Genomic DNA, 72,089 nt, shown 5'->3' on the forward strand with positions numbered 1-72,089 from the left:
CTTGATATAGACTGGTGTTCTGGTTCAGGCTTGGGCTCTCACTTTGGCTTGGTTTTAGGGTTCAAATGTTTAGATTCAGGTTCTGACTTATATTCAGTGTTTGACTTTTAGTTGAGATTTGGAATTAGAGTTAATATTAGGATGGGTTTGGGGTTTGGCTTGTTTGTCAAGTTGAGGTTAGAATTGGGTTTCTAGGGCTTAGTTTTAGGGTTTATGGGTTCAAGTACATTTTCTGGTTCATATGTAAGTGTAGTGTTCTGGGATTTTGATGGAGTTCACATTTGGGTTTGATTGGGGATCATGGTTGAGCTTGAACTTGGTCTCTCACTTCTGCTCAGTTTCAGTGCAGAGGGGAGTTAGTTTGCTTGTTCAGGTTTAGTGTTTCAGATACCAGAGGCAAGATCACAGTGGTAGGGGACAGATTTAGCCAAGAGTAGGGCAGACGTCAGAGCACAGGGGGCAGGGGTCCTGAGCTTAAAGGCTGGTGCTGCCCTGGAGTTACAGCAAAGAGCCTGGACCCATATGGCAAAGTTGTGGAAACAAAAGGCTGAGCCACATGAGCATAGGCAAAGGGCTGAGCTTCAGGTCCAGAGTGAGGAGTTTCATCCTTAGATAGACGAGCAGTGGGTGAAGCTGGGAGCAAAAGAAGGAGCCATTTCCCCAGAGGGCAGAGCTACAAGCCCAGATGTCATTTTTATGGTTAAGGGCTTGATTTTGCATTAGTTTGGGATTCATGTTTGCGGTTAAGATTAGGGGTACAGTAATGATTGTAATTGGAGTTAGGACTGGGTTTGGGTTTGAGTTTGGGGTGTGGTATGGTTCAGATGACTGGGTTTGTGTCCTGACTTAAGCTTGGTTTTAAAGTCTAGGAGTTTGTACTAGGGCTTTATTCAGTTTCAATGTTTGGCTTCAGTTTTAACTTGGGTTTAGAGCTTAGGTTTGGGGTCAGGTTACATTTGTTTTAAAGTTTGAGTTTGTGTTCAATTCTGGTTAAGGATTTTGGATTTGTGTAGGGGTCATGGGTCAGGTCATAATGTGTTTGGAATTCAGAGTTTGGGTCTGAGTTCAGGTTTGGGATCAAGGTTTATGATAAGGGTTGGGGTTGGAATTGGAATTGGAGTTTTATTCAGATTTGGATTACAGTTTATGTCCTGGCCTGTGCATAGGCTCTGACTGAAGCTTGACTTCTGAGTTCAGGGGTTTGAATCAGGATGTTGTTTCATGTTCATAATTCACCTTCTGGTTCAAGTACAGGTTGGTATTGGTGTTATGGTTGGGATCAGTTTTGGTGTCAGTGTCTGATTGGAATCTGTTTGGGGTTTGGGATTAGACTCTGACTTGGGCTGGGTTTTTAGGGTATAGGACTTTGGCCTCAATTAGGCTAGGGTTTAGTGTTTAGGACTAGGGTTCAGATATGGATAAGATTTGTGGTTTTGTATTCGAGTCAAGGTTATGATTGAGAAATAGGTCGCACGAAGAGTTTAGGATTGTGGTTGGGACTTGGGTTTAGGCTCAGGATAGGTTTTAGTGGTTACGGTTGGATCCTAGTTTACATTTAGATTAAGTGTCAAGATTTCTGGATTTGGGTTCAGGTATGGGGATGGTTTTGTAAGAGTGAAAAGGCAAAATAATAATAATAATAATAATAATAATAATAATAATAATAATAATAAAATTAAACTAATGTAACTAATTCTATTTTTGTTTAAGGGACCTTTACGCATTCCTGCCCATAGGCTAGGTTAATTTTAGAGCACTGAGATAATATGGAGAAACAGCAATCACGTAGCTTTTAAAACAAACTATGGAATTAAAGAAAATGCATGTAAACAACTACCTGTTTTGTTAAAGATATATAGGAGCATTTTGACCTGACAAAAGACTAAGAATTTCCCAAACTCCTTGGGTCCTCACTGGCACCCGGATATCTGAAGTTGTTGGGCCCTTCTGGATCCCTACTCTTTCCTCTACACTTTGTCTTTAACATAATAGGAACCTAAAATTTTTGGTCACTTGAGATGGTACTTTAGGATGCTAGCATGTCACCTTCTAGGTTTGCTGGCTTTCTTAATAAATGTGCTTTTTTCTCTCACCAACTCGTGTATCTTGAGTTTTGTCTGAATTAGCTAGCAGCTGAAACTGGGGTCAGTTAAAATTTCAGGGTACAGTCTCAAATTCTGGTTTAGGACTTATGGTAGGTGTTACCACTAGGGTTAGGGTGAAATTGATGTTGAGTTTCATTTCAGGATAATATTGAGTTTTGATTGTTTTTGGATTTAGCCTTAGGCTTAGCTAGTGCTAAGAATATGGTAAGAGGTACACTCGAATGGAACTGGGGAATATTGGGTTAGGGTTAGAATCAGAGGTCAGGGTCAGGTTAAAGATCAGAATCGAAAATTGGGTCAGGGTCAGGGTTGGGGTTAGAAATGTGGGTTGGGGTTGGCATCTGGGTCTGGGTTGGGGTTTGGAATGGGATTGAGGTCAGGGTTTGATCAGGGTCAGTGTCAACATAGGGCTAAGTTTAGGAGTTAGGATTAGGTTCTGGATAAGTGTTGGGATAAGGGTCATTATCACATTTTTCTCATTAGTTTAGCTTTGTAATAAGTGTTGGGGTACAGAAGTGTGAGGCCTTTAAGTTTTGGTTTATTCAATGTTGTCTATTATAGGTTTAGAAACAGTTTGCTGGGAATTTGATTGAGAATAAACTCAACGTATAAATCAACTTTGAAAGAATTGTTATCTTAACTATGTCTAGTTACTAATGGTGAATAAGGAGTATCTCTCAATTTATTTATATATTGTTTCTTTCAACTGTGTTTCCAGGTGGTATGAATGCATATGTGTAGCTTTTTTAAAAATGTATACTTATGAACTTTAATTTTTAGGCCTTTTGTTGTAAATGATATAGATTTTTTTTCTTTATTATTATTTTTTAATGCATTTTAGGTTTGGGGGTGCATGTGAAGAACATGCAAGATTGTTGCATAGGTCACACATGGCAGTGCGACTTTCTCCCTTCCTCCCCATCACCTATATCTGGCATTTCTCCCCATGCTATCCGCCCCAACTACCCACCCACACTGTCCCTCCCCTATTTCCCCCCAGAAGACCCCAGTGTGTAGTGCTCCCCTCCTAATGTCCATGTGTTCTCATTGTTCAACCCTCACCTATAAGTGAGAACATGCAATGTTTGATTGTCTGCTCTGTGTCAGTTTGCTGAGAATGATGGTTTCCAGGTTCATCCATGTCCCTACAAAGGACATGAACTCATTGTTTTTTTGTTTGTTTGTTTCATTTTCTTTTGTTCTGTTTTGTTTTGTTTTTGTACAATTTACCCATCTGACGAAGGGCTGATATCCAGAATTTACAAAGAACTAAAACAGATTTACAAGAAAAAAAAAAACAAATAATCCCATTCAAAAGTGGGCAAAGGATATGAACAGACACTTTAAAAATGATATAGATGTTTTTAAATACCATATTCCAGTTTTAAAATTCCAAATGTATCCATATATAATTGCTGATACGTAGGACATCAGTTGACTTTTGTCCATCAGCAATCAACTTTGCTTTTATCTCTGTCCATTCTGTTGAAGGCGTGGGATGGTAGGTTCTCTTTCAGTTTTAACTTCCAAAATCATGGCATGAGATTATCAGAACAATGGATTTCAGAGATCCACGGGGACCACAGGAGAGGTCCATGGGCACCACTATACAGAGAGCAATTCAGCATCCTGCGCTGCCCCAACAGCCTGTAGGGGTCACACAAAACCCCAAAGGATTATAAATCATTCTACTATAAGAACATATGCACACAAATGTTTATTGCAGCACAGTTTACAATAGTAAAGACCTGGAACCAACCCAAATGACCATTGATGATAGACTGGACAGGGAAATTGTGGCACACATACCCCATGGAATATTATGCAGTCATCATAAACGATGAGTTCGTGTCCTTTGTAGCGACATGGATGAACCTGGAAGCCATCATTCTCAGCAAACAGACACAAGAGCAGAAAATCAAACAACGCATGTTCTCACTCATAGGGGGGTGTTGAACAATGAGAACACATGGACACAGGGAGGGGAACACTAAACACTAACGCCTGTTTGGGGGAAACAGGGAAAGGACAGCGGGAGGTGGGGAGTTTGGGAGAGATGGCATGGGAAGAAATGCCAGATATAAGTAATGGGGAGGAAGGCAGCAAATCACACTGCCATGTATGTACCTATGAAACAATCTTGCATGTTCTTCACATGTACCCCAAAACATAAAATGCAATAAAATAATCCCATCTTTTGTACCTTCACCCCATGTTCCCCACACAGATACCTGGCACCTCCACAGTGAGGATTAAGCTTTGTTCTCCTCAGGTTTCATCCAGAAGATGCCACTATGGCTACAGGACACCTGGGGGCCATGCCTAGGTAGGACCCAAATCTCCTTATCCTCAGGACCCACCTGAGAGAACCCTCTGTGGCTAAGGAACACCTAGGGGCTATGCTGGTGCAGCTTCAGGACACCAGAAGGTAAGTAAAAAGCTTCCTGTATATGCCCTGAGTGCAGAGGAGGGAGCACTGCCATGTTTTACTTTCTCATGTTGTTAAGGATTTTTGGGGTGTCACTTTTCTGGCAGGAAATCTTTCTGGCTATTGGCACCTTTGCCTGAGTTTGTTCTGACCTGCTGAATTTGTTCGGCTCACTTAGCCTGGTAGGCTGCACTTGGCTCATTCTATGGGCCTGGAGTTCATGCCTGCCAAGGGCAAGTCAGGCATGAAATGGTGAGAGGTGGGTGAGCAAGTGTAGGGTCTGGCTACTGCACAGTCAGACACACCGGCTGCTGCAGTGGGGTGGGCAGCTCCAGGTGCCAGCATGGGTGCTGGCTCTCTGCAAGGCTGTGGCTGGACCAGACAAACCACAGGCAGCTTCCACAGCTGGCACTGGGGAATACAGTGGCACTCGGAAGCTTCGAGGTGACAGGAACTGCAAGGCCCCAAAGAAGAAGTCACAGCCTTGGCTGGGGTAGCTCCCAGGTTGGTGCTCCCCAAAATACTGCAGCTCTTGTCTCCTTCTCTTCACTCACAATGTGGCAAGCAAGGGGCACGTCTCAGCCCTGTTTGTGTTATAGGTCTTTTATCCTTGCCACTGGTGGATTCCAAGTTCTTGTTCTGCCATCAGGAAGAATGAAGTACACAGACAAGAGGGTGAGCAAGACAAAGAGAAGCTTTCATGAGTGATAGAACAGCTCAGAGGAGACCCACAGCAGGTAACTCCTTTCCACAGGTAAGGGATCTTGAAGAGTGTTAAGCTCCTAGTTGAGAGGGTAGCTCCTCTCTGCAGCTGGTCATCCCATTGTCTGCTCTGCTCTGGCTGAAACTGGGGCTTTTATGGGCCTCTGAGGGGTGGAAGTGGATGCCAGTTGGTCTGTGTGTGGCCATGGGCAGGCCTGGAAAGGGCACCACAGGTTCCCAGCATAACTGGCAGCCCAGCCTACAGCCTTCAGGCCCTCTCTGGCCTGAAGTTGGGGCCTCATCAGGGACCTAACCCCTTCTGCCCAGGAGTCTTTCTGACTCCTGCTGCCATCCGTGGAACCCTGCTTATGGTAAGGGTCACCTACAGGCCAGCACCAAGCCATCCTCAGCCCACCCCAGCACTTGTCTGTGCCCAAAGTGTGGAGGGAGCCAAGGTGGCAGGGGGCTGGCATGTAAGCTCTTCCCCTAGCATATGCACACCTCAGCAGGCTGTGGTAGCACCTGGACTCAGCCCCAAACCCCCATCAGATTACAGCAGGTGCTGAGAGCCAGAGGCCAAGTAGTGGGAGCAGACACCCCCAAGCCTCTGGGGGCAGGTAAGACCCCCCCTCCCAGGCCCCTGAGAGTGCAGAATGCAGAGATGACCAAGCCCTGTGCTTGGAGGGTCTGGCTCCCACTCACTCCATGGAGCGTACAGGCAGTCCCAGGTGCACCTCTTTGCAGCTTGGGGTAGGGGCCAGAGGTCCTCGCTGGGCCCCTCTTTGCCTGCCCCTTCATTCCCAACAGGGCTGTTCCCCTGACAGCAGGCAACTCAGCCCAGCCCCATCGTGGCAGCTCCCAGGACAGTGGGCTCCAAGGGGCTCTAGCTTGGCCCTGGCTCCTGCTGGCTCCATGGAGTGCAGCACTGCCCCAGGCCCAGCTCTGCCTCCTCCCTGCACCCTCTCCACGGTGGTGTTGGGTGAGAGCCCCAACACAGGGCTAGGGTCTGGAGCAGCAGTCTCTGGACCTGGAATAAGGTCCCACCCAGCCACAAGAGGTTGGGGCCAGCACGTTTGGCTGCCTCTGGGACTCAGGGCACAGGGGACACAGGGCACAGCCTGATGCTGCCATCAATGTTATGTTTATTTTATTTTACAAAAGTGTCCCTTCGTTGAGGGTTTGATACTCATCATCACAGCAAGCCCGAGTGTGTTTTTCCAAATTTGAGTTTGCTTCTGGGGGAAATATTGGTACAGAGAAAAGGGAAACCCTGAGAGCATCACAGTGAGTCCCCTCAGGGCCTCCAGGACACACACTCTGCAGACTTGCTTTTATTTGTGTCTCATTGGCTTATTCTCACAGTATTAAACTGCTTGAGAATATTGAAGAGTATGTGTCTTAAAACTCACAACATTATTTTAAGTATAAATAGTATACTTATGTCTGTGGAAAGAATTTTAGGCAAAATAAATGTAAACACATTTTATTTGTACAAAAGAATGATTCATGAATTGAGAAGCTCCGAAACAGAAAACATGTTTGGGTTCCACATTCGCAGAGTGAGCAGAGCTTTTAGAGGTAGAAGCTAAGTGAAGAAATAGCCTGATTGGCTCCAGCTAGATGACTGCCTGATTTGGAGAATGGTTCTGTGGGTATCCCTAGCCCTATAGCCAACCGACTGCTGGGCTCTTTGTGATTGACTTCAGTTGGTTCGTTAATTTTTTTAAAGTGAGTTACTAGAAATGCATCCAGGTGAAGTTTGTGTTTGCTTAGGAAAGACCTTAGTGTAATGACCTCCTCCTTATTTGCTTTAACATGTGAAAACCATAATTCATTTTCATTTTACTTTCCTAGCATTAATAGAAGTAAACTGACAACATTTTTGTTGTCATTCACAAAGCCAGTTTAATTGGCAGCATATTTGTAATGTTACATAAAAGAACGTGTGTCTTACAATCACTGTTATCTTAGATTAGATGAAATATGTTAACTCTATTAAGCTTCTTATTAAACTGTAACACGAATTGAGTTCTCACTTTTCTCCTAGGCTTTGGCCATTTAAAATACACTCAACTGTCACTTGAGGAGAGGCTTCTTTCTGAGAAATGTGTCATTAAGTGATTTTATCATTGTGCAAACATTATGGAGTGTACTTGCACAAACCCGGATGGTATAGCCTACACCTAGCCACACCTAGCCTATATGATATAGCCTGTTGCTCCTAGGGTACAAACCTGTGTAACATGGTACTGTACCAAATAATATATGCAGTTTTTACTACAATGGGAAGTATTTGTGTATCTATTTAAACATATAAAATAATGCTTTGAGCCATGAGGTCATGACATGATGTCTAGGCAGAAATTTTTAAGCTCCATATAATCTCATAGGACCACCACCTATGTATGTGGTGTGTGACCATAACATCAGAATTAATTAAAAAGATCAGCTTACATTAAGCTATGAACTCAGATGGTCCTTGGGTCTTTTCCACTGGGAGATCTTTAAGCACTGTTCTAAGCTGTTCTATGCTAATATTCATAGTTTCCTTAATTTAGAATCCATTTTGTTAATGTGTATTTTTACTAGGAAATCACCTGTTTCTTCTAGGTTTCCAGTTTGATACAGTTGATTTCTTATTTGACCTTTGATTTCTCCTCTCTTACTAGTTTTATACAGAATTCTTGATTCTATATACTTTTGCACTCTCTTTTTAGGAGCAACCAATTTTTAAAATATATTTTTTAGCTTTTCTTAATGGAAGAATTGTCCTGTTTGATAATTTCTCATGACCCAATGATGAACTTAAATAATTGTTAATTAACCTCAGCTTAATAGGCTATCTTTTTCAGGACCCAACTGTTAAAACTCTGTCACATGACATGTGTAGGTTATGTTTATAACCACAGAAAAGAAAGCGACATAGAGAAAACAGAAGTGGAATACACAGACAGCTCCATTGGTTACAGCCTGGATTTGTCTTTAGGGAACCTAATTTGAACAGTTGGCAGCCTAACATTGGCTGATGCTTGGCAGCTATGATTGGTTTGTCCTCAGCTATTTGTTAAAAAGACAAGATTTCTAAGTCAGATTCTCAGTTTGTTTATATGCTAAGTTAGGTTGTAGTCCTTTACAAAACTCTTTGGAAGGCTTCATAAGCCCAAATTTAATTTAACAAATCACCACTTTTGGTCAGCCTTTCAATTTTGAGAAACTGACCAAAACTTTGGGCATTGATACCATGAGACTATTCTCTGTCATCATTGTAAATGGATTTACTTGGTCTCAGTATGAAGTTTAGAAGTCCTTATTTGGTCTCAGTTCTCATTGTGCAATAGCAGAACAGTGAGTTTTGTAAGATGGGAAGAAGGAAACAGAACAATGGAAAATAACAGCTGATTGGTTATGTAAACCAAAAATAAACTTCTAAGGCCCCCAACCACCTTCTCTCAGCCAAGGGGATTCCAGTTAACCTGAAAATGTAGTTCAGGCCATTATGAAAGAGGGGGCTGGACATGCCTCATTATACTCCTCCATCAGTAACATCAACACAGACCTAAGTCTGTTAGGAAAGGTGTATAATCTTTTTCTTTCTCTGAAGCCTGCTACTTCAAGGCTTCATCTGTATAATAAAACCTATGTCCCCAAAACCCTTTATCCACCCAGACATTCCTTTCTACAGATGATAACTCTTTAAACTAATTGCCAATACCAAAATTTTTAAATCTACCTGTGACCTGGAAGCTCCCACCCCTTGAGTTTTTCCACCTTTTCAGATCAAACCAGCATAAATCTTACATGTATTGATTGATGTATTATGTCTCCTTAAAACATATAAAGCGATCTGTAACCTGACCAACATGAGCAAATGTTATCAGGACCTCTCGAGGCTGTGTCACGGGTGTGTCCTTAACCTTACCAAAATAAACTTTCTAATTTGACTGAGATCGGTCTCAGATATTTTGGGTTCACAGTTAATATCAGGTTATTTCAGGTTACTTTTTGCATAAGGGTTAAAGCAAAGGGGACTTCCTTATGCTAACTCAGGTAGATTGGAATGTAGTCTTTTTCAAGAAAAAATGACTTGTTTAGAAATTTATCTGCTTCCTTAAAGCTTCAGTTTGGTTGCGTGGCATTTAGCATCACTGACTCCATTCTGGTTTGGCCTGCTACTGCAGGAGCCCAGTCCAGAAAAATGGCCTGCCATAATTTGTTTGATAATTCTCCCCTTTTGGTCAGGTTCTCACCTAGGTGAGAGTGTGACCCAAACGCTGGACATTAGTAGTAATCTCAGTTGCCATCATTTTGGTTTCTGGTCTCAACACGTCATTTCAGTAAAGTCATTAAAATTTTCTTCGATTATTCTTGCCAGCGGCAGCTATCCGAGTTACCCTAAGTTACCAATGGTGAATCCATATGTATCTGCAGCAACTTCGGTTCTTGTATCCTCAGGAGAAAGAATTGCACTGAGGGACGTAAGGTGGAAGAAGAAGCCAAGGCGAGTTTTAGAGGAGGAGTGCAAATTTATTTTTAGAAGGCTTTAGAACAGGAAAGAAAGGAAAATTCTCTTGGAAGAGACCCAAGAGGGCATCTGAAGGTCAAAGACAGCATTGAACCTTGATCCTAGGACTTTATAGGCTCACCTCTTTCCCATAATTCTTCCCTTTGTGTGGGCTGCCCATATTTGCAGTGAGCACTTACAGTCTGTTTAGGAAGTTGTAAGTATGCCCATTTAGACTTTCTTCTCCTTTCTGATGGAGTATCCCCAGAAGGTCATACTTCACCATTTTGTCTCTTAAGCATCCTCTATAGTTCAACAGTGTGTAGTCAATCACTAATCAATAATATTTCTGAACCCAGTGAGAATTCATGGCACACAACTTTGTATCAGCCGATTCCTTGTCCTTCTTTTTGCTTTAAAAACCTGCTTGTAACAGAAGTTGAATGGAGCTTGTATCTACAGACATTTAGTTCTGTGTCTTCTGGGTGGGTGTTTTTATCTTGGCTCAAGTAAACTCTGAAATTCTGTTTTGTGCCTCATCTTCTTCCTTTAGGTCAACAATATGAATATACTTTAACATGGTACATTTATCCCTGATGAGCTACTTCTGTTGTACAATCAAATGTAAGGAAGTGTCAATGAAGAGTCAGACTCTGAAAAATCTTTGAAGATATTTAATCTGAGCCAAATATGAGTGACCATGGCTCAGACACAGCCCTCAGGAGGTCCTGAGAACATCTACCCAAGGTGGTCAGGGTGCAACTTGGTATTACACATTTTAGGGAGACATGACACTTCAATCACATACATTTAAGAAATATGTTGGTTTGATATAGAATGGCAGGACAACTCGAAGTGGGATGGGGGTTTCCAGTTTATGGATAGATTTAACATTTTTCTGTCTAACAATTAGTTGAGTTTATCTAGAGACCTGGGATCAATAGAAAGCAATGTCTGGATTAAGATAAAGGATTGTGGACACCCAGATTCTTATTTGCAGAGGAAGTCTTCAGACAGTAGGCTTCACAGAGAATATATTTTAAGATGTTTCTTATCAGACCTAAAGTCTGTGTTGATGTTAATGTCAGAGAGGTATAATGAGGCATATCCGACCCTCACTTCCCATCATGGCCTGAAACAGTCTCACAGATTAAATTTTAAACAGCCCTGGCTGAGGAGGAAGTCCATTTAGAAGGTTGGGGGAGGGCTTAGAATATTATTTTTGGTTTACAGAAGTGTACTTTGCTTTTAATATTATCATCTGTATTTCTAGACTAACAAGTTTTCCTAGGAGCATTAAATACTCTTTTGGGATTGTATTATACAAATAAGGCATAGATCCCATGTTATCATTACCTTCATTACTAGATATATTGACATCACTTCAACTGAATTTTGAAACCTTGCGAAGTTTTGTTGTACTGGAGTGAGCACAGAAGGTCAACACCAAGACAAAAGTATGCCAAATTGCAGGGTGTTTATTGCCGGCAGCCATGGAGGACTCATGCCTCTCCAACCTGTGACCCCGAAAGGCGGGTGTCAAGACCCTTTATACCCTTAAAACCACCTTGGGAGTGAGGGTGAGAGGCAAGGAGGGGGTGAGGGGCTTCAGACATTCCGAAGGCCAGGGGACTTTGGACATTCCGATTGTTACTTAAGTGGTTTACAGAAGTCAAGATAAGCGTTAGTTTACACATTGTCTGGATGTGGTGGAAATTGCAAACCTTAGTTACTTATTATAAGTCCCAGGGGCCAAGATGGCCTGGTTTTGGACTGCTTGCCTGCCACATTAGGGTTACAGAGAGCAGTTTTAACAGAAAGCCGAGGTATGGTCTAGGTATGCAGTTTTATGGGGCTTTTACCATGTCACAGTTTGAGCTTCTAATAATTATTTGTGATCCCCTAAAAGGTAGATTACATTTTTCCTCAAGACATCGCAATATCTAAAATCACTCATAGAATGTCCTTTCACTTTTTTTATGTAGTTTCATCAATTTCTCTAAAGCATCACTGAGGAAATTGACTTTGAATATCCCTTTAAACTCTTCTCACTCATAGATGGGTGTTGAACAGAGAACACATGGACACAGGGAGGGGAGCATCACACACAGGGGTCTGTTGGGGGGAAATAGGGGAGGGACTGTGGGGGGTGGGGAGTTGGGAAGAGATAGCATGGGGAGAAATGCCAGATACCGATGAAGGGGAGGAAAGCAGCACATCACACGACCATGCGTGTACCTATGCAACAATCTTGCATGTTCTTCACATATACCACAAAACATAAGATGAAATAAAAAAATTAAATTAAATAAAAACTCTTCTATTTTAGAAAACATCACAAGAAAACATTGAATGACGGTGGTCACAAAATCTGTTTACGTATTTCCTTTCTCTGAATATTTTTTGCAGTGACAAATATTTGTTTCTGTTGTATTACTGTAAAAATGAATGTTTGGAAACAAAATAAAGACAAAGATTTATTACAACAGCTGATCCAGTAACAATAAATCAATTTGCCATTTGACCCTTTTCTTTCTTAAAGACAGAGTCTTGCGCTGTTGTCCAGGCTAGAGTGCAGTGGCACCATCTGGGCTCACTGAAACCTCTGCCTCCCAGGTTTCGGCAATTCTCCTGCCTCAGCCTCCTGAGTAACTGGGATTATAGGCACCTGCTACCACATCCAGCTAATTTTTGTATTTTTAGTAGAGATGAGGTTTCACCATGTTGGCCAGGCTAGTCTCGATCTCTTGACCTTGTGATCTGCCTGCCTTGGACTCCCAAAGTGCTGGGATTACAGACATGAGCAACTGCACTCAGTTCCCACCAACATACGCTTTTTTTTAAGTTGTACTTTTGAAAATGGTCAGCCAAGAATTGAAATAGTCTCAAAAATGTGAATTTTTTCCTGATCTAAGCTGACCGGATTTCTAGGGAGTGAACCTAGGACATAAACATACCACACACACACACACACACACACACACACACACACACACACAATGATTAATAAGTGTACACAAATGTGTTCTTTTAACATTAAAATGCAAAAGAGGCATTTATTTAGAATTATATATTACTCCACATTATATACCTGACAGCATCATGAATGTTCTTATTTTTTAAATATAGGACTAGTTAGTGTCAGTTACTACTACGATTATTACTACAAATAATTAGTTAACTATAGAAATGATTTCTGAACATAGAGTCTGAATTATTAGTACAAATAAACAGATGTTTGAAAAAATATTACAATGTTTTGAATAAAGTTATTATTTTAAAGTGGTTTTAGATTCACACAGAAATTTGGAAGAAAAATGTATCAGATGTTTTGTTAACATCTAACATCACTTTTTACAATTAATGACCAGATATTGATATGTTATCATTAAGTAAGCCCACGTTTTATGTAGTTTCTCTTATTTCTATCTTTTTCTATTCTGGGATCTCATGTAGGATTCCTACAGGACATTTAGTTGTCATGTCAGGTTCTTGTTGCTTGTGACAGTTTCTCAGATGTTCCTTCTGATAGCTTTGACAGTGTAAGAAAGATTGGTCAGGTATTGTGTACAATATCTCTCATTGTGGTTTACTTTGTGTTTTTCTCATAATCAGGCTGGGGTTATGGGTTTGGGGGAAGCAGATCAGATTTGTAGTGCTATTCTAGTCTCTTCATGCTCTTAAGATGCATTGTCACCATTAATGTTAATTTTCATCACCTGGCTGAGGTAGCGTTTTTAGGTTTCTTACTGTGAAGTTACTTTTTCCCCATGTCCATACTGTATGTATTCTTTTGGAGGAAATAAACCTGCAGAGCCCACACTTAAGGAGTGGGGAGTTAGCTCTACCTCCTTGACATCTGAGTGTCTACATCAGGTATTTGAAATTCATGTGTATAAGATATTTCTATTTGGTGCTTTGTGTATTTACTTAATCATTTATTTATAGCAGTATAGACAACCAGATAGTTACTTCAATCGTTTGGTTATTACCCAATTGTACAGTATTTTGTTGCTTTGATTTCCTACCTGTGACCATTGGGAGCTTTTTTCCATTGGCTTCTGTTTTCCCTTGAGACAACTGAATGTTTTGTCTCGTTTTGTTTAACAATTTCTTTCTGACACTTCAAGAGTATCCTGGCTCATGTATTTACTGTCTTGGCCTGAGTTTTAGCTATTTCTTCAAAAAGCACTGTTTTCCCTCATTAGAGAATAGTTTCAAGTACTTATATCTGGCAGGTAAATATGCTCATTGCATCTTCTCCCTCACAGCTGACAATGCAAGGAAATATATATGTGTGTGTGTTCTAACCTACATATACACCCCTAATTATAAAGATTTCTATGTGGATCCGTCTGTGTATATGTTAAGCTACATGTGAGTTTATACTGCTGTCTCTAATCAATGGACTCTGATCCATTATCTCAGGAATTATTCTAGCCTCCCCTGCCTTTCTTGTCTGTAAATTCTGACTCCAACAGCAAGAAGTGGATTCCAACATCTGCCATTTATTTAATCCCTTGTTCTAGTATAAACATTGAATTTCTTGTTGTTCATCCAAATTATAGGCTGTGATTTAATAATAAACATATGTTTGGTCTCTATTTACTGGAGCAGAGCTCTCAAAACCCTTACAATTTCTTGAGTGATAGGGATGCTAACAGTATATTTTGTTCTCATGTTTGATCTTTGATACTGGGTTCTGACACAGAGTTTCTAAATGCCTTATAAATCTCTTGGGTGATAGGAAGTCTTTTTTTCTGTTAAGCACTCTTGGTGGGCTCCTGGATGACTTCAGGAGGGGGCACAGTCACCAGAAATACCAAGCCATGATTAGAAGCTTGTAACTTTCAGCTTCATATCCTGACCTCTGAGAGGAAAGGGGGCTGCAGATTGAGTTAATAATCAATCTTTAGTGATAAAGCCTCCATATAAATCCCTGAAAGAGGTTGGAGGATCACTTGAGGCCAGGAGTTTATGGCCAGCCTGAACGACACAGTAAGACTCCATCTCTACAGAAAATAAGACAGTTGGGTGTTGTAGTGTACACACATAGTCCCAGCTGCTTAGGATTTTTTATTTTTTTTTTTCCTTAGGAATTTAAGGCAGAAGGATTCCTTGAGGCCAGGAGTTCAAGGCTGCAGTAAGCTAAAATTGCACCCCTGCACTCCAGGCTAGGGGACAGAGAAAGACTTTGTCTCTTAAAAAATCCTAAAAGATGGGGTTTAAAGAGCTTCTAAATTGATAAATATATCCATGTGTGGGGATCATAGAAACCCCAACTCCATGAGGACAGAGCTTCCACACTTGAGACCCTTCCAAACCTTGTTTTGTGAACCCCTTATCTGGCTGTTCATGTGTTGTTTTACCATATGCTTCATAATAAACTGGGGTCTTTCAGGTTGCGGTAAAAAAAATATTGTAGACTGGGTAGATTTTAAACAACATAAATTTGTTGCATATAATTCTGGAGCCTGGAAAAATCCAAGGTCTAGTCACTGGAAGATTCCATGTCTGGTGAGGGCTCATCCCTTAGAGAAAGTACCTTCTTGCCATGTCCTCATATGGCAGAATGGAGGAACAGGCTCCTTACACACTGTTTTATAATGGCATTTGTCCCATTCATGAGGGCAGAGCCTTGACGATGAATTACCTGTAAAAACCATCATTTTAGATGTTAGGTGTGAATTTTGGGGGGAGCAAATACTGAGATCATATTACCCAGTAAACATAAGTGTTTCACTGAATTTTATGAGCCATATAGCAAATTATTAATCCTGAGGAGGAGATGTAGGACTGTTCAGTTTGCAGCCAAGCCATGCAGAAGTGTGAGTGAACTGGGGATTTACTCCTTGTGATTGGCATGTGAAGTAGGGAACAACCCTTAAACTATTAGGTATATAATAACTCCAATAAACTCGTGTCATAATTGAAATATAGGACACCCAGCTGGTGTCCAGAAAATTGGAGAATTGGTCAGTATGGGAAAACCCCTCATACATTTGGTGTCAGAATTGAACTATTGAGAGTATAGATGAAAAACAGAATGTTTTTTTTTTTTTTCTTTTTACAGGTATAGTGGTTTCAAAATTGACTATTACCCCTGTGGGAAAGAACTTTATAACATAGAGTCCACTATTTATATACGGTCTATTCTGCTTTTAGTCTATAGGTTCTACTTACTTCCAAAGTGACTTAGGTTAGCACTTTCTGCTCATCACCTGCAGTGAGCTTTCCCATAAATTTGTAATACATTGAGATTCTTGGTCCCATTCTATATTTTATCATTGGATACTACTGTACCCTAAATAATTTGATTTAATTTGTATAGCTTGTGATTTATTTCCTGGGCTGTAAAATTCTACTCTTTTTATAAAATGCATAGTGTCAGGTAGCCACCATTAAAGTACCATACAGAATACTTCAAACTCCCACCCTATGTAACCACTGATTTGTTTATCTGTGTAATTTTGCCTTTTCCAAAATATCATATAAAATGGGGTGAAATGGTGGATAGCCTCTTCAGACTCACTTCCTTCACTTAGCAGTATACATGCAAGATTTACCCATGTCTTTGCATGTGTAGATAGTTTATTCCTTTCTGTTTATGAATAGTACTCCATTGCATAGATACACCCCGATGTCATTACGTATTCATCTACTAAAGGAAATTCTGATTACATTTTGATCGTTATGAATAGAACTACTGTCCATAATTGCATGCTGGTATATGTTTGAACATAACTTTTCAAAGCAATTGTCTAAATATAGGCAATTTAGGGGTGCAATTGTTAGATTATAAGGTGAGAGTTGTTCCGCTTTGGAAACAAAACTGCAAAAGTGTGTTCCAAAGTTACTGTACCATTATGCATTCTACAAGCAATGAATGACAGTTCCTATTCTTCAGCCTCCAACAACTGATTTGTCAGCACTCTTTTAGAGTTCAACACTTGTAAAGGATGTGCACCTATGTCATTGTTGCTTAATTTACAATTTTCTAATGATATCTTGAGCATCCTTTTGTATGATTATTTGCTATTCTTACATTTTATTTGGCCAAGTGTCCATTTAGATATTTACTTATTTTAATTGGGTTTTTAGTTATCTTATTGCTTCTTTATAAGAGTTCATTTTGTGTTATTATTATTTTTAGAGACAAAGTGTTGCTATATTGCTCAGGCCAATCTCAAACTCCTAAATTCAAGTGATCCTCTCACCTCGCCTCCTAATTAACTGGGATTATAGGCATAAGCCACCCAACCCAACTTCTTTTTGTATTTTTAATACAATTGTTTTCACTAGATTTGTATTTTGCAAATACTTTCTCCCAGTCTGTGTCTTGTCTTTGTTCTCTGAAAAGGCTCTTTCACAGAGCTGAAAATGTATTTTTTTTTTTTTTTTTTTTTTTGAGACAAAGTTTTGCTCTTGTTACACAGGCTGGAGTGCAATGACGCAATCTTGGCTCACTGCAACCTCTGCTTCCTGGGTTCAGGCAATTCTCCTGCCTCAGCCTCCTGAGTAGCTGGGATTACAGGCATGTGCCACCATGCTGAGCTAATTTTTTGTATTTTTAGTAGAGACAGGGTTTCACCATGTTGACCAGGATGGTCTCGATCTCTGGACCTTGTGATCCACCTGCCTCGGCCTCCCAAAGTGCTGGGATTACAGGCTTGAGCCACCACGCCCAGCCTGAAAACTTAGTTTTATAAAGTCTCGGTTATCAGTATTTTTTCTTTTGTGATTTGGCTTTTGGTATTATGGGTTAAACGTCAGCGCCAAATCCAAGGTCATGCAGGCTTTCTTTTAGAATGTTTATAGTTTTGCATTTCAAATTTCAGCCTATGGACTCTTGTGAGTGAATTTTTGTGTAAATTTTAGTTTGTGTGTATATTATTTTTATTCTGTATGGATTCCAAATAATTGTTCCATCACTACTTTTTGAAAAACACACGGGATAGTGAATTTCCAAAATGATGGCACTGTGTAAACGAATACTGAATGTAATTGATTTCTCAGGAGAGCCAGGAGAGGGCGCACATCCAATGATAAACTGTGAGCAAGAGCAGCCTCTGCTGAGTCCTGACGGCCACCAGATGGCAGGAGGCGGGAGACAAGAACTTCTTCCTTCAAGGCTCCAGGAGGGAGATTTTTTTAAATTTTATTTTTATTTTTTAAGATGGGGTTTCACTATATTGATCGGGCTGGTCTTGAACTCCTGACCTCAGGTGATCCACCCATCTCAGCCTCCCAAAGTACCGGGATTACAGGTGTGACCAACCATGCCTGGCCAGGAGGGAGATCTTAACTTGATGCTGTTCAGTGGTGAATTAAAACGTTCCTGTCCACAACTTGGAGTATAGTGGAGGCAGTCTTAAGAGTATTCTGCAGAGGAAGGGTTCATGTAGAAATATATAACCCTAAAATTCCACTGTTGCCATTGCACCCTGAGATCATTCTTGACATCCAATATATGTTCACACAATGGCCTCTAGTAGTTAATATCCACTAATTGGCCCCTATTACTGATGGAATCATGTCCACACAGTGGCGGCTAATGGAATTCGCACTCTTTTGGAGGTAATTGGTTTCACAGCTTTGGCTGAAATGGAGCCTCTATAATGAAGTTTGATGTCACCTCTATTTTCCTGGTATGGTATTGATATGTCTTTTTTCATAAAGTAATTTTATTTCCAGTAAATTTATACTTAGAGGAAACTTGTAATTACAGTACAAAATACCTTTCTCCAAATACCTATTCTCTCAGATTCCCCAGTGGTTATTCCTGTACCAGATTTGCAATTTCACACAAAATACTCTGCCGTATTTTACTCAAAGTTGGGACACTCTCCCAAGTAACCACCCTATAACCTCCAAATCAGGAAATCAACATGGTTTCTACCTGACAATCCAATCTGCCAACCCAGTTCGCTTTACTGCCTCTATCAACTGTGAGAAAAATGTCTCCTTCTCTTTGGATCCAGTTTTCTTTTCCTGGAACTGTTCCTGTGACTATCTCTCAGTTTCACAACCTTGGCACATCTAAAGAATAGAGATGAATCCAAACTGCTTCTGTTACAGTTTTGCCAATGAACCACAACATAAATGTTTCTCATTGCCTGAGGTAGTACCTGGAGTTCTTAGTCTCATGATCAAGAAACTTAAGGAATGCAGAAACCAAGAGTGAGATTGGGGTGAAAGTTTAATAAGTGAAAGAAGAAAGCTCTCCGCTATGAAGAGAGGATCCAGAAAATCATTGTAGATTTTACAGTTGAATGCAAAGACTTTTATAAAAAACCTATGAGGACTGGGTGTCTCATTTGCATAAGACGTGAATTTCTGGTGGCTCCACCCTGACTTCCTAGTGCACCTGCTGGCCATTAGCCTGAGTTACTCCATATTGCTTTGTTCCCCTTACTGTGCGTGTGTCAGGGGATGGAATTTTCTATTGCAAGGATGTCTGGCCAAGTCACCTGTGTAGGCTTTCTTATCCGTGTGGCTGTGTGCATGTCTTAGGCAAGCCCCCTTGTGCACCTTCCCGTATCTGTGCCTAGAGGCTGTTCTTTTGTTTGAAAGGATTCGTATACCATGAAATATTATGCAGCCATCAAAAACGATGAGTTTGTGTCATTCATCCAGAGACATGGATGAGCCTGGAAACCATCATTCTCAGCAAACTGACACCAGAGCAGGCCATCAACCATCACATGTTCTCACTCAAAGGTGGGTGTTGAACAATGAGAACACATGGACACAGTGAGGGGAGCACTACACACTGGGGTCTGTTGGGGGAAATAGGGGAGGGACAGTGGGGGGTGGGGTGTTGGGAAGAGATAGCGTGGGGAGAAATGCCAGATACAGGTAAAGGGGAAGAAGGCAGCAAATCATGCTGCCACATGCGTACCTATGTAACAACCTTGCATGTTCTTCACATGTACCCCAAAACCTAAAATGCAATTTAAAATATGTATATATAATCATATAAATATCTGCAAGTTAGTAATTTTTGGTAGAACTTTGTAATAAATTCATCTTCTTAAAGTTAAAAAAAAATAAATTCATCTGCAGACCCGCCCTAACTGCCTGCCTGCCCGAGTTTTTTTTTTTTTTTTTTTTTTTTTTTTTTTTTTTTTTTTTCTTTCTCGTTTCTGACTTCTGCTCCATTTCCTCCTGAGCAGTTGCAAACACTGCACTCCTCAGTGCAGCCCACCAGGAGGAACTCAGATCTACCCACTCGCCACAGGTGATCTCAACTTGATAATGGCAAAATACTCATTTAGAAACAAAAATCTCATTTCATTACTCTCCTGATTTAATGTTGCCACTGGATTTCCACTGGCCTTAGAACAAGGTCCATATGGCTTTCCATGGTCTCCTGGCCCATGAGTGCTCCTCCCTGCTGCCCTCTCCCATTCAGTAAGCCCCAGTTACCTGCAGTCCAGTTTGTTTTCAATTACAGGGACACAGCAGGCTCATGGGTGTCTCAGGAATTTTATGCATGTTCTCGTCACCCATGCACCGAGTGCCCAATCTTATGAAATTTTTTAAGACTTGGTCCAGCTAATTCTGTAAAGTCACAGCAGTAGAAAAGTTGATCATGTGTTTTCTCTAAAAATAAAAAAAAATTCATTATTTGTTAGATCATCTGTGAGTAATATCCCTAATTTATAAATCAGAGAAATAGTTAAATGAAATCAAAGTCCATGTTATGGGTGATTTATAAAGAAAAATACAACTTCAGTGCTGAAGGGAACACCAATGAAACAACTGATTATTGCAACTTTATAAGAATTTACAGGACAGACTATTACCTTGTATTCCCTAGCCCCGTGCTAGCAGTTGCAAGGGATTTCAGGTTGAAACACTTACGTTTATGTAATCAATAGATACAGTTAACTGACAAAAGTCCTAGTCTGTATCTTGAAAACCTATAGAAATATTTGCAAACATCTTTGTCTATACGATGGACAATTAGTAAAGTGAGCTTAGATATTTAAGCAGATAAATTATTAATATTTAAGTATTGAAATGCAATGAAGTAGTGTAATTATGTCAGAGCTCCTATATGGGACTTGGGGCAAGCATATATTCATGTACCCCATGAACCCAATTGCTCCCTCCATCACTTCCTGCTGGATGGCAAATTCTTAACCGATGGAGACAGTGACAAACTGAGTCACCTTTATTCAAAACTCTAGTCTGGCAAGGAAACCTTCATATCAGAATATCATTTCTTAACAGGGATTTCCTTTTCTTATCCAAGGAAACCTGCTCCTCAGCAGTACTGTCAACCTGGACATGCTGCAGGTGGAGTTAGACAGGAATAAGTGACTAGCTGAAACCTTTGGCAAATTAAATTTCTGTATTAAAATGCTCATACATATATGTACATGGGAATATATATAAATGTGAACTGAAATGCCAGCCTCACCTTGAAACTTGAATTCAAGTGTCCCTAATTCATGTTCTGCAAATGTGATGGGAACTCAGCAGTGTCTTAGTTCAGATCCCAGCTACTCCTGCAATCACTCTGTGCTCTTGGGTCATGGCCTCACCTAGTGTTATATTATTTGTCTCTAACACAGGGTAAACTGTCCAAGGGCTTTATGAATAAGTGAGATGAACTCTGCAAACCTGAAAATACAGAGGCTATAACATGCATATATTTTTTGAGGGAAGAGCATTAGGGATCAAAACCTATCGCACATCTGGTGATTATCTCTGAGGTGAAGTTCAAAGTTTCATTTGGTGCTTTGCTGTTGAAATGTGAAAGCCTCTGGTTTATAAGAAAGAGCTATTTCTCTAAAGACCTTGGGCTTTGGTCCCAGATACTAGTGGATTAACCAGGGCTCACGAAAGCTGCAATTTGGCTCCATGTTCTTTGAGGGACAAGTCCAAGGCACTGGGAATTTAAAAAACACAAGTTTATTACTGAGGTAAATTTATTTGATAAAAAGTTATGATTATAACCATTTGTAAGTATATAATTCAGTGGAATTTAGTGTATTTGAAGTGTTGTGCAACCATCTAACTAGATCCAGAGCATTTTCATTACCTCAAAAGAAAACTCAGTTCCCATTAAGAAGGCACTCCGCATTCCCCCATGCTTGGCAGTCACTCATCAACTTTCTGTGTCTATGGATTTGCCAGTTTGGGGTATTATAGATAAATAGAGTTATACTATATGTGATCTTTTGTGTCCAGCTTCTTTCCCTAAGCATGCTGTTTTCAAAGTCCACTCAAGGTGTAATATACATCAGTACTTGTATTATTTTTTCTTTGTGATTAAATATAAATATACATAACATAATATTCCATTGTATGGATGGCCCATCTTGTGTTTGTTTATTCTTCTGTTGATGGACACTTGTATGGCTTTCCCCTTTTGGCTATTGTGAATCATGCTGCTATGAACATGGATCTACAAACATGTGTTCGAGTACCTACTTTGAATTCCTTTGAGTAGATACCCAGAAATGATATTGCTGGGTCATATGTTAACTCCATGTTTAATTTACACAATGGCTGCACCATTTTACTTTCATCTTTTTGGATGAATGATATCTCAGATTATTTTTTTTACTTTATTTTGAGACAGAGACTTGCTCTGTTGCCCAGGCTGGAGTGCAGTGGCACAATCTCGGCTCACTGCAGCCTCTGCCTCCTGGATTCAAGCGATTCTTCTGGCCAAGCTGGTTTTGAACTCCTGACATCAGGCGATCCACCTGCCTTGACCTCCCTAAGTGCTGGAATATAGGCATGAGCCACAGTGCCCAGCTGTCAATTTGATACATCACATTCTGTTTATCCATTCATCTCTTGATGGAAACTTGGGTTGCTACCAGTTTTTGGCTATAGTGAATAATGGTGCTCTGACAATTTTTGTACAAAATTTTGTTTAGACACCCATTTTTAACTTTTTCGGAATACAGTAAGTCTCCACTTAACGTTGTCAATAGGTGCTTGGAAACTGTTACTTAAAGTGAAATGACAGAATCAAACCAATTTTACCATAGGATAATTAATATAAGCAAGAGTTAAGTTCTCTGCATATTTCTGGGCAAAGAAACATCACTAAATTGCTAAATAAAGATTGAAATATTTTTTAATGTTAAACATTGATATTCTTTTCTTTTCTTTTCTTTCTTTCTTTCTTTCTTTCTTTCTTTCTTTCTTTCTTTCTTTCTTTCTTTCTCTTTCTTTTTCTTTCTTTCTTTTTTTAAAGACATAATGTCACCATGTTGGTCAAGCTGGTCTTGAACTCCCGTCCTCAAGTTATCCACCTGCCTTGGCCTCCAAAATGTTTAGAATACAGGCGTCAGCCACTATGCCCAGCCAAACACTGATGTTTACATACACTGTACATCCATTTAAGAAGGATTAATAAAAACAAGTAATATGATTCATTTATCCAGTTTATGGTCACAGGTGGCCATAACTCTGCTGAGTTCCAGCAGCTGATGGTGCAAGACAGGAACCAACCCTGGTCAGGAAGCATACACACACACACACTCACTCAGACTGGAGCAATGTAGACACAGTACTTCACCTCATATGCATGTCTTCGGGGTTTGGGAGGAAACCAGAGTACCTAGAGAAAATTCACATAGATGTGGGGAGAACATGCAAACTCCACACAAACAGTGGTCCTGGCCACAAATTGAGTGTCTCCCCTCATCAGTGTTGTCATGAAATGACACTGAATGAAACAAATTGTCATCATATGGTAATTTTATTTTTAACATTTTGAAGAATCTCCAAATATGTTGCAAATAGCCTGTACCATTTCATATTCCACATACAGTATTTAAGGGCTATAATTTATCTCAGTCTTGCCAATGCTTGTTACTTTACATTTATTTAGGGTTTCTTGAATTTATTTCAGCAATATTTTGTAATTTTCCATGTCTAACTCTTGCACCTTGCTTAAATTTATTCATAAAAAACACAATGATTTTTTGTTGTTGCTGCTGTTTGAGACAGGGCCTTATTCTGTTGCCCAGGTAGCAGTGTGTCTTCAGCAATCCTCCCCCCTTGCCTCCCCCAATACTGAGATTACAGGTGTAAGCTATGACACCCAATTTGGTTTTTTGTTTTGTTTTTTTGTTTGTTTGTTTTTGTTTGTTTTGCTTTCTGTTTTGGAAACTGCAAAGGATGCTTTATAGTCCATGAAAAGATAGACCTTTGAATTACCCAAAAGAGGCATAATGCACAAGAACTCTAAGTTGTATGGTTAACTTATTTACCATCTGGCTATAGTTCGGTTACTTTTTCAAAAGTTGTACACAATAACCTTTCAAAATTGTTTTTAAATAAAATTCTTAAAATGTGGCAATAAAAATGACAAGACACATTTAAACAATACTGAAGTTTATCAAAGGATGTAAGAAATTTCAAGATGGAAATAGTTTTCTGGAAAAAAAAAAAGGATAAATACATAAAACATTTATCTCCATTATTTACTTGTAGAACACGTTCAGATATGCCTAATTTTCAGCATTTACTATGTCATCATTTCTCTGATTTTAAAAGTCATATCCAAAAGATAAGGGAAAACCAGCTATGAATTGGCATATTTGTTTATTTCTTGGTTTGTGAATATGTCCTTATTCTGTTGATGTTGCAAACAAGTATCAACATTTTCATGAAAAAACAAAAGGCAATCTTCTTTGCAATGAAATAGTTCCACTCCATACAAGGAATGTGCTATTCATGAAAAAAATAGTAACTCAAGTAGAGGTCTTAAAGACTGAAAGAGTTAAGAGTTTATTATAATTTATTTTATTAACAATCTAGGAAGTTCACAGCCTCAGCAGCTCTAGTGCCATTTCAGGTGAAATGGGAATGTAGGAATCTCTATGGCACTGTTGGTATAGTGAAACTCGTCAAAATGCATGCATGCTCTCTCTAATTAACCTCATTGGTTTCATTCTCAGCAAAATGACCTGGGCCACTAAACATGGGTTTCATTGTTCCTGATGTTTGGACATGTTCTCTTTTTACAACATATTTATGACTCAGAAGATATCCATTTGACATCGTTGAATCAGGACTTTCACAGCCACCATAAGTTTTCTTCTCTTTATCCATTATGTTCTTAAGGAATTTTACTTTGATTCTCCAGGAACTTTAGTTGTTTCTTGTTAGCCCCACAACCACTGCTGCGAAGAAGTCCCCATGGAGCACCACAGCCACTACTCCAAGGCCATCTCCCACCCTCAACTGCCTGCCCCTATGGGTTCCAGGGCAGTTGGAGGTATTCCAGCCTTTTATTTTTCAGAAATGAAATTGTAGTCTTAATTTTATTTTCATATCATTTATTGCTAGTATACAGAAATATATTTTTTCATAAGCATTAGTGCTCTGTTCCTGATCTTAAAGCTTTGGGTCCCACCAATTCAGCTGATGATTGTTATGGGTTGTACATAAAGGTGTTTTATCATGTGAAGAAAATTTGAATCTCTACATTACTGGCTGTTTTTATCATTAAATATGTTGATTATCTTTAAGCACTTTCTGTAATAGTTGAGCTAAACACGTGGTGGTTTTCCAACATTTTAATTATATAGTTTGTGGAAGATTAATGGCTTTAGTATGTTGAGAAACCTTTGATTTTCTGAAAAAAAGGTACCTCTTTTTGGAGTATAATGTTTTCACTACATACCAAATTCCACTTACTATGATTTGGTTAAACCTTGTTAAGTCCATAATTACAAGATTTATTAAGATCTAGGTTTTGGTCCTGGTGACATTGGATGTTTGATTCAGTACTTGACTGGGATTAGAAAATGGTATGGCTTGATGTACTATTTAGGGTATTATGGGTTAGAGGTTATAATAAAAAAAAAAAAAAAAGAGAGAATTTTTGAAGGATTATGAGTTAAGGATAAGGATAGGATAGACGGGGATTAGGGTTAAAGAGTTAGAATGTCAGAACAAAGATTAGGGTTAGGGTGAGGGTCAGAGTTAGGGATTATGGTTAGGGTTAGGGCTAAAGTTAAGGGTTAGGGTTGTGAAAGGAAAATATCTTGGGTCCCAAAATTACTACATTAAAGGATAAGTCAAGCTGGGAACTGCTCAGGACAAATATGCCTCCCATTTTTTTCAAAGCAATCCATTTTCCTACTGAGATAGATGCATATTCTGATTGTTTCATTTGGGCAGGCTTATCAGAAACTTAAGAGAATGCAATTTTTTTTTTATTTTTTTTTTTTATTTTTTGTCACCTACCTGTTGCCTAGAAGTCTTTCCCTGCTTCAAGTTGTCTCTGGATTTCCTACGGATACAGCATACTTCTTACATCTATTGAATGATGTCTCATGTCTCCCTAAAATGTGTAAAAGCAAGCTGTGCTCCAACCACCTTGAGTACATGTCATCAGGACTGTTTGAGGCTGTGTCAGAGGCCCATGTCCTCTACTCTGGGAAAATAAAATTTCTAAATTAACTGAGATCTGTCTCAGATATTCTGGGCTTGCAGGGTTTAGGGTTCGGATTTGGTTAGGGGTTAGATTTAGTACCAGTAGGGTTAGGATTCTAAGAACCCTTTAGGGGATTCATATAAAGGTTTTGCTGTTTATCTGAAGAAAGGAATCCATATTATGCAAAACCTGGCCCTACCCAAAAAAGGATTGGAGCTGTTATTTATTTACTGGAGTTATCATGTTTAAATAAGATCATTACTAGTGCTGGAGAGGCTCTCTGTACCAGAGGTTAAAGTACTCCCAAATTGAACCCTTTATGTGTGCATTTGTGCCTTAGAAGGAGATATTTCATGGCCGTGCGTGGTGGCTCATGCCTGTAATCCCAGCACTTTGCGAGGCCAAGGTGGGCAGGTCATGAGGTCAGGAGATCAAGACCATCCTGGACAACATGGTGAAACCCAATCTCTACTAAAAATACAGAAATTAGTTGAGTGTGGTGGCACACACCTGTAGTCCCACCTACTTGGATAGTTGAAAGAGAAGAATCACTTGAACCCTGGGAGGCAGAGGTTGCAGTGAGCCAAGATCGCATCACTGCACTCCGGCATGGCAACACCAACACTGATCTCAAAAAGAAAGGAGATACCTCATATCAACTATCAGCAAGTTTGTTCAGTACTAGTACTGTATTTTTCTCTCAAACAGCCTTGTTGGGACTACAGATTAGCAGGCCACCCACATCCTGAAGTAGATTGCTATCTAGGAAAAGCTGTGGGATGGACAGTTCTTTAGCTAAGCCGCGTCCAAAAAGTTGGGAGCTATCTCTGAATTCCTAGAACAGAATGGTGCAAGTTAATTATTAAGTTATTTGAGTATCTCGGTTTTGGTATTCAAAAGCAAACAAAAATTGGCTATCTTACTGCACAGAATGCAGAAAAAGATATCCTTAAGATCAAGTACGGTAAACCAAGATGTGGTGGAGGGAATTTGTCCAAAAGAGTATAAGCGTTGGTGACAATAAGATGAATAGGAATAACATCTTCATTAATAAATCTAAGGTCCACTACTAGTAGGTAAGAGCCAACTGGTTTATTTGCAGCAAAAATGCAAGTGTTGCAATGTGGGTTGTGAGTCGCATGGGCACAATAATCCATGAGTTAAACATTTTAGTATTAGGGGCTCTAACCTTTTTGGGCTTCTGGTTTCAGGGGGTATTGGTGGTTCTTGGGGACTTATTGGGATTTTTAAGCTGAACGATAATGGGAGAAGCTGATATTGAATGGCCAGAAATAGAATTATTGCAAATCTCACATGGCACTTGTTTTAGAATGTGAGGGTCTATAGACCATGGCAGCTCTTTTAGTGAAGTGTGAGTTCAGAGTTAGAAGATAGGGCCTTAGCTATAAATTATCTTGTAAATTTTTGAGTAAGTCACGACCTAATAATTGAACAGGAGAACTTGGCAAGACTAAAAAAGCATGGCTAAAGACATAGCCTTCCCTTTTACAAGAGATCAATGGTGTAAAACAGCCTCGTTTGCATTTTCCATCAATACCTGATATGGTTTGGCTCTGTGTCCCTACCTTAATCTCATGCCAAATTGTAATCCCCACATGTCAGGGGAGCGACCTATTGAGAGGTGATTGGATCATGGGGTTGCTTTTCTCATGATAGTGAGTTCTTATATCTGACGGTTTTCTCATGATAGTGAGTTCTCATGATATCTGATGGTTGAAAAGTGTGGCACTACCCTGTTCGCCCTATCTCTCTCCTGCCACCACGTAACATGCCTTCTGCCATAATTGGAATTTTCCGGAGGCTTCCCCCGCCATGTAGAACTGTGAGCCAATTAAACCATTTATCTTTATAAATCACCTAGCCTCAGGTAGTTCTTTGTAGCAGTATCAAAATGAACTAAGAAAATTGGTAGCAGGAATGTGGGGCATGAGAAAACTCGCTATCATAAGAAAACCATCAGATATCTGAAAATGTGAAAGTGCCTTTGGGATTGGGTAACAGGCAGAGGTTGAAACAGTTTGGAGGGCCCAGAAGAATACAGGAAGATGAGGGAAGGTTTGGAACTACCTATAGATTTGTTGAATGCTTTTGACCAAAATGCTGATAGTGATATGGTCAATGAAGTTCAGGCTGAGGTGGTCTCAGATGGAGATGAGGAACTTACGGAGAACTGCCACAAGTCACTCTTTGTATGCTTTAGCAAAAAGATTGGTGGCATTGTGCCCCTGCTCTAAGGGATCCATAGATCTTTGAACTTGAGAGAGATGATTTAGCAAATCTAGTGGAAGAAATTTCTATGCAGCAAAGCATTCAAATATTGCCTGGCTGCTACTAATGGCACACAGTCATATGCATTCACAAACAGATGGTCTGAAATTGAAACTTATGCTTAAAAGGGAATCAGAGCATAAAAGTTTGGAAAATTTGCCACTTAGCCATGTGGTAGAAAAGAAAATCCCATTTTCTGGGGAGAAATTCAAGCCGGCTCCAGAAATTTGCATGAGTAACAAGGAGCCAAATGTTAATAGCCAAGATAATGAAAACAAATGTCTCCAGGGCATTTTGTGGTCTGGACCTAGGGCCCTGCTGATTTGTGCAGCTTCAAGGCATGGTACCCTGCATCCCAGCTGCCCCAGCTTCAGCCATGGCTAAAAGGGACCGGGGTACAGCTTGGGCCATTGCTTCAGAGGTGAAAGCCCCCAGCTTTGGTGGCTTCCACATGGTGTGGGGCCTGCAGGTATGTAGAAGGCAAAAGTTGAGGCTTGGAAGACTCCATCTAAATTTCAGAGGATATGTGGAAACACCTGTATGTCCAGGCAGAAATCTGCTGCAGGGACAGAGCCCTCATGGAGAACCTCTACTATGGCATTGTGGAGGGAAATGTGGGAATAGAATCCCCACACAGAGTCCCCAGTGGTGCGCTGCCTGGAGTAGCTGTGAGAAGAGAGCCACCATTCTCCAAACCTCATAATGATAGATCTGCTGGCGGCTTGCACCATGCACCTGGAAAAGCTGCAGGCACTCAACACCAGCCCATGAAAGCAGCTCTGGGGCTCTACCCTGCAGAACCTCAGGGCCAGAGCTACACAAGGTCTTGGGAGCCCATGCTTTGCATGAGTGTGTCCTGGATGTGAGACATGGAGCCAAAATAAATCACTGTGGAGATTTATGATTTAATGACTGCCCTGCTGGGTTTCAGAAATGGGGCCTGTAGCTCCTTTGTTTTGGCTAATCTCTCCCATTTGAAATGGGAACACATACCCAGTGCCTGTACCCCTATTTTATCTTGGAAGTAAATAATTTTTTTTTTATTTTTTATTTTTTTTATTTTTATTTATTATTATTATTTTTTTTTATTTTACAGGCTCATAGGTAAAAAGGGACTTACTTTGTCTCAGATGGAACTTTGGACCGTGGATTTTTTAGTTAGTGCTGAAATAATTTAAAACTTTAGGGAACTAATGGGAAGGCATGATTGATTTTGAAATGTGAGAAGGACATGGAATTTGGAAGGGGCTAGGGAGGAATGACATGACTTGGCTCTGTCCCCACACAAATCTCATGGCAAACTGTAATCCCCACATGTCAGGGGAGTGACCTGGTGGGAGATGATTGGATCATGGGAGCGGATGGCCTTCATGCTGTTCTTGTGATAGTGAATGAGTTCTCACAAGATCTAATAGTTTAAAGGTGTGGCAGTTCCCCATTTGCTCTTTTTCCCACCACCGTATGAGATGTGCCTTGCCTTCCCTTCACCTTCTACCATGATTGGAAGTTTCCTGAGGCTTCCCCAGCCATGTGGAATGGTGTGTCCATTAAACCTCTTTTCTTTTTAAATTACCCAGTCTCAGGTAGTTCTTTACAGCAGTGGGGAAATGGGCTAATGCTATACCTTGAGGAAAATGGAGGACTGTGCGCCTTAATGAACATTTAAAGCTTAATAACTGGGCCCCATATCAAGAAGGAATATTATCTCTGGTTCAGTCACAATAAGATTTGCCTGAAGCTCATCCATGGAGATGGAAATGGTAGGAGCCTGGATGACCTCAATGCTCTATCAGTCATCTAGAGGATGACTTTCAGAAGCTTGATTAAAATCCAGGAATAGAGCTTGTCCTTGCCCTTGCCCTTGTCCTTGTCCTGTAAGACCCCTTGTCCGATAAGTTGGTGGAGTTGTTCCTGTAACAGCCTAGAAGAAAGAGCTGCCCCTACACCCATAAGAGAGAGAGGAACACTTACTCTTCTAATGACCCTCTTGTTTGCAATGAGGAAAGGATCTTGAGAGTGGCTTGTAATGCAGACGTTTGAGACATTCTCTGCTCCAGAGTACTGGATTCCTGCAGTGATGAAAGGCTCCTATTCTGTTAATATTATAGGAATGAGGCTTGGGTTTATTAGCTAACAAAAAATACTGCACCAGTGCCTTTTTGGGATTTTTGGGAGAATCTATGAGTTGCATATGTGACTCCCAAGTGAGTATGTGAAGGGTATAAACTATCTGGATATGGGTGGGTTGATTGGGGGATGGAGTAGACCGAGAGGGTGTGAGTAAAGCAGGAGCAGGCTGAGGAGAATGTGATAGGCAAAAGGAAGGATCATCTAAGACATCAGAAGCAGGGAGCGAGAAAGTTCCTCGGAAGCATACATAATATTTTTTTTTCTTTTTAAAGATAGGGTTTCATCATGTTGGCCAGGCTGGTCTTGAACCCCTGACCTCTGGTGATCTGCCTGCCTCAGCCTCCTAAAGTGCTGAGATTACAGGCACATAATAATTTTTAAGTAATTTTTGGTTTTGGGATAAAGCCAAAAAGGCCTGAACATACGGGACCTCTAAATAAAAACAAATAACAAAAATTATACACTTCTTTTAGAGAGATTGTGGGTTAAAATGAGGTCAGTTTTTGGCACTGCAACCCAAGGATGAGTAGGAATGAATTGAAGAATGAACTGGACCCATGTTGGGTTTAGATAAGGGACTATGAGATTTCTGAGATGTCTCTGAGTGATTTGGACCTCCCTTTTTCCTGTGGCTCACTCTATTCAGGGTTGTTTCACCATCTCTGCTCACTGCAACCTCCACCTCCTGGGTTCAAGCCATTGTCCTGCCACAGCCACCTGAGCAGCTGAGACTACAGTTGCATACCACCATGCCCAGATAATTTTTATGTGTTTGTGTGTGTGTGTGTGTGTGTGTGTGTGTGTGTGTGAATTTTTAGTAGAGATGGGTTTCACTATGACACCAAGCTAAATTTTTGTCTTTTTGTTTTTGTAGAAATGGAATTTTCACCATGTTGTCCAGGGTGGCCTTGAACTCCTGGGCTCAAACAATCCATTCGCCTCAGCCTCCCAAACTGTTGGGATTATTGGCATCAGCCAGCATGCCTGGCCTATTCCTTTTATTTAAGCTGTATTTTTAGTTCTTTGTAGATTGTAGGGGTAGAGAAGAGACAATGGGGGGGTGGGGAGGGAGGGGAGGGTGGGAAGGGATCACATGGGGAGAAGTGCCAGATATAGTATGCACCTAAAGTAAAATATTTTATTTTTTAAAGATGCATTTTTGTCTTCTTTTCCTTTTGGGATTTTTTGTTTTGTTATGTTTTGTTTTGTTTTGAGACAGAGTCTCACTCTGTCACCCAGGCTGGAGTGCAGTAGAGTGTTCCTGGCTCAGTGCAACCAACCTCTGCCTCCCAGCTTCAAGTGATTCTTCTGCCTCAGCCTCCCAGGTAGCTGGGATTACAAGTGTACACCACCATGCCCAGCTAATTTGTGTATTTTTACTACAGACAGGGTTTCACCATGTTGGCCAGGCTGGTCTTGAACTCCTGACCTCAAGGGATCTACCTGCCTTGGACTTCCAAAGTTCTGGGATTACAGGTGTCATACTGCACCTGGCCTTGGTTCTTTTGTATAGTTTTTGTTTCTCCTCTGATACTTTCTGTCTATTCATTGGGAGCATATTTTCCTTTATATCTTTAAGCATAGTTAGAGTATCAGCTTTAAAACTTTTGCTACGCCGGGCGCAGTGGCTCACACCTGTAATTCCAGCACTTTGGGAGGCCAATGAGGGTGGACAATGAGGTCATGATTTTGAGACCATCCTGATCAACATGGTGAAACCCTGTCTTTTCCAAAAATACGAAAAAAAAAAAAAAAAAAAAAATTAGCTGGGCATGGTGCTGTGTACCTGTAATCCCAGCTACTCTGGAGGCTGAGGCAGAAGAATTGTCTGAACCCAGGAGGCAGAGGTTGCGGTGAGCCGAGATCACGCCATTACACTTCAGCCTGGGTAACAAGAGCAAAACTCCATCTCAAAGAATTAAAACAAACAAACAAACAAACAAACAAAAACAAAAACTTTGCTATTTCCAACAACTTATTCTTAGAAGTCAATCTTCATTGATTACCTTTTCTCTTAAGCACGTGTGACATAGTTCTGTTTCTTCATGTATCTGATAATTTTGCTTTTGAAGTTAGTTAGAAATTGTGCATGACATTCATTGTTGAGATTGTGTGTTCTATTTCTCTGGAGAATGTTTAATTTTTTTTTAATTTTGTTTTTGTTTGTTTGTTTATTATTTTAGCAGGCAGCAAACTGTCCTGAGGGGAACAGCTGAAACTTTTTTTTTTTTTTTTTTTTTTGAGACGGAGTTTCGCTCTTGTTACCCAGGCTGGAGTGCAATGGCGGGATCTCGGCTCACTGCAACCTCCGCCTCCTGGGTTCAGGCAATTCTCCTGCCTCAGCCTCCTGAGTAGCTGGGATTACAGGCACACGCCACCATGCCCAGCTAATTTTTGTATTTTTAGTAGAGACGGGGTTTCACTATGTTGACCAGAATTGTCTTGATCTCTTGACCTCGTGATCCACCCGCCTCGGCCTCCCAAAGTGCTGGGATTACAGGCTTGAGCCACCGCGCCCGGCCCAGCTGAAACTTTTATTCAGATTGTAGGTCATCCAGAGATTTCGGTAGAATTTAGATGCATAACTTGGAGCTCTCTTCTCTGGTTTTTCTTTTGAGAATTTCCTTTAACCCTATCCAGCTCTTGTGGTCCCTGCTTCTGAGTTTATGATATGGGTAGTGTGGTCTGCTGGTCTTTAGTTAATAGATTCTGGTTTCAGTAAGGCAGAAGGCACCCTGACAGTAAGAAAGAAGCTGTCTTGGTAAGGACACTAGTGCAGGGATGGCTCCAGTGAGTAGAACAGTATATGCTTGTAGCAGATAAGATGGGAGCCTAGTTGATTAAAATTCAAATGTTAGAAAGAAATGTGACATGTCCCTTGTCATTGCTAAGGTGTTTGTTTCATGGGTTTGAGCCTTTGATTCAATCTCTTCATGTGTCCTGATGTTCTCAGACTCCAGAGAGCTACAGTTTTACCTAAACCTTACCCAAGATGTTGTGATGTGCACTACCCACACAAGAACACACACATGTGCATATATGTGCTGTCATACATACATGTGTGCAGTTACACTCACACATACACACACTACCATATACATACATATACACACACTGAAATATGACCTTATTTGGGACCCTAACGAACACACAACTAATAAATACATGAAAAGATGCTTATCTCGAGTAATACTCAGGGAAGTACAAATTAGAACCACATTGAGATAGCTTGCCTATTAGATTGGCAAAGATTAAAAAAATGGATAATGTTTACTGTTGGTGAGGATTTACAGGCATTCTTACATTGTTGGTAAGAGTAAAAGTCTATGCAATTTTTTTTTTGTAGAGCCACTTCTCAGCTTCTATCAATATTTTAAAATGCTAATCCTGAGACCCCACAATTCCACCCTTAGCAATTTTTCCTATAGTAGGACTCACTCTGTTGGTTGAAGATCCATGCCCAGAATTGTTCACTACCTTCATTTAAAATAGCATATATGCTTGAGCCCAGGAGTTTGAGGCTGCAGTGAGCTATGGTCATGTCACTGCAGTCCAGCCTGAGTGACAGAGCAAGAGTTTGTCTCTTAAAACAATGAAAATAGGCTGGGCGTGGTGGCTCATGCCTGTAATCCCAGCACTTTGGGAGGCTGAGGCAGGTGGATCGCGAGGTCAGGAGATGGAGATCATTCTGGTCAACATGGTGAAACCCTGTCTCTATTAAAAATACAAAAATTTAGCCGAGCATGGTGGTACGTGCCTGTAATCCTACTCAGGAGGTTGAGGCAGGAGAATTGCCTGAACCCAGGAGGCGGAGGTTAAGGTGAGCCAAGATTGCACCGATGCACTCCAGCCTAGGTAACAGGAGGGAAACTCCATCTCAAAAAAAGAAAAAAAAAAAAAAAGAAAAATGAAAATAGCATGTACAGACAACAATTCAAATGTTCATTGCAGAAATTATGATTATTACCGTTTTTCTTTTAGAGACAGGGTGTCAATCTGTTGCCCAGTCTAATCTTGACCTCCTGGGATCCTCAAGGGATCTTCCAGCCTCTGCTTCCCAAAGCTGTGGGATTACAGGTGTGAGGCACTGGGTCTAGACCATTGCAGGGATTATTAAACCATGGCATATACTACCATTGAAGTCATGATGTGCGTTTTTGTATTTTTTTTTTTTTGTTGTTGTTGTTGTTTGTTTGTTTGTTTGTTTGAGATGAATATTTGCTCTTGTTACCCAGGCTAGAGTGCAATGGCGTGATCTCGGCTCACCACAACCTCCGCCTCCTGGGTTCAGGCAATTCTCCTGCCTCAGCCTCCTGAGTAGTTGAAATTACAGGCACACGCCACCATGCCCAGCTAATTTTTTTGTATTTTTAGTAGAGACGGGTTTTCATCATGTTGACCAGGATGGTCTCAATCTCTTGACCTCGTGATCCACCCACCTCGGCCTCCAAAAGTGCTAGGATTACAGGCTTGAGCCACCACACCTGGCATGAGGTCGGTTTTATGTGCCAACATAGAAAGATGGTGCAAAACTATAGGGGAAATTTTTTGCATAGACTTTTACTCTCACCAGCAATGTAACAATGCCTGAAGAAGGCTGCAAAGTGGCAGCACAGCAGGAGTCTTTAAGAAATATGTATTTGTTTCAGCTCAAGAAGTGTCTGGACGGGTGCCATCACCCGCACCTGTAATCCCAGCACCTAGGGAGGCTCAGGTGGGTGGATCACTTGAGATTAGGAGTTTGAGACCAGCCTGGTCAACATGGTGAAATCCCATCTCTAATAAAACACCAAACAATCATCTGGCCTTGGTGGTGGTTGCCTGTAATCCCAGCTACTCAGGAGCTGAGGCAGGAGAATATTCTGAACTCTGGAGCAGAGGATGCGGTGAGCTGAGATCGCATCACTGCATTCCCGCCTGGGTGACAGAGTGAGCCTCAGTGAAAATAAAAATCAAAAAAGTAAAAGCAAAAATGTCTCCATGCATTTGTGCCTAACTGCTTACAGTAGCTACTTCTGGGGGAAGGTGAAAGGGGACCCTGTTAAAAATGTTCTCTTCTGTATTGTTTTTCTTCAAATGAGTCTGCATTGCTTTTGTGTGTAATACTCTCCCAAAGCCTGATGTTCAGTTTGCCTTAGCTGATGGAAGGAGAAACTGAACCTCGGGTTTTGGCAAAGCATACGAGAGAAGGGCACTGCTCTGCACCTGCACAGGGTCCTCGCTTCCTGGGGCCAGTTTAATGCATGTCAGTGGTGTTTCTTGGGAAGAACACAGAGGACACTCACTTGCCAGTCAGTAGACAAATCACTGAAGTCTATGTCTGGCAGTCCTCAGTGTCACAGGGACTGTCATGTCTCACAGTTCCCTGGGTTACAAGATCAGCAGTGGCAGACACTTCTCAGCTCTGCTTGGGAGAGCAGCTCTGTAATGTGCTTGTGGTTTCAGATGTGGACGGCCTATGTGAACTTGTCGTGCAAGGCTCACATCACCAGCTGCGGCAGTTATCTCCTGAATCAGCCTGAGGGTCTTTGCTGTGCAACCAGAGACATTTGGGTGACAAGTCACCTCCAGGTTGGGGGTGCCTCAGATTTGTGATGGGACTGGGCAGATGCATCTGGGAAGGTGAGTCTGTGCTTTGGGTTTCTCAACCTCTCCAGTCAGCATGAAATTCAGGAGGTAGAGAAGGACAAGTGGCCCTCCATCCATGGGCCCAGGAAGCCACTGTGGAAGCATGTCATTTTAGAGCACCACCCTAGCTTTACCTCCGCTGGTGTTCTGGCATTGGGTATGTTTTAGAGATAGCAAAATTTGCAGAGCTGACCTCAAGGATTCCAAACTAATTTCCAGACCTGTAGGGGTCATGGGTTCTACTGTGGCCAGTGTGAACATGCTCCAAGTAGATGGAGGGAAGGACATTGTCTTTGTCAGACAGAATTTCTAATTATGGAAGGAACTCTGCTTCCTCGATGATTGAACTGAACCTTTGTGGGGGTGAGAATAAATGAGCATACTTGGGCTCCAATTGTCATGGCCACAGGCTGAAGCTGAGGTCTAGGCCCAGGCCCGGGAAAGCCTCTAGCAAACACCAGGCATTTGGTTGTTTTAGTGCAGAAGAGGAGCCAGGAGGATTGGGATACCCCACTGGACCTGTGTGTGGGGCAGCAGGTTAGGGTGGAATTCCAGATGGAGGGTCAACCCAGCCAAGCAGAGGAAGGGGAGGAGAGGGTTTGTTTCAGAAAGAGCATAGCCCTCTCAGTTTCCTGGGAAATATATAGTCTGGAGGACGTGGGCCCTGGTGGGATCCTCCTGTGCCGTCCCTGCCCCCTGCTCTTCCTGTGACGTGTGCTGTTCTGGGCTCACCCTTTCTTCAGAGTTTAGCTACATGGGGTAGATTAGTACCAAGAGTGGGTATCCTCACAGCACGTCTTTAAGTAACATCCCAGAGCCCTGCTTCTGGATGCTGACAACATGAACATCATCCAGAAGCAAGGGCAGCCTATGCCAGAGTGGAGGGGTTGGAGAAAGATTTATCAAACAGTTGAGATGGGTGCAGGGAATGCAACATGATCAGACAGGGTCTTGCCTCAAGGAGCCTCATGTAGGGACATCACACAGTGATGACCTTCAACTACAGTGGGGTAGCAAAGCTGTGGGCAGAGCAGGCAACACATGGGTACCTCTTCACAAAGACAGCAGGAAGAAGATGGGCATCATTTTTCCGTCTCAGCTGCAGACTCCAGGAATCTGTGCCAATACCTTTACTCCAGCCCTGGCCTATGACCACTGCCCAACCCTTGGGTCCTGTCAATTCAGGCCCCTGCTCCCATTTCCAGCCCTATCTTCTGTCACACCTTCCATGACCCCAGGCTCCAGCTGCGTCTAGGGTACCAGGGTCTGCATTTCTTCCTCTTCCCCCAGCTGACAGAAGAACTTGCTGGACAAGTGTCCACTTAAATAGCAACTTCCACCCTATCCACCTCAATGGCTGCCAGCCTACTGAATGGGCTAGAAGAACCAGGATATGCTTCCCCACCCCCATTACAAAAGACAAAATTAGACCAGGTGTGTTGGCTCATGCCTCTCATCCCAGAACTTTGGGAGGCCAAAATCGGTGGATGACTTGAGGCTGAGAGTTTGAGACTAGCCTGACCAACATGGTGAAACCCGTTCTCTACTAAAAATACAAAAATCAGGCCGGGAGTGGTGGCTCACGCCTGTCATCCCAGCACTTTGGGAGGCCGAGGCAGGTAGATCACTAGGTCAAGAGATTGAGACCATCCTGGCCAAGATGGTGAAACCTCGTCTCTACTAAAAATAAAAATGAAAATAAAAAATAAGCTGGGCATGTTGTTGGGTGCCTGTAGTTCCAGCTACTCAGGAGGCTGAGGTGGGAGAATCACTTGAACCCAGGAGGCGGAGGTTGCAGTGAGCTGAGGTCGTGCCACTGCACTCCAGCCTGGCAAGTGGTGACAGACTGAGATTCTGTCTCGGAAAAAAAAAAAAAAAAATTAGTGAGATGTGGTGACACATGCTTGTAATCCCAGCTACTTGGGAGGCTGACACAGGAGGATCCCTTGAACTCAGGAGGTGTAGGTAGCAGTCAGCCGTCATCACACTACTGCACTCCAGCCTGGGTGACAGACCAAGATGTCATCCCCCCCAAAAAAAATAAAATAAAATAAAATAAATTATATATAATAAGCTCTGTGTAATTATATAAGGACAATTTGGAGAGTGTGCTTCATGTCACAGAGGAGCCCAGGGCTACCTAGCCAGCCTCCCTGACGGTGGCCTGCTCTGGTCTAAAATTCTGCTTGGTGTTACCTGAGTGCTCAGGGGATGAGGACCAGGGAGGGTGAAGGGCTGAGCCTGTCTGAAGACCCTCCTGTGGGTGTGGCAGAGCCTGTGGCCTGAGGCAGGGCTCCAAGTGCAGGGCAGCCCACAGCTTCACAGTGGCCCAGGAAATCAGGGCAGTCAGGCCACAAGGCTCAGTAGCCATCTGGGCCAGGCCTTGACATGGAGGCCATGGAAGAGATAGGGATCTCAGAAGAGACCAAAAATTGACCCATGGACTGAAGGCTATGACCACAGACCCAGTCTGGGAGAGGCTGTGCAGGGCAGTGATGTCAGCCAGGCTCCCCAGCAGGACTGGGAGTGTCAGGGGCAGCTCTGTCCCAGGTTGCAGACACTGGGTTTCCCTCCTGCTCTCACAACCATCCTGTGAGCGGGTGTTGTTTGAGCTATGGTGAGGCCTCCCTGCTGACATCCAGGGGCAGGGAGGCTGCAGGTCGGGATGTGTGCACCTGCCTGGACTGATTGGCCCTGTGGTCCAGGATGGAGGAAGGGACCTCTTCCTTCAGCCACCCCATCCCACTCCTTGCTCTCAAGCCATCTGCTTCTGGGTTAGCCTATGGCCGGCCTGGCCTGATTCTACGCAGATGTGGCTGTTTCTCCACGGCTGCTGTAGCGGTCATTCTTCTTGGGGCCTAGGTCAGCTCTTAGGTGTGGCTGTTGTGCCTGGGCTTCCTTACGGTCCTGGTAATCATTCTAACCCTGCTTTCACATATCCCAAGAGGTGGCTGACTGTCTTCCCCATCTTTCCAGTAACTCCTGCAAGAAGGAACAGACACTGCTGCAGAGAACTTGCCATGGTGTTTCATGCTGTGGCTGGTGGTGACAGGCTACACGCTCCATTCTAGGGAAGGGCGAGACTTCCTGATCATCAGTCTTAATGGGGGACTGTCCTGTGGGTACCTGGATACACTGCCGGGAGTGGCGTGTAGTGGGGTTAGTGTAGTGCCCACTGTCCATTGAGGATGTGCAGGTTTCTTAAGGGTGTACTTGATGTAGTTTGCATGCATGTCTGTTTTTATTTCTCCTTCCTTATCACTAATCAGTCTTGTATAACTAGGCTGGCCCTGCTTCCCGCCTAGGGGTTATCCTGCCTAGTAGCATCTGGAGCTGCAAATGGGGTGATAGGGCATCAGCAGACTTCCCACACCCAAGTACTTTCTGACACCCAGCCCCTCATCTCCAGCCAACCTCTGTCTCCCCCAGAGATCCTGGGGCTCAGGCCTCACACTTCAGCATGGGGGGCTTTGCCCTTCTGGTGGTGCTCTTCCTTGGGACAGATACCCTGCCCGCTACCATCCTTGTCCACCTTCCTGGGGCAGAACCCTGGGATGGGTCTTTAAGAAGACAAAAAGGAGAGAGAATACATAGAGGCTGGGCACGGTGGCTCACACCTGTAATTCCAAGACTTTGGGAGGTCAAGACAGGTGGACCCCTTGAGGTCAGGAGTTCAAAACCAGCCTGGCCAACATGGTGAAACCCCATCACTACTAAAAATACAAAACAAGTAGCCGGGTGTGGCGGCAGACGCTTGTAATCCCAGCTACCTGGGAGGCCAAGGCAGGAGAATCACTTGAAACAGAAAGGCAGAGGTTGCAGTGAGCCAAGATTGCACCACCGCACTCCAGCCTGATCAACAGAGGGAGACTCCATTTAAAAAAATAAAAAAAAATAAAATAAAAAATAAAAAATAAAAAAATAAAAAAAATTCTGTAGAGGTTGTCTGTGTGACCCTGGGCAAGCCATCTCCCCTTCTCAGGACTCAGCTCCTTGCCTGTGAATGCGAGTAACAAGTTCCCCCAACCCTGACTCCTCTGCGGGGGTGTGGGGAGATGGGCTGGCTGAGGCAGACGTGGAGACCTAGCTGAGTCAGAGTACAGGATCTAAGTTTGAGGGTGCACCTCACACACTGCAGTCATGAGTCTGGCTGGGTCAAATGGCTTTTCTGAGCTTCAGTTTCTTATGAGTAAAGCCTGGGCAATGGTGCCCAGTGTCTTTCTTTATTTTATTTTATTTTATTTTTTTTTAAAGAAGTTTACAAAATTTACAAAAAAAAAAATTCTGTTTTAGGTTTTGGGGTACATGTGAAGAACATGCAAGATTGTTGGATAGGTATACACATGGCAGTGTGATTTGCTGCCTTCCTCCCACTCACCTATATCTGTCATTTCTCCCCATGCTATCTCTCCCCACCCCCCACTGTTTCTCCCCTATTTCCCTCCAACAGACCCCAGTGTGTGATGCTCCCCTCCCTGTGTCGTGTTCTCGTTGTTCAACCCCTGCCCATGAGTGAGAACATGCAGTGTTTGATTTTCTACTCGTGTCAGTTTGCTGAGAATGATAGTTTTCAGGTTCATTCATGTCCATACAAAGGACACAAACTCATTGTTTTTTTTTTATGGCTGTGTAATATTCTATGGTATATATGGGATTATATCCAAAGGATTATAAATCGTTCTACTATAAGGACACTTGCACACGAATGTCTTTTGCAGCATGGTTTACAATAGCAAAGACATGGAACCAACCCAAATGCCCATCAATGAAAGACTGGACAGGTTGCCCAGTGTCTTTCACAGGACACTGCGTGAGTGGGGAGCACCCCTCCAGAGCAATTCATGGGGAGCACCCCTCCAGAGTGGGATGGCTCGCTCGCACAGGGCCCTCAGCCCAGTCCTTTGCAGGCTGGACCTTGGAGAGTGAGGCCCTGAGGCAAGTCATGGGCACCTGGCTCCTGGCCTGCATCTGCATCTGCACATGTCTCTGCTCGAGAGTCTCCATCCCAGGGGAAGAACGAGGTGAGAGCTGGGCACTGGTGTCTGTGTGAGATGGGTGGAGAACTAGGGCATGTCTGGGGGACTGGATTGTCCTCTGTTGAGCCCCTAGGAAAAGGTTTGGCCCAAACTGTGCTGGGGCATGTCCTCTAGGGGTCAGCCTGGACCTCAGTCTCTAGTCTCCGACCTATACCTCCCTACCTTCGGCGTCTAGATTGACCTTAGTCTCATTTCTTTCATCCTCTTGACACCTCTCTGAGTCTAACTGGCCCAGGCACCATGAGTCAGAGCTCATCCCTTCCCAGGCCTATCAGTGCTTCCCTGAATAGATTCTGGGATCGTTGACTGGTGACTGCCCTGCGAAGGTGTCAACCATCAGATCCCGCCAACCCTCCAGCTCAGCTCTGCCCTGAAGCACTTACCGTTGGCTCCCAACCATCATTATTTCCAGGGCCAAGGGCTGAAACCTTTACCTGCCTCACCAACAACATCCTGAGGATCCATTGCCACTGGTCTGCCTCAGAGCTGGCCTAGGGCTCCAGCACCTGGCTCCTCTTTACCAGGTGAGGATGGAGGGCCATGACCACCTGGACAGGGATGAGGGAGAGGTCTCCAGGATTGCAGCAGTTGCACCAGAACAGTGTAGCAGCACCCTTTCCAGCAACCAGGTGCCTGGTGGCACACATAAGTGCATGTTGCAGGGCAGTGAGTGCACTCTACTCCTGCCACCCGAGGCGGTGATCCTGCCATCCAACAATTTCACCATCACTTTCCACCACTGCGTGTTTGGGAGGGAGCTGATCAGCCTGGTGGACCCACAGTACCTGCCCCAGAGACACGGTGAACAGCATCTATAGGCCTGGGATGGACCCGTTGGCAAGTATATCCTGGCTGCCTGGTAGCTGGGGGCAACACCCCAGTGGCCCAGTGAGTGTTCTCAGTCCCTGCCAAGTGAGATCCAGGGCTGGGGGTGGGGTGGCCCCTGGGAGGCGAGGGCCCACATAGTTACTGCAGGGGCAGGGTTTTAGCATGAAATAAAGATGCAGGGCTGCTAGTTGGGGCACGGCTGCCATTTAAGTCATGGGAAATGCTCTTCAGTCATCCCAGGAAGGACTCCAATAATATGTTGGGAAGAAGTTCCAGCAGTTGACTGAGAAGGAAAGGGAAGCAATATTTAGAAACCACCTAATCACGCTGTGGAGGCCAGTGGAAGTGATTGCTGTCCTGTCCCGCCTGGGGCTTTACTGGACCCGTCTTCCAGTCAGGTGTCTGGTTGGAGAGGGTCTTGACCATGCCCGTTGGGAATCTTTCAGATCTCCAGTCTTGGGTGTGCTGACTGACAGACCCAGACCCATGGACCTTCAGCCTCACATGGATTCACTCTGTTCCAGTAAATCTGGATCCACCCTCCGACTTGCAGAGTAATGCCAGCACTGGCCACTGCACGCTGACCTGGATCATCAGTCCTGCCTTGGAGCCAATGACCACACTTCTCAGCTATGAGCTGGCCTTCAAGAAGCAGGAAGAGGTAACACTTTGGCTGGTTTTCTCCAGAGTCCTCTCTCCTGGGAACAGCAGCCCAGGGCAGAATCCCCACTCTACACAGGGAGATGTCAACTGGCAGTGATGAGGCGGGGAGGAACTAGAGCTAGGTGTGTGTGTACATACACATATACTGACATGCACATGTGTACGCTTTGTGTGCGTGCATGGGAGTTAGGGTGAGTTGTGCCTGTCTCTGTGGGTGTGTGCCCATAAGTGTGGTGAGTGTGCATGTATGTACTTATGTGTGCACACATGGAAATGAGCACACTTACGTGTTTGCACACCCATGTTTGTGTGTTTATATGTAAGTGTACATGAAAGTGTGCCAGTGCCTGGTGTTTGTATATGTGAGTGTGCCTGTGTGGATGAGTGTGTATGCAACTGTGGTGAGTGTGGTGAGTGTGCTCATGCATAAATGCATGTGCTGTGCATATGAGTGTGCATGCAACTGTGATGAGTGTGAAAGCGTCCCTGTAGATGTTTGCCTGCGTGTGCATATGTGTATCTGGGGCAAATGCAGCTGTGTCTGTGTGTGAGTGTCAGTGTCAAAGTATGCCTTCTCTGTGTGTGCACTCATGAATGTGGCAAGTGCACCTGTGTGTTAACACAGGCATGTTATATGCATATAATAATACATGTGTGTATTCTCGATGGTTGAAGGTTGAAGCCCCACCTTCAGTCCCTGCTAACTGTCTCCACTCCCACAGTGGGCCCAACACATTGTTGGAGTTACCGGGCTTATACTTGAAGCCTTTGAGCTGGACCCTGGCTTTATTCATGAGGCCAGGCTGCGTGTCCAGATGGCCATGATGGAGGATGACATGGGGGAGGAGGAACGTTATACAGGCCAGTGGAGTGAGTGGAGCCAGGCTGTGTGCTTCCAAGCTCCTCAGAGAAAAGGTGGGCACTGCTTTGGCTCCTGCACTTCTAGAGTCTGGGCTGGGTGTACTCTACCCTGTTCACCTCACCCCCACACGCTTTCAACCTCCTGGAAGCCCCTCCTTGAGGTAGTCATGCCCCAGTTGACACCCATCCTCTGAAGCTCTGAGGTCTAAATGGAGGAAGCAAACACCTGTCAACGCTGGGGCTTCCTGAGAACTTGTAGTCAGTGGCACCTGTTAGGACTGAGGTCGGCAGGGCTGCACACCAGGGCTGGTGCTCCTGCATGGAGGCTGGATGTGACCTCAGTGTCCTTAGTGAGAGCTGGGCTGACCCTTGTGCATTGCAGTGCTGAGAGGTCCCATGGACCTTATGACCCAACATGTGGAAGATGGGAAGAGTGAGGCCCAGGTATATGGCTCATAAACAAGGTCCTTCAACAGGTGACACAAACCTTCAAGGCCCATCACAAATCTTCCACTTTGGCCCAGGGCACTAAACGGTGCACCTTTGCCATGAAGATTTGTGGGGAGCCTCCTGGCACTGAGGCTGCTCACAACCCTGTGCCCTTCCTGCCCACAGGTCCTCTGATCCCACCTTTGGGGCACCCAGACAACATCCTTGTTGCTGTGTCTGTCTTTCTCCTGCTGACTGGCCTGATCTACTTTCTGTTCAAGCTGCCACCCAGGTAGGTAGCTGGTGTGTGTGTGTGTGTGTGTGTGTGTGTGTGTGTGTGTGTGTGTACTTGTGTGAAAGGGTAAGGGTGTACATGTCTTAGCATACGTGTGAAGATGTATCTCTATGTGCATGTGTGAGTGTGAGGTGGGTGGTGTATCAAGGGCCACCCCTGTCTGGTTCCTCCCTTCCCCTCCCCACTGTCGAGGTTAACAGTGGAGTGGGCTTCTCCAGTCTTCCCCGTGGGCCAGAAGAAGGTTCTCAAGTTGCCAGGGGAGAGAAGGGAAGGGGCATCTGGGGCAGAGGCTGAAGATAAGGACAGCTTGGTCCCAACCAAACCCAGAATCATGGAGATCGGGAGCCCAAGGTCCTGGTCTCCTGCCTCTGGAGGAGCTCTGTTCGTTCATCTGTTCACACATTCTATGAAAGGACATTTGGGGCATCTGGTGTGCATGGGACCCTGTTCTCACCCTGGCAGATGTGTTAGAGAACAAGCTGGACAAGGGCACTCCTTAAATAAACCATCATGCCTCATGCACCGCATGTCAGGTTTCAAGAGAGGGTGCTGGGGCCGTGTCAGGGAGTAGATGTGAAAAAGAGGGTGTGGGGACAGGGGTGTTGGCTGGGGCCAAGTGGGAGGGCACTTGGCTTCTCCTTGGAGCAAAGGAAAGTATGAAACTGTGTGATACAACCTACTTTATCTTTTGAGGAATGGATCGCTGGACAAGGGGACATGGGAGACCTTCTGGAGGCCAATGTGCACCAATAGGGTACCCACCAGGAGATGATTTGGCTTGAGCCAGCCAAAGAAGTGGAGAAAGAGCAAAGAAGAGGGAATTGCGGGGTCTTAGGAGGAGAAATAGAGGGGACATGTGGCTGGTTGAGATATGAGTGGTGACCCCTGAGGTGGGGAAAATGGGAAGAGCCTTGCTGGGAAGTTGGTGAGGTCTCTTTGGACCTGCTGGTTTGGAGCCCCAGGTGACACCCTTGTGGGAGAGTCAGTGGATCCTCAGCAGCAAGTCTGGTGCTCAGGGAGACACTGGGTGGCGTGGGAGCTGCAGACCTCCTGCTGATGACAAAGACGAGTTTCTGGAGGTGCTGGCTCCCTTTGTGGACTGAGGACACAGCCGGTAACTCTCTGTTCTGAACCTGCCATTGCAGGTCATGCTGTCAAGGACGTGTGCCTCGGCATAAATCAGTCTCATGTGGCCATTAGGCAAGGAGGCCCAGATGGGTCCTGACCCAAGAGTGGGTTGGGATGTGATGAGATGGAAGAGAGGCTCATCCTCTGCAGTGACCTCAGTCCACTTGCATTGCCATAGCCCTCTGACTGGCCTCTCCTGGCCTCAGGGTGAAGAGAACCTTCTACCAGAACGTGCCCTCTCCAGCGGCATTCTTCCAGCCCCTCTACAATATGCACAATGGGAACTTCCACGTGGGTGCAGAGACCATGGCAGGGTGTGGGGGGCAGGGGTTCACTAGAACACTGGCCTGCTCAACATGTTGGCTTTCATGAGGGCTGGCAGCCAGTGTGGGAGCTTTGTTTATGCTTGGAGTCCTTTTTGTATATTAAGTGAATTTCGATTTATACCATGTCTCAAATGGGGAAAAATTAATTTTATTTTTCCATTGCTGATGCCTTTTTGTTCTCGTGTCTCCAGTTCCGTTGTTGATGGAAAAAAAAAAAACTGTAAATGTCTAATGACTTATCTCTGTCTCCTCTGGTTTGTACCTGTCTGCACCCACCACATGCCTCACCTCCTCCTCCTGTGAAGTCGTTTGTGGGGAAGGGTCTGTGGTGGATGCACTGCCATTGGGGCTCTCACTGCCACTGGGCTCCTGCTCTGCCTAGTCCCCTGGTCCCCATCGGATCACACTTTCCTCCCTCCCCCCCATGTTGGGCTCTCAACCGAGGAACCAGTGAGCAACTGGGCTGGAGGTTCATGCCCTCTGAGTGGGAGGAGGGGGAGAGAAAGGGCTCCAGTGGTCTCTGGTTTTTCCCTTTAGACTCCTCATTTTGGGCAGAGGACAAGAAGCAGTGAGTGTTCCTTCCTGTGGTCTGAACCAAGTTGGCCCCTCTTCTCCAGGATCTTCCCTGCTGGATGTCCTCGGGCATCCCTGGACCCTCTGTGGCAAGGATGTTCCCTCCACACCAGGGCTCCTGCTTACTGTGCAGAAAAATCCTTTTCTCGCTCAATAAGGAGCCTAGTTTTCAAGATTTTTGTCCAAAAATAGAATTTGAAACATGAACTGACACCTGGCTTCTTTCAGAGTCCCCCTCTTTTCCTAAGGTGGTAGGTGTGACTCTTAAGAACCTGGGCAGCTGAGAACAAGGCTGAGTAGGGCACAAATTGTGATGGTCACCTGGACTGTCATCCTGTTGCAGGCACCAGCCCTTCCCTAGAGAACCAGGGCACTTGCCAGGGGTTATTTAGACCCTTGGGCAGGGATCTAGTGCCATGGGTTGGTCTCCAGAGAGTAGAGCAATGAGGGAGGGTGTGGTGTGTGTGGTGCATGGGCTGGAGGCTCCTGGTCCCACCAAGAGAACAGCTTCTTTTTTGGATGTAGGGGGCCCCCTGTTGCCCCACAGAAGGATTCAGTTCTGCTGGTCTTAGCCAAGTGCTTTGAAAGTCACCAGTCCTGACAGCGACTCTTGTGTGTGCGTGTGTGTACGTGTGTGTCAGGTAGGAGTGCCCAGTCCCAGTAGCTGATGAAAGGCCCTGAGGCACATGCTATCAGACGTTGGCTCTATCCTGGGCAGATATCACCATCTGTACCTTGGTTCAGGCTGTTGTGAGCACCAAGCACTTTGCTGGGGGAGTCATGAGGGCCCGAAGGGACTCAGGGTTCCATGTTCAGGCTACGATGGCACATGGAGCAATGACAGAATGTTCAAGATGCAGGTGCTGCTTGGCCTCTGGGTGTGGACTTCAGGAGGGCTTCCTGGAGGAGGACGGAGGCTGGGCTTGCCAGAAAGGAGGCAGCTGCTCCCACGATGAGTTCTGAACATGCTGCCTGAGCCCTTCCTTCCTCCCACACTCTGTTCCAGACTTGGATGGGGGTCCACAGGACCAGCGTGCTGCTGAATCAAGACTGTGAAGGCACCTCACGAGGAGCCTTGGAACCCCGCATCCAGGAGGCCATTGCACTGTTCACCTGTGGCCCACTGTATCCTTGAAATTCTGTGTGTCTGGAGGAAGAGAGGAGAGGGCACAGTCGCTTGCCTATCTGCCACAGGAGGACTGGACCCCCATGTCCCCCACCAGGCCAGCTCCCCCAAACTCAGACAGCAGCAGCAGGAGCAGTGACTACTCTGGTGTCTTGGACTGCTATGGGGGACGCCATCCCTCAACCTTCCGTAGAAACATGCAGAGCTCTGGGCCCATCCCAACCCTGGCCTGTGGCCTTTCCTGTGAGCATCAGGGCTTGGAGACCCATCAAGAAGGTTCCTGGATGCTGGCTGGTCACTGCCAGAGGACTGGGCTGCATGAGGACCTCCAGGGAATGTTGCTCCCTCCTGTCTTCAAGTCTCGGTCCCAGATATTCTAGGTCCCTGATGTATCATGTCCATTTGGGAAAATGGACTGAAGTCTCTGGAGCCCTGGTCTGGGACTGAACCTCCTTAGAAGGGGTCCGCTAGCAGTGGTCAGAGGTCCTGTCTGGATGGAGGCTTGAGCTGGTCCCAGTGTTCTCCTGATCCTCCTTTCTAGAGATTAAAAGGGGCTTGATGGCTGTTGCAAGGTATTGATAACTGGGAGGAGGGGCCAGAGGAGGAGTGAGGGGTGGGGTTTGACCAGCCCTGGGCTTTCTGGGCTCTAGAACTGGCACAGTGGAGGCTCAATGACTTCTGGGGACAGCAGTGTCTTAAGGAGGGTGCCATGCATAATTTATGGGTTAGGAGAGTGTCATCACACATATGGGGGACGGTGATCAGATGCATTAAAGAATCAGGCTAACACATACATTGCGTGACTAGAAAATGGCAATAAGCTCTTCTTTGGGTGGAGATTTTAGTATTATCATGAGGCCAGGGGTAAGTATTATCATAAGGCCACGGTCATTCTCCTGGCCTTGTGCACCAGCAGATGATAGGGTCAACTACCTTATGGTGGGATGATGCTTCTTTTATTTTTTTCTCAGACAGTTGGCAAGGTCTAGTCAGCTAGTATGGTACCTGGAGGTTGATGCTGCAAGGTCTGGTGGTCAGTGGGCATGTATGGAACATGTTAGTGGGAGTGGGCCAAGTCCCATTTCTGCTCTGTCTCAGCAGGCGTATGCTCCCTCTGAAGATACTAAGGAAGGATCAGTTTCAGGCCTCTCTTCATCTTCTGTTAGTTTCTTGGCTTGTGACAGCAAAGCTCCAATCTTTTTTGTTTTGTTGCCCAGGCTGGAGTGCAGTGGCACAATCTTGGCTCAATGCAACCTCCATTTCACCTCCCGGGTTCAAGCGATTCTCCTGACTCAGCCTCTGGAGTAGATAAGATTACAGGCACCTGCTACTGTGCCTGGCTAGTTTTTGTATTTTTAGTAGAGACGGTATTTCAATGTGTTGGCCAGGCTGATCTCAAACTCCTGACATCAAGTAATGCACCTGCCTTGGCCTCCTAAAGTATTGGAATTACAGGTGTCAGCCACCATGACTGGTTAAAACTCCAGTCTTTAAATGGATTTTTCCCTGTCTGCATTTGTTTCTAAATCCAGCCCCTGCCAAGTTTTATTTTATTTTATTTTATCTATTTATTTATTTATTTGTTTGTTTGTTTGTTTGTTTGTTTGTTTTTTGAGACGAAGTCTCAGTCTCTCTCGCCCAGGTGCAATCTCGGCTGTACAGCAGGAGCATAGCACTGCTGACACAGAGCAGATCTCAGCTCACTGTGACCCCCATCGTCCAGCAATTCCCCTGCCTCAGCCTCCTGAGAGCTGGGATTACAGTTGCATGCCATCACATCCAGCTAATTTTTGTATTTTTAGTAGAGTTGGGGTGTCACCATGTTAGTCAGGCTGGTCTTGAACTCCTGAACTCGTGATCCACCTGCCTTGGACTCCAAAAGTCCTGGGATTACGGGTGTGAGCCATCAGGCCTAGCCAAATTTCCCCTTTTAAAAATCATGATCATAATGGATTAAGGCTGGCCTTAACAATTTACTCCTAACTTGATCATCTGCAAAGATACTATTTCCGTATAAGGACATATTCACAGGTACTGGGATTAGGACTTCAACCTGGAGGGCCTGACTATTGGTTTCACACACCATAGCCTCTCCTAGTGTGTCCCATCCTCTTCCTGGGTGCCCCAGGCAGAACACAGGAGGACCTGACTGCAGGACTTTAGGCTGGCATTGGGATGATGATCTGCCTAGCTAGGGCTGTGACCAGACTCAGATAGGAGGTGGGACCTGACTCCTGAGGCAAGATTTGAAATCTGGACCAGATTACAGACGAGCTGATACAGGAAAATGGCAAAAGCACCCCTCCATAAGACACACCCACCAGTGCCATGTGAGTTTGCCATTCCATGGTAACACCTGGAAAATACTGCCCTTTTCCATGGCAATCACCTGAAAGTTACTGCCCTTTTTCTAGAAGTGTCTAAATAACCTGCCCCTTAATTTGCATATAATTAAAAGTGGGTATAAATATGATTGCAGAACTGCCTCTGAGCTGCTACTTGGCTCACTGCCTATGGGGTATCCCTGCTCCATAAGGGTGTCCTCTGCTGCTGCTATGCACAGCTGCTTCAATAAAACTTGCTGTCTAACACCACCGACTTGCTCTTGAATTCTTTCCTGGGTGGAGCCAAAAGCCCTCCTGTATTAAGCCCCAATTTCTGGACTCACCTTCCCTGAATCAAGAGTGCTCTGGTGTTGGGAGCACTCAAATTTTGAAGGTAGGATGAAATGGAGGCTGTTTTCTCTCTGGGTCCTGAGCTCTCTTGGGGGCTGTGATGCTCCCTGCAACCTGAGCAGAAAGAATTACCTGTAGCCTGAGGCCCCCAAAGGCAAAAGCCCCTTCTGTTTCAGATAGGCAGCCCTTCTACCCTGCATGCCTGCAGAGCTTCTGGGGTTCTGTGGGGAGCCTCAACAGAGCTGGATCCCGGTCTGTGGAGATGAAGCAGGCCCCAGAATACATCTTTAGCATCCAGATAGTGGGAGGGTATGGATGGAAGAAAGGTACAGGCATCCTCAGCTCTAATCTAACCAAGTATAAAAATAGGAGTGTGAATACACTTCCTGGAGCTAGGCTCTGGGGACTCCTGGGCTGGTTTATATATAACAGGATCTGTGTGGCTCATGAGGCTCCTTGTGGAACCTGGGCTACCTCATGATCACACAAACGAACCCACAGTTGCGATGCCGCTCCTGTGTGGACCGAACACATCTTCATTCAACTCACCAACTTTCCCTAAGTGGCCCCTGGATACCTGGTTCTGGGCTGGAACCTGAGTGTGAAGCCACTGGAGGCTGAGTCACTGTAGGTGAGTTAGTCACCTTAGCCTGGCTGTCCTCTCTGCATAGAGCACTAGCCATACCTAGCAGACTGATAGGAGTTCACCTGAGCAAGACACCTGCACACAGTGGTACTCAGAAAAAGCTAATAATTCCTTATTGAAATGAGATGGGGCGGGCATGGTGGCTCATGCCTGTAATCTCAGCATTTTGTGAGGCCGAGGCAAGCAGATTGCTTCAGCCAGAAGTTTGAGACCAGTCTGGGCAACACGGCACAATCCCATGTCTACAAAAAAACACAAAAGTCATTAGCTGAGCATGGTGGTTCTTGCCTGGAGTCCTAGGTATTGAGGAAGCTGAGGCAGAAAGACTGATTAAGCCTGGGAGGCAAAGGTTGCAGTGAGTCAAGATTGTGCCACTGAACTCCAGCTCGGGTGACAGAATGACACCCTGTCTCAAAAAAAAGAGAGAGAGGAAAAAGAGAGATGCGACAACTCTTGGTGATCATGTGATGAGGTGTGGTTTATAGCAGGGCAAGTTGCAAGACCCTATGAGCCAGAGGAGGTGTTGCTGATCACTGGGCATCTGCGAAGGCCTCAGAGAGAAGGTGACCTGGACCCGAAATTACCACGCTGTGGGTTTAGGAGCTGGTAGATGGTGTGGTTGGAGCACAGGTCCATTATGTGGTTGGACACGCACAGGCAGCACTAGACTGTGGACAAACTTGAATGACAGGCCAATTCCAGGTGAAGGAACACTAAGGGACTGGGTTTTCCTCTTTTTATTTATTTTATTTTTATTATTATCTATTTATTTATTTTGAGACGGGATCTTGCTCTGCCGCCCATTCTGGAGTGCAGTGGTGAGATCTTTTTGGCTCACTGCAACTTCCGCCTCCCAGGTTCAAGCAATTCTCCTGCCTCAGCTTCCTGAGTAGCTGTGATTACAGGGGCACACCACCATGTCCGTCTAATTTTTTTTTTTTTTTTTTTTTAGTAGAGACAGGGTTTCACCATGTTGACCGTGTTGGTCTCGAACTCCTGACCTTGTGATTTGTCTGCCTCAGCCTCTTAAAGTGCTGGGATTACAGGCGTGAGCCACCACACCCAGCCTCCTCCTTTTATTGAAGTAAAAATCACATACTATAAAATTAACTGTTTTAAGATGTACAATTCAGTGACATTACGTGCATGCACAATATTGTGCAACCATCGCCTCTTAGTTCCAAAATATTTTTATCATCCCAAAAGGAAGTCCCACCTATTAAGCAGCTAAGACCTAATCTACCCTCCCTCTGACCCCTGACCACCACTCACCTGCTTTCTATTGCTATGGATACCTATTCTGGATACTTCATATGAATGGAAACATATAGTCTCTGATGTTTTGTGTACAGCTTCTTCCAGGTTGTAGCAAATATGAGCACCTCAATCCTTTTTACGACTCAATATTGTTATTCATATTATTGTATAGATATACCACATTTTGTTTGTTGAGTCATCTCTTGATGGACATTTCCATTTTTTTGGTTATTGTGAATAGGGCTGCTATGAACACTTATGTACGTGTTTTTTGTTTGTTTGTTTGTTTGTTTTTGTTTTTGTTTTTTTTTTTTTTTTTTTTGGTTTTTTTTAATACTTGTTTTCAATTCTTTTATGATGTGTCTAGAAAAGAAATTGCTGGGTCCTATGGTAATTTTATGTTTAGCCTTTTGCAGAACCTCCAAACTTTTCCATAGGCTGTGCCAGTTTACATTCCCATCGGCAATGTTCACATTTCTTCACTTCTTTGTCAACACTTGTTAGTTTCTGTTTGTTTTGTTTTTTTGAGATGGAGTCTCACGGTGTCACTCAGGCTGGAGTGTGGTGGAACAATAACAGCTTGCTGCAACCTCTGCCTCCCAGGTTCAAGAAATTCTCCTGCCTCAGGCTCCCCAGTTGTTGGCATTACAGGTGTGTGCCACCACTCCTGGCTAAGTTTTGTATTTTTAGTAGAGATAGGGTTTTACTATGTTGGCTAGGCTGGTCTCGAAATCCTGGCCTCAAGTGATCTGCCCGCATCGACCTCCCAAAATGCTAGGATGGCAGGCATGAACCATCGCTCCCAGACTTCTTGTTGATGTTTTTGGTAATAGTTATTCTAATGGGTGTCAAGTGGTATCTTATTGTAATTTTTATTTGCTTTTCCCTGATGGCTGGTAACGTTGAGCATGTTTTCATGTGCACTTTGTGTATCTTCTCTGGAGACAAGTCTTTTCAAGTCTTCTTCCCATTATAAAACTGTGTTGTTTGTCTTTTTGTTGTTGAGATCTTTATATGTTCTGGATATTATACCTTTATGAGATACGACTTGCAATGTTTTTCTCTCATATAATTGGTTTCATTTTCACTTTCTTGGTAGTGTCCTTTGATGTACCATGCTTAAAATTTTTTACCTAAGTTTTAAATTTTGATGACGTCCAACGTATCTATTTTTTTCTTTTGTTTCCTGTGCTTTTTGGTGTCATACTTAAAATCATTGCTAAATCCAAAGCCCATAAACACTTGGAAAGAGGCTCAATATCACTTGCCATTAGATCAATGAAAATCAAAACCACAATGAGATACCATTTCATACTCTTTGGAGTAACTATCTTTTTTTAAAAAAAAAAATGTAAACTAACCTAGTGCCACGGAACAACACACTTAAAAATATTTAAAATGGTAACTATTATGTCATGTGTCTTTCCCCATAACAAATGATTAAAATGGTAAATTATGCCACACAGAGCACAGTCTTCTCAAGAACTTATCCTGAAATAGTTCCATGTATGATGAAAGGAGACCCTTATCTCCTAAAGTGACAAGTAGCCTTTTTGTTCATCCTGCCACTGCATCCCACAGGCTCTCTCACACACACCCAGCACAATCTCACCCACCTGAGTCCACTCCCACCTGGCCCATTGTGCCTCCTTCCATCAACCTATTCCCCTGTTTAACTCATCCCTCTACCCCATACAAACCACTGATCAATCACAGATCTGTTTAATATCTCTATAGTTTTTTCTTTGGGATCATGCAGTGTGTGATCTCTTCTGACTGTCTTCTTTCACTTAGTGATATGTATGTCGATTCATCCATATCTTTGCATGGCTTCATATTTCATCCCTTTCTCTCTCTTTCTCTTTTTAATTTTGAGACGGAGTCTTGCTCTGTTGTCAGGCTGGAGTGCAGTGGTGCGATCTCAGCTCACTGCAATCTCCACCTCCCAGGTTCAAGCAATTCCCCTGTTTCAGCCTCCCAAGTAGCTGGGACTATGGGTACGAGCCACCACACCTGGCTAATTTTTCGTATGTTAGTAAAAACCAGCTTTCACCATGTTGGCCAGGATGGTCTTGATCTCCTGACCTCAGATCACTCCTTTCTCTTACTGAATAGCATTCCATTCCATGGATATACCCAGCTTGGTTATTCGTTCACCTGTTGAAGGCCATCTTGACTCCTTAAAGTATTTGGCCATTATGAAGAGATCAGCTGTACATAATTGCATATTGGTCTTCATTTGGACCTAAGTTTATGAAGCAGTTGTCTATATAGCTAGGAGTGCAATTGCTGGCTTTTATGGTGAGAAAATGTTTAGCTTTGAGAAAAAAACTGCCAAATTGCCTTCTGAAGCCGCTGTACCGTTATATATTCCAGTAGCACTGAATGAGAGTTCCTGTTGCAATTTTTATCGCATTAAAAAAAAGATTTTAGCCGTTTTAGTAGATGTTCAGTGGTTCACATTGTTACATTAATTTGCTTTTCCCTCATGCCAAGTGCTATTGAGCATTATTTTGGATGCTTGTTTGCCATCTGTGTATTTTTCTTTTTCTTTCTTTCTGTCTTTCTTTTTCTCAAGGCAGAGTCTTCCTCTGTTGACTGGGCTGGAGTGCAGTGGCATCAGCTCAGCTCACTACAACCTCTGCCTCCCAGGTTCAAGCAATGCTCCTGCCTCAGCCTCCCGAGTAGCTGGTATTACAGGCACGTGCCACCACGCCTGTCTAATTTTTGTATTTTTAGTAGAGATGAGGTTTTGCCATGTTGCTGGTCAGGCTTGTCTTGAACTCCTGGCCTCAAGTAATCACCTGCACCCACTGCCTAAAGTGTTGGGATTACAGGCATGAGCCACTACAACCAGGCATAACATCTGTATTTTTTTGGTGAGGTGTCTTTATATTTTAATTCAGGCCTTTTTTTTTTTTTTTTTTTTTTTTTTTCTTCTGCTTCTTCTTGTTGAGTGTTAGAATTTCTTTGTAAATTTTGCCCACAAGGCTTTTTCAGGGTTGTTTTGTGAATATTTTCTCTCAGTGTGTGACTTGTTTTTTGATTCTCTTAACAAGGTATTTCACAGAGTAGTCAATTTAAATTTTAATGAAGTCCACATTATCATTTATTTCTTTTATGGACTGGCTTTTGATATTGTATCTACGAAGTCATCACCAACCCAGTCATGTGGATTTTCTTCTGTAAACTTACAATTTTATATTTGAAAATTTAAGTCTACGGACTGTCTTGAGTGTTTTTTTGGGGGATTCACTATGAGGTTTTGGTCTACGTTCATTTTTTTTCCCTGTGGTTTCCGATTGCTCTGTCACCATTTGTTGAACAGACTTTTATTTCCCCAATGAATTGCTTTTGCCCCTTTGACAAAATAAGTTGACTGTACTTACTCAGGGTTTGGGGGTTCTGTATTGTGTTCTGTTTATCTGTCTGTCCATTCCTTCAACAATATCACCCTCGTCATTACTTTAGCTTTGTGGTGAAGCTACAATTAATGAGTGTGCTGTTCCTAAACAAGGAGTATTTACATTCATTTATATATTTATTTATTCTTCTCATCCGTGATCCAAGGTTTTCTGAATGCATATTTGTATGTATTTTGTTAGATTTATGCCTATAAATTCACTTGTGGGGGTGTTACTGCAGATGATATTTTTTAAAAAAAATTTCAAGTTCAAATTATTCCTATGCATTGTTGCTGATAGACAGAAAATCAGGCAGTGCGTGGTGGCTAGGATTACACCTGTATTCCTAGCACTTTGGAAGGCCTAGCTGGGAGGATCGCTGGAGCTTGGGAGTTCTAGACCAGCTTGGGTGTCATAGCTAGACCTGCCACAACCCTAAAAAATGTAAATAAATAAATAAAAGAAAATCAGATGGTTCCAGGTGTGGTGGTGCACACCTGTAATCCCAGTGCATTGGGAGGCTGGGGCTGGAGAATCTCTTAGAACCCGGGAGCTGGAGTCTGGAACTGGGAGTTGCGATTATGCCACTGCACTCCAGCATGGGCAATAAGAGTGAGACCCTCTCTCTCAAAAAGGAAAGAAAGAAAATCAAGTAACTTTCATCTACTGATTTTTTTTTTTTTTTTTTTTTTTTTTTTTTTTTTTTTTTTTTCTTTTCTCTCTCTCTTTTGAGACAGAGTCTGGCTCTGTCACCCAGGCTGGAGTGCAGTGACAGGATCTTGGCTCACTGCAATCTCCACCTCACGGGTTCAAGCAATTCCCCTGCTTTAGTTTGCTGAGTAGCTGGGATTACTGGGCACCGCTGCTTTTGCTTGCTGAGTAGCTGGGCACCATGCCCAGCCAACTTTAGTATTTTTTTTTTTTTTTTTTTTTTTGAGATGGAGTTTCACTCTTGTTACCCAGGCTGGAGTGCAATGGCGCGATCTCGGCTCACCGCAACCTCCGCCTCCTGGGTTCAGGCAATTCTCCTGCCTCAGCCTCCTGAGTAGCTGGGATTACAGGCACGCGCCACCATGCCCAGCTAATTTTTTTGTAGTTTTAGTAGAGATGGGGTTTCACCATGTTGACCAGAATGGTCTCGATCTATTGACCTCGTGATCCACCCGCCTCGGCCTCCCAAAGTGCTGGGATTACAGGCTTGAGCCACCGAGCCCGGCCAACTTTAGTATTTTTAATAGGGACCAGGTTGTGCAATGCTAGCCCCGTTGGTCTTGAACTCCTGACCTCAAGTGATCCGCCCGCCTTGCCCTCTCAAAGTGATGAGATTACAGGCGTAAACTAATCATTTTCTTTGCTTGCTACCTCCGTGTGTTGGGATCAAGGCATGGGACAGCGGATTTGATTTCAGTTCAGTTCAAATGACGATCATTAAAAACTCTGGAGACAACAGATGCTGGAGAGGATGTGGAGAAATAGGAACACTTTTACTTTGGTGAGAGTGTAAATTAGTTCAACCATTGTGGAAGACAGTGTGGCGATTCCTCAGGGACCTAGATATAGAAATTCCGTTTGACACAACAATTCCATTACTGGGCATATATCCAAAGGATTATAAATCGTTCTACTGTAAGGACACATGCACACGAATGTTCATTGCAGCACTGTTTACAATAGCAAAGACCTGGAACCAACCCAAATGCCCATTGATGATAGACTGGACAGGTAAAATGTGGCACATATACACCATGGAATATTATGCGGCCATCAAAAACGATGAGTTTGTGTTCTTTGTAGGGACATGGATGAACCTGGAAACCATCATTCTCAGCAAACTGACACGAGCAGATATTCTCACTCATAGGCGGGGGTTGAACGATGAGAACACATGGACACAGGGAGGGGAGCATCACACACTGGGGTCTGTTGGATGGAAATGGGGAGCAACAGCAGTGGGTGGGGATTTGGGGAGAAACAGCATAGGGAGAAATGCCAGATATAGGTAAAGGGGAGGAAGGCAGCACATCACACTGCCATGTGAGTACCTATGCAACAATCTTGCATGTTCTTCACATGTACCTGAAAATCTAAAATAAAATAAAATAAAATAAAATAATTAAAATAATAAATACAATAAAGTAAAATAATAAAATTAAAATAAAATTAAAATGAAAATAAATAAAATGAAATGATAATATAAATGAAATAAAATTAAAATTAAAATTAAATAATTAAAATAAAATAAAAATTAAATTTAAAAATAAATAAAATCGATATAAAATAAAATAAATAAAATAATAAAATATAAAATAAAACAATTCTTTCCAAAATCGCTGCCTGGAAAATTCCAGACGCGCATTTTCAGATATTTCCCCAGGCCTGCCCCAAGGGGGCGCCCAGGTTCTGCGCTCCGCGCATGCGCACTGCAACCCATCAGCATGGCAGCGTCCTGGGCATCTATTGCGAGGACTAAGCTTCCTTTCATCAGGACCCACTTGGGAGAGTCCACTTAGAGAAACCTTGTCCCGCCAAGGCGAAGGTGAGGAAAAGGCTTCTCATCACCTCTGAATGTGGTGGAGGGAGCGTAGCTGCGTTTCCCGTTGGGCTGTTCATCGGAGCGACAGTTCTTGGAGGCTTGGGCGTGTCATTCCCACGCAGGCCAAAATGCGGTTATGGACGCGGGTACGTTTCTGGGGAGATACCCCGGTACCGGGAGAGGAGGAGGAACCGTCGGGTGGTCAGGAAGCTCTGGTAGGCGCAGGCACCACAGCCTGAGATCTCGGAAATAGGTGCCTGGGACCAGTGCTTGGTGTTTTTGTTTGTTTATTTATTTATTTGGTTTTTAAGAAGGAGATTTATTTATTTATTTATTTATTTATTTATTTATTTATTTATGTTAAGACGGGGTTTCAGCATCATGGCCAGGCTGGTCTTGACCTCCCGACCTCAGGTGCCCCTCCCATCTCAGCCTCCCAACGTGCTGGGATTACGGGCATGTGCCACAGAGCCAGCCAGTGCTTGATGTATTTAACACCTGTTTATGAATGTAGTGGAAACACCATAGCAAAACAGAAAAGTAGGCACATTAATGCTAGTTAACACTAAGTTGTAAATCTGTATGGACCTGGAGTCTTTTCTTCTCTCTCTCTCTCTTTTTTTTTTTTTTTTTTTTTTTTCTTTAAAGATGGGGTTTCACCATGTTGGTCAGGCTGGTCTTGAACTCCCGACCTCAGTTGATACGCCCTCCTTGGCCTCCAAAGTGCTTGGATTACAGGTGTGAGCCACTATGCCTGGCCAGTGCTTGGTGTTTTAACCCCTTGTTTATTAACGGAAATAATATTTGCACATTAACGCTAGTTAAAACTAAGCTGTAAACCTGTATGGCCCTGTTTTTTTTTTTTTTTTTTTTTTTTTTGTTGTTGTTGTTGTTGTTGTTGTTGTTTTTTGTTTGTTTGTTTTTGTTTTTGTTTTTTTTCCCAGACTGGATACAGTAGTCAGGTCTCAGCTTGCTGGAGTCTCTGCCTCCCGAGTTTAAGCGATTCTCGTACCTCAGCCTCCTGAGTAGCTGCGACTACAGGCATTTGCTACCACGCTCAGCTAATTTTTGTATTTTTTGTAGAGAGCAGTTTCACTGTGTTGGCCAGGTTGGTCTCAAACTCCTGACCTCAAGTGATCTATCTGCCTCGGCTGCCCAAAGTGCTGCGATTGCAGGCGTCAGCCACTGCTGCCAGACTGGGTTCCTTTTATTCCTCCCTCCATCATCCAGGCTGGAGTGCAGTGATGGCACAATCTCTGCTCGCTGCAACCTCAGCTTCCTGGGCTCAAACAATTCTAATGCCTCAGCCTCCTGAGTACCAGGGACCAGCAAGTGTGTGCCAACACAGCCGCGTACCTTTTTGGTGTATTTTTAGTAGAGAAGGGGTTTCACCATGTTGCTCAGGCTGGTCTCAAACTCCAGACTTCAAGTGATCTGCCCACCTCGTCCTCCCAAAGTCCTTGGATTACAGGTGTGAGCCACCACACCTGGTCTCTGAGGTCCTTTTCTCATGGGCGCTCTCTAAGAATCATTTCAAGCTTTTCTATGCAAAGTGGTGTATTTAAATTTTCCTTTAAAGCCTATCTTGTTAGCATGCATTTTTACTATGAAATCACCCATTTTCTCACGGTTTCCAGTTTGATTCAAAAAAAAATTTCTCTTATTTGACTTCTAATTTATCTCTTTCTAGTCTTCAACAGAATTCTTAATCCTATGTATCTCTATGTGTTTCCATCAATAATATTTTAAAAATATACTTCTTAGTTTATCTTTTCAATTGAGAGAATTGTTGTATTTGACAATTTCTCATGACCCAATGACAATCTTCCTTAATGATTTTAAATTAATTTCTACCTAATACAGTATCTCTTGCAGGACCCTGCTGTCGGTGATATTGTTACTGACCAGAGTTTCTTGGCTCTCCAGTAACATAAATGAGATGAGGCTGAGCAAGTGTCCCACACAAAGCTTTTGTTTAAGTGTTTTGTTTAGCTTGGTTAAATTTATTCCACAAGGCTTTTATTTTTGTGTTTTATATTCAAACAAAAGGGAGGCAGCAGAAGAGAGAGAATTCTGTCTCGCTCCCTGAAGAGATTCAGGAGGGGAGTGTTTTTAAGGTTTGGCTCTATTGCCCGGCCTGGAGTTCAGTGGCACCATCTTGGCTCAGTGCATCCTCCTGGGCTCAAGCCATCCTCCCACCTCAGTCCCCCGAGTAGCTGGGACTACAGGCATGAACCACAACACTCAGCCCAGCATGTTATTAAGTTTCAGTAATTTGTCTTGCCATTCGTTTTTCATTCAACACTGAGATTTTGTTTTTCTTTACTAATTATCTCATATATGGACTTTTGTTCTATTAAACTATTATTTCTTTGATCTACAAATTGAGGGTGATTCCTGTAGATTATCTAGCCAATAAATACATTTTGGTTTTTAGAAAAACCACAATGTTAACTTGTTATATTTCATAACTGCTATGACTTTAAGGATTTGGCTGGACAGTGTCTTAGACATATTTGATAAGGGTGGACATTGGGTAAATGGTTTGGGGGAACATGAGAGCAGTTTGGAGTTGCAGTAACGGCTGGATAATCTAAGAGAAGAGATGTTACATTTTACACTGCTATTGCAAGATTCCTAGAAGTATGAAATTACTGGAAAATAAATTATGAACAGCCACATCAATGTCATGTCAGTAAAGCAGAGACAACATCAAACTTTACACTATAGAGGCCAAACCCCATCCAAATCCAGGTCAGTGGAAGCTGTGTACCAAGAGCCCTGGTGAGAATCTGGATGCCATATCAATATTGTAGCTGTCATATCCGCCTTATGGTGTCATCAGTATTACAGGTGTCAGATGAGTCTTAGGGGTGTCTTAGCAGTATTGTGGGTATCATATCAGTATTGTGTGTATTATATTTGTATTGCAGGTGTCATATTGGTGTTGTAGGTGTCATATCAGTATTGTTGGTGTCCCATCAGTCTTATGGGGATCATATCACTATTGTGGGTGTCCCATCAGTCTCATGGGCATCATATTAGTCTTACGGGTATTATATTAATTTTGTGGTGCCATATCAGTCTTATGGATGTCATATCTGTATTGCAGGTGTCACATCAGTTGTATGGGGGGTCACAGCATTCTACAGCAGTCTTGCAGGTATCATCAGTATTGTGGGTGTCATGTCAGTCTTACAGGCGTCACAGCAGTCTTGTGGGTGTCCTATCAGTGTTATGATATGCCATGATATGTCCTACCAGTATGAATGACTTCTAAAAATACTCTCACAGACATACCTAGACATAGTGCTTTAATAGCTGTGTATCCCTTAATCCAGTAAAGTTTATACCTAAAATTAACCATCACAGGCTGGGAGCAGTGGCTCATGCCTGTAATCCTAGCACTTTGAGAGGCCAAGGTGGGTGGATTATGAGGTCAGGAGTTTGAGACCAGCCTGGCCAACATGGTGAAACCATCTCTACTAAAAATACAAACAATAAGGCAGGTGTGGTGGTGAATGCCTGGAATCCCAGCTACTTGGGAGGCTGAGACAAGAAAGTTGCTTGAATCCAGGAGCGGAAGTTTCAGTGAGCCAAGATTGTGCCATTGCACTCCAGCCTGTGTGACAGAGCAAGACTCCCTAGGGGAAAAAAAAAAAAAAAAAAATAACCGTCACAGTATTTATGGCTAATTCATGACCAAAATTTTAGAATTTTAAAAAATTTTAGAATGAAAGCTGGGCAACATAGCCAGACACCATTCCCACAAAAATATTGAAAAGGTTACTAGTCGTGGTGGCATGTTTGTGTAGTTCCAGTTACTCTACAGCAGGCATCCCCAAACTACGGCCCGTGGGCCGCATGCGGCCCTCTGAGGCCATTTATCTGGCCCGCACTGTACAGTTGGGGTCTTGCTGTCTTGTCTAGGCTGATCTGAAACTGCTGGCCTCAAATGATACTCCCCTCTTGGCCTCCCAAAGTATTGGGATTACAGGTGTCAGCTATCATGTCCAGCCTGCTGATTTTTAAAATGGAATTTCCTTTTTTTTTTTTTAATCTGTCTTTTTTGTTTGTTTGTTTGTTTGTTTTTGGAGGCATGGTTTCGCTCTGTTGCCCAGGTTGTTGTGCCGTGGTGCAAACATGGCTTATTGTAGCCTCAACCTCCTGGGCTCAAGCTATACTCCCTCCTCTGTCTCCCAAGTAACAAAGCGTACAGATATGCACCACCACAACTAGCTAATTATTAAATTATTTGTAGAGAGAGGGTTTCCCTCTGTTACCTACCCATAGTGGCCTGAAAATCCTGGGTTCATAAGATCCTCCCACCTCACCCTCTCAATGTCCTGACATTACAGGTGTGAGCCCCTACCCCCAGCCTGGAATTGTTTTCTTAATTACATTCTCATGTTTTTTGTTGCTCGTGTCTAGAAAAACAGCAGATTATTGTGTATTGACATTTGTGTTGTAACTCTGCCGAATCTATTTACTAGTTTTAATAAGATTTTCATGGGGGTAGGGTCCTCATGATTTTCTGTACCTAACATGGATCACATAATCTATGACAGTTTTAGTGCTTCCTTACATTTATGAATGCTCTTTACTTCTTTTTCTTTCCTATTTGTTCTGCAGAGATGGGAAACTCAATAAAAGGGGAGGTAAGGAAGGAGCAGGGAGCAGGGGTGTTTGGTTTGATGAAATGGATCCTCTCCTTCCTCTTCTCTTTGGAGTTATTGACGTTTTAAATCAAATGAATGTTGCAGAGGATCAGCTTCACATATCACTGGTTCAAGCTCCATGGCAGGGTTAGGGGTGTGAGGGGATGTGAGTGTGTCCTGGCCATTGAAGTCTGAGATGAAACACAGAACACGATTTTACAGACAAGTTTCATAAATAGCATCGTGCAGTTGGAAAATCCAAATGTAGATGCCCCAACTCTATCAAGGATGAAGCTTTTGCATGCTAGAAAGAAAACCCTAACACTAGGTAGCAACATGACCATTCCAGGGAAAAAAAAAACCTCCCACAAGCCATACAGCTGACATGCTGTCAATCAACTTGGAGTCTGCCTATGTGTGAAACCTAGAGAAAAAAAAAAGTTAAACTCTAGGAATTAACACCTTCTGAGGTTGCAAGATGCCAGACGGTGTAACCAGCAGAACCAAGTGACGCAGGTGGGCTGGGTGTGCAGAAGCACCTGGTACAAGGTGGAGTAAGACATACTCAGATCTTAAGACAACTGAGCCTTGGGGTGCTGAGCCTAGGGCAGGGAGCAGCAGGCTCCAAGGACTCTTCTCATCTGTGGTTCTCAATGGATCCACTTGAGAAGCTGTTTAAAAAGTCTCCCAGTAAGAGCGATAAACTCACTCCAAACCTATACAATATAACAATTCATGAGAGGAGGGTGGGGCTGGTATTTTATAAAGTTCATTCATATCAGAGATTTGTTCAATAGTAGGTTGCTCAAGCTTTGAGGTAGAGAGCTTAAATGACTTGTCCAGTGTCAGAAGCTACTAAGGAGGAGGAGGAGATGGGATTTAAATCTGGACCACGTGTTATTAGCCATTCTACTGCCCTCTTAATGTAAGACAAACCCAAATATGAGTAAGCTTCAAAATAGACAGCACTGATTTGCAATGTCATGTGGGTCAATCAGCGAGAAAGCAGTGCAGAACAAAACCTGCGCATTCAGTTAACCAATCTTCCTTCCTGGGCTGCTAATAAATACAAAGGGGTGGGCAGTGGGGCACAGATACATGAGCATGGGAAGACCCACAGGACCAAGGGTATTTCGAACCTTGAAGGATACAATCCATCCATGAGAAATCACTCCATGAGTCTGTAAGCAGGACAGTCAAAGTGGTCAGATGGCATATCCATCTCCCCATTGTCCCAAACTTTTTTTTTTTTTTTTTTTTTTTTTTTTTTTTTTTGAGACAGTTTCACTCATGTTGCCCAGGCTGGAGTGCCATGGCACCATCTCGGCTCACTGCAACCTCTGCCTCTGAGGTTCAAGTGATTTTGGTGCCTCAGCCTCTTGAGTAGCTGGTCTTACAGGCATGTGCCAGCACGCCCAGCTAATTTTTGTATTATTAGTAGAGATTGGGTTTATCCATGTTGATCAGGCTGATCTGGAACTCCCAACCTCAGGTGATCCACCTGCCTCAGCCACCAAAGTGCTGAGATTATAGGCATGAGCCACCATGCCCGGCCTATTGTTCCAAACTTTATCACCCTAAGGCTGACAACCTGGAAGCCACTTAAGTCTTCCTTTTCCCATTTCATAATACAACCACAGTTTCCAGGTCAAGTCTGGAACTTAGGAATAAGCATAACAAACCTGTCATAACAAAACAGCACATATCACTAGGATACACAGACACCACCAGTGTGAAGCTCTAAAATCTGTTATTTCCATCTCAGCACAACACTGCACAAACAGTTACTCGTGTTTGCACAGGGAAACACAGACCAGGAAGGCTGTTCCTTCCATTCAGAAGTCATTTCCCGACCTGGCACATGGCTCACGCCTGTAACCCTAACCCTAACCTCAACCTCAGCCCCAACCCTTAAACCCTAACCCTAACCCTAAACATCTAACCCTAACCCCTGCCCTAACCATAAACCCAACCCTAACCCTAACTCCTAACCCTAACCCCAACTGCAATTGGCTTTTTAAAAGTATACACCAATCTTTACAATCATAATAAATCGTCAGTTCTACCCAGTTTTCTCCATCTCAGAGAGTCCCTCCAGAAAGCATCTTTACCCCCTTTACCAATCTGTCACGGTTGCATAGTTGACTACTTTTGTCTTCCCATTGCCACTCCCTGCCCTTGTAATCCCTCAGTCCTCATACCACATACCATGTCCTCAACTGTGCCACACCTTCTCACAGGGCTCAGAGGAAACTCTCAAATTCCTCAGTCCTTATGACCTGCCCCTCACCCTGCAACACACACAACTGTGGAAGTGATTCCCCTTGTTCCCCCATGAATATCTGGGCTCCAACCAAGACTGCACCTTACCAGCCCTGAGAAGCCATGCTCCTCTGCCTCTGGAGGCCTATTTATTTATTTATTTATTTATTTATTTATTTTTTTATTTTTTTGAGATGGAGTCTCACTCTGTTGCCTAGGCTGGAATGCAGTGATGCAATCTCGGCTCATTGCAACCTCCTGCTTCACAGGTGCAAGTAATTATCGTGCCTCAGACTCCCACGTATCTTGGATTATAGGTGTGTGCCACCATGCCCAGCTGATTTTTGTATTTTTAGTAGAGATGGGGTCTTGCCATGTTGGCCAGGCTGATGGAGGACTTTTTAAATGACCCAGACCCTCTCTGGGCCTGGTATTTCTTCCCTAGTCTCCCAACATACTTGGATTTGCCCACTGCGCTATCTCCCAGGCAGATGATCTTCACGTTGTCATCAGCATCATATTTCCTTTGGTCCAGCTCACTCGGTTTGGTTTTGTCTTCTGCCATTGGCTCCTAGCTGTAGAGAGGATTCCAGCCCAGGGTGGTGGTGGTGGTGTCTTGTCTGGAAAGATCAACAAGAGGCTGCTGTTAGAGATAAGTCCCCTCAACCAAATCTCTGTCTTCCTCTTCCTGGACAGGAGAGGCAATGAGCCAATGAGAGAGGGGCCCAAGAACACAGTGACACCCTTCTCCATTAATATAGGACAAATCCAAATGTGAGTGAGCTCCAAAATACACACTTGCCTGCCACATGCTGAGCCTTAGGGTTTTAACCTTGTACACACAAGATTCTCTTAGGGTGGTTTCCCCTATGATATCTTCCTACTGCAGGTGTGTTTAAGGTCACACCTCCCACTCCTACCTGGAGAGACAATATTCTGTATTTGCAAGTTCTTCTTTTATTTATTTATTTTTTGAGATGGGGTCTCACTTTGTCACCCAGACTGGAGTGCCGTGGCATGATCTCAGCTCACTGCACCACCACCTCCTGGGTTCAAGTGATTCTCCTGCCTCAGCTTCTCCAGTTGCTGGGATTACAGGTACCTGCCCTCATGCCCAACTAATTTTCATATTTTTAGTAGAGATGGGGTTTTATTATATTGGCCAGGCTGGTCTCAAACTTCTGACCTCAAGTGGTCATCTCACGTCGACCTCCCAAATTAATGGGATTGCAGGCATGAGTTGCTGGGCTCAGCCTGTATTTACAAGTCAACATGCAAAAGTTTCCTTACTTGTAAAACAGAGACAAAATCAGTGCCCATATCGCATGGTTGATGTAAGACACCGTCTGTTAGAAAGCCTGAACTCTCATGACTGAATGACACTGACCACACAATCAAAGATGTCTGCCCCACACTTGTGACATTTTGCCTTCTTCATGCCTCTTACCTCCCGTTCATTTTCCATCCTACTGTAATCTGTAACTGCCTCTCCCTCCCTCAACACAGGCAGTTACCTAACCTTCTTCTCTAGGGGTGTTTCAATCTTTATTAGTTTCAAGTGTCTCCTAAATGCTGATCATGTCCCACTGTACCTCCACCCAGACTGCTTCCCTGAGTGCCAGACTCAGATATGTTATGCAACTGCGTACCAGACTGGGAGTAGAAGAGTATGACACACAGGCATCAATAATATGTTATACACAAATACTTAAGTCCTGTCTACTCCAAAGGCTGCTCCTCACATTACCCATTTGCATAAGACATTCACCAGGCATCCAGTGCCAACAGCTGTGTGCAACATAATCTCTAGCTCTGTTCTGCTCTCCTCACACCTAAATATGACCTTACAAACATTCCTGAGAATGTAACCACAGTCCAGGCTCTTAGCTAGCTGGGTACATAGAAATGATATGATGACGAGATAGCAGCAAGAAGTGAACTTTACTGAGCATTCACCATAAACAGACGTTGCACAGGGTTCAGAGGATGTAAGACACAATGGTGGCAGAATCTACTGTGGTCAGAGCTACGACAGAAGTATGCACACGGGTCGAGGTAGAAAATAACAAGAGGGCCCCCAAGTTTTACTGACTGTGCCTCCACACAGCTACTGCTTCTGCACAGCCATGTACTTTGCCTTGGTTATCCAGGGGCAGAATTCCTGGGAAGTGGCAGATGCTTGGTAAGCATGGTGAGGGATCAGCCTCATCCAGCTGCATGGCTCCATGCACAAGGACTCCAAGGCGGGCTCCCCGGCCTAGGCCTGAGGGACCCCACCAGGGTACGGGCTGCCCAGCGCGGCGCCTGACTGGAGGTGAACAGGGAGTGCGTCTGCCGCTGAGTGTGAGACTGGGGCTTCCGTTAGTGGGTGTTGTACTAAGGCTTCAGTGGGGGACACTCGCCTAGAGGGAGTGGATGGGTGGGCACGTCAGGAGTGGGGGGCGCAGTTCCAGATTTCTACAGTTTGTAATTCTTTGATGGAGTAAATTTGAGCAAATTTCTCAAATTTATTTATTTATTTACTTATTTACATTTATTTATTTAATTTATTTTTTAATAGCATTTTAGGTTGGGGTACATGTGAAGAACATGCAAGATTGTTGCATAGGTACACACGTGCCAGTGTGATTTGCTGCCTTCTCCATGCTATTTCTCCCCAACTCACCATCCCCCACTGTCCCTCCTCTATTCCCCCCCAACAGACTCCAGTGTGTAGTGCTCCCCTCCCTTTGTCCATGTGTTCTCATTGTTGAACCCCTGCCTATGAGTGAGAACATGCGGTGTTTGATTTTCTGCTCATGTGTCAGTTTGCTGAGAATGATGGTTTCCTGGTTCATCCATGTCCCTACAAAGGACGCGGATTTCTCAGCTTGTCAACATTTGTTATGAACTCAGAGCCGAGACAGCCATGACTGAGCAGGAATTAGGAGAGGAACCTGGTCCTCTCCACACAGCCTGGCAAGAACACCGGCCATGTGCCTGTGGAGAACAGTGGTTCCTGTGGGGCAGACAGGTGTAGACCAACTAGCTGCGAAATTTATTCTGAAGAAAACACACAAGGAGGAAGCGAGTTGACCTTAGAGGAGGAGGGATGCTCCCCCCCCCCAGGGGACATCCCATGCATGGGCTTGCGAACCCCGAATATCTGAGACGGTCTCAGTCAATTTAGCGAGTTTATTTTAAATTGTTCTACTATAAGGTCGCATGCACACAAATATTCATTGCAGCACTGTTTACGATAGCAAAGACCTGGAACCAACCCAAATGCCCATCGATGATAGACTGGACAGGGAAAATGTGGCACATATAGACCATGGAACATTATGCAGCCATCAAAAAAGATGAGTTTGTGTCCTTTGCAGGGACATGTATGAACCTGGAAACCATCATTCTCAGCAAACTGACGCAAGAGCAGAAAATCAAACACCGCATGTTCTCACTCATAGGTGGGTGTTGAACAATGAGAACAAACACATGGACACAGGGAGGGGAGCACTGCACCCTGGGGTCTGCTGGGGGAAAATGGGAGGGACAGCAGGGGGTGGGGAGTTGGGGAGAGATGGCATGGGGAGAAATGCCTGATGTAGGTGATGGGGAAGAAGGCAGCAAATTACACTGCCACGTGTGTACTTATGCAACAATCTTGCATGTTCTTCACATGTACCCCCAAACCTAAAATGCAGTTTAAAAAAAAAAAAAAAAAAGGAAAAAACGAAGTTTATTTTGCCAAGGTTGAGGACGCACACCCGTGACACAGCCTCAGGAAGTCTTGATGACCTGTGCCAAAGGTGGTTGGGACACTGCCTGGTATTGTACCTTTTAGGGAGACAGGACACATCAATACATGTAAGATGAGCATTGTTTCCCTCCCAAAAGGCAGGAAAACTCGAAGCAGTGAGGGGGCTTCCAGGTCACCGGTAGGTGAGAGACAAACGTATTTTTTTTTTTTTTTTTGAGTTTCCAAATTGCCCCAACGAAGGAGGCAATCATACATGCATCTATCTCAGTAAGCAGAGGGATGACTTTGAATAGAATTGAAAGCAGGTTTGCCCTGAGCATTTCCCAACTTGATTGTTCCCTTTTTTTAATAGTTTTGGGGCCTCAAGATTTTCCTTTCACAGAACCTATGACTAGATTTGCATTTTTAGATCTTGCGAGGAGGCTGCAACACACATGCAGGAGTCATGCTGGTGGCCTGGACACAATGAAGGGGGAGAAGTGGATGTGAGAGGCTTTTAGGAGACAAGACTACCAGGCCCTTGGTGATCACTTGAATATGGAAGGTGGAGGAGGGGTATCAAGCAGACATTGCTCTTGGATTAGCACCTGGGATATTAGGCGCAAGGCTCTATTATTGGTTCGAACCGTGAGAGGCCAACAAACAACTCAAGGTGGTGTGGAGCAACCCACTGTTTTAATGAGAGCCTGGGTGCTGATGGGCTGAAGAGTAAAATGGTGTCAGCCCCAAGTGAGGGTGAGGCAGAGTTTTTATAGTCTCCTGTAAATGTGAAGTGTCCCAGTCTGAAGTAACTGCTACCTGGGACCTAGATGGCCTCTCTCTTGATCTTCACAGGGTACTTGTCTTCTGGCCTGCCCTCTACTGGCTTCTGCTCTCTTGCTGACCCACACTGCTAGCACAAGTGTCTTGCACTTTAGGACCGGGCCTGAGGAGGAAGGAGTTAACATCCCAATCTTTGAGGCCCTGGGGAGAACCTTCCATTAGTGAAAGGGGGCTGGCAGATTTTTCTTTGTTAGGCAGGACTTGGTTTAGAGGTGCAGTAGGGTACCTCAAGCCAAAAGCTTGACTCCTCATGCAGGCCAGACCCAACACGGCCATTCCTGTGACTGCCAGGCCACTTTGAGGCTGAGAGAGAGAATTTTGTCTGGCCTCTCTCCTGCACATGTTTACGGAAGCCTTCTCTGTGTTGGCAGATTTGGAGGTCCACCAGATAGGATCCTGTGAAGAGATCGCAAAGGTCTTTTGCCCAATTTTTAAAACATTTTTTTGTTCATCATATCGTTTCCACAATCAAATGAATAAAATATGCAGAGGTTTATTTAGTGATAAGGTTGATGGTGCACTTGTGCTAGGCAGTGTTTTAGTTCCTTGAGACACCAAGGAGTTGTGACAATCCTTTGCTTTAGAGTTTTGCATATGTAAGTTCTGCTAGTGAGAGCTGTGTATGTTACAATGTCTGATTTGGTCAGGCGGGATCTGGGCATCTATAAGCTTTGGTAGGCGGAGGCTGTTGTCCAGCAAGTATCTAATAACCCCTCAACATCCCAGTTCTTCTCCACCAATCTTCTGATTCTAGGACTGATGTGGAGGCCCTCAGAGCAACTTAAGAGGGGAAGTAGTCACTGTGCTCACTCTGCTCTGTGGCTAGCTTGTTTGGGAGAGTACATTTTAAATTCTCTGCCGAAAAAACGTTGGAAACAAGTAGTGTTTCAGCTTGAGTCTCTCGTAAATGGCTTGCAGTTGTATAAACCAGAGCATGCATACCACAGGGCAATATGAGGTTCCCTCTACCACCTTTTCTCCCAGCGGCCTAGGTGGACATCTGCAGCCTCACTGTGTGAAAGTCCAGTGCTTCATGCTTGGAGTGTCATCAGGGAAAGGCCCCTTACTTGGAAGGTTGCCGAGCTGCTGCAGAGGGAAGGACAAGGAGTCCAGTGCTGCTGGGTCTGCGTCTTGCTCTGTGACAGGAGCTACAAGATACCCTTGGTCTTATGAAGACCTTGGGTGTCCCAGCTCACTTCAGCCCTGAGCAACCTGATGCAGGCGCTGAGCCCTGGTTCTGGAGCTGAGAATACACCCTTGGCTTCCACAGCATGGCTGGCACAGTGGGCATTCAGGTGCCAATTTCAGGACTGCTATGGAATTCTGTGCAAGATGCATTGGTACACAGCTGGGAGCCAAGGGTCCCTGCTTGTACTGGAGATTCTGGGCAGATGTAAAGGGTTAAGGTTAGGGGTAGGAAGAGTGTTAGGGTTAGAGATTGGGGTTAGGGGTTAAGGTTAGGCTTAGTGTCAGGGTTTGGGGGTTGGGGTCAAGGGTCTAGGCTAGAGGATAGGGGTTGGGGTTAGGGTTAGTGGTAGGGTTAGGGGTTGGGGTTGGTTAGGGTTAGGGTTAGGGTCAGCAGGTTAGGGTTTAGGGTTAGAGGTTAATGTGGGGGTAGGGATGGAGGTGAGGGTGAGGCTAATAAGCAGATTAGTAAAAACAATTCTGCTTCACTTCAGTAACATTTTTTCAAATTCACCAACTCATTTTTTTTCTCAACAAACTTATTTTTTCAACAGAATAATCCCAGGCTTCTTAAAGAAACCAGTGACTCTTCACATCTTAAATCTGCAAAATCTTCATGTCTTCTGCCATATGCCTAGTTCAAACATACAAGATGAGGCAAAGCCAGACGCATTCCTGAAGGTACCCAAGAAATTCTTCTCTTTCTCTCTCTGGAACAAGATGAATTCTCCAGACCATCAGTTCTAACCTTCAAAAGCCAAACCTGTTTGTGAGATCTCCTTTAAATACTGCTGTAGACCCCAGGATTTATTCCTTAAATTTTTAAAATATTAGTTTTATTTGCAATCCATATATTCGTAGTTTTAGAATTTGTATTAATATAAGGGAGAACTATTTAAATCTTTCTATGTCATACGCGCTTCTGGCTTATTGTCCAATTAGTTGTAGACTCAGGCTAAACTTTTGTTTCTGTCTCTAATTTTTGTCAGAACAAGTATAACTGATCTTGAAACATTTGCTTTTATTGTAGGGACTCGTGCTGCTGTCTCTATATTTTTTCTCTTTTCTTGCGATCTGTGTGGAAGCTCTTTAATATGAATATTTTAACCACCTTCACTCTCCCATGTCCACTATCAGCACATTCAAACTTACCCAGCCAAGGCTGTCATCTTAGGCCAGGGAGTTTTTAGGATTCTTTATTTTGCTGTGATGTGGTTGACACCCCTTTGACTCACTTTATCATCCTGGAGTTCTTTCTGTTATAGGAGCCCAAGAGGGCAGAAAAAGAAGGTAGGTGAGTAATTAAGCCCTCTGAGTCAGGGGAGCGCTCCCTTGTGTTAAGCAATGTTGTAGAACATGGTATTTAGTAAGCTCCTCGCAGATGAGCCACATGCAGAGCATGCATGCCTGCTTGCTGCTGTGAGCTCAGACACCCTTATCATT

At 43.8% G+C, this 72,089-nt stretch overlaps 1 pseudogene; it reads left to right on the forward strand.

Moving 5' to 3' along the window:
* Nucleotides 1–36,166: 36,166 nt before the first annotated feature.
* On the forward strand, nucleotides 36,167–47,845 carry LOC141583006 (interleukin-9 receptor-like; annotated as a pseudogene).
* The last annotated feature ends 24,244 nt before the right edge of the window (nucleotides 47,846–72,089 follow it).

The sequence above is a fragment of the Saimiri boliviensis genome, chromosome Y (genome assembly GCF_048565385.1).
Source record: "Saimiri boliviensis isolate mSaiBol1 chromosome Y, mSaiBol1.pri, whole genome shotgun sequence".
Taxonomy (NCBI): domain Eukaryota; kingdom Metazoa; phylum Chordata; class Mammalia; order Primates; family Cebidae; genus Saimiri; species Saimiri boliviensis.